This window comes from Canis lupus, chromosome 14, assembly GCF_011100685.1.
Source record: "Canis lupus familiaris isolate Mischka breed German Shepherd chromosome 14, alternate assembly UU_Cfam_GSD_1.0, whole genome shotgun sequence".
Taxonomy (NCBI): domain Eukaryota; kingdom Metazoa; phylum Chordata; class Mammalia; order Carnivora; family Canidae; genus Canis; species Canis lupus.
In genome coordinates, this window is record NC_049235.1 from 47,189,931 (window position 1) to 47,262,019 (window position 72,089).

Consider the following 72,089-nt stretch of genomic DNA (forward strand, 5'->3'; position numbering starts at 1 on the left):
TTCTCTCTCTCTGTGACTATCATAAATAAATAAAAAATTAAAAAAAATAAAAGTCACTATATTATGTGGGATTTGACAAACTTCCCAAGCTGGCCAAATAATTTTGAAAGTACTACTTCCACTCAACAACACTTATCGATTACTCTGCAGCAGATTCTTGTGCTTGATGCTGTGAAGATGGGGACAAATAAATGATACTTTCTTTCCTCAAGCATCGTAGCAGTGAGCAGTCAACACACCAGAAATGCAAGGCACAGTGCAGTTAGGTATGTGAATATAAAACAAAAGCAAAATAAAAGCACAAACAAAAAAAAAATAAACAGAATTAAATCAAAAGACGGAGTTAGAGGAGTAAATTATTCTGTCTGTGGTCAGTAAAGCTTGCTGGATCCTGGCTAGATTTTGAAGGCTGAGCAGTTTTCCACACAGGTATAATGGCAGCGATTGGGTGGGAGAAGAGCATTATGGAGAAACAGAGCAGGGTGAGCAAAGCCTGGTGCAGAAGGAAGACAATGTTTTAGATTTGCTAGAATGAAGACTGTGGGAGGGACATGGTCGGGGAGGGACATGAGAATGCATTTGAGGGGATGACAGTGAGGTGGAGAAATTGGCTGGAGGTTATTATACTGGTTCTAACAAAAGATAAAAACTGTTCGACTCAGCTGGTCTCAGTGATTAGAAAAAGAAAGGAGAGCAGATTTATTGGAGAGACAATTAGGAACTAAGAGTGACAGGGCTTGGAGGTAACTGTAGAACTGAGGGAGATAGGGAGGCTTGACGGTTATGGCAGAGGTCTTCTGTGCAGGTGACCAGAAAGAAGATGGTGCTGGAAGCGCGTCTATGGAGGACAAGGTATGAGAAGGGAGACTGAGGACCAAGACCCGCAGAAAGGAAGCCAGGAGTAGGTGAGGAGTCCATCTAGAAGGGGCTGGGTTGGAGGCAGCAGCTGAGAGCTTACAACTGTTCTTTGCCATTAAACACCTACTGAAAAATGAAAAAATATGGAGTCCACAGCGGTGGACAGACTTTAAGGTGGCTTCCATGACCTTCAACCCCTAGTCTTCATATCTATGTAATCCCTTCCCTTTGAACGTGGGAAGGACATGTGACTTGCTTCTAACCAACAGAATATGGCAGAGGTGATGGCTGTCACTCCCAAGACTATTTTATATTATAAGATTGTCTTACTAATGGAGTCTACTGGCTGGAGAGTCTCCTTGCTGGCTTGATGAAGTAAGTGGCCATGTGGAGGGATTGCAGGCAGTCCCAGGAGGTTGAGAATGTCCTCCCTCTTCAGACAGCAAGAAGCCAGATCCCTCAGTCCTACAGTTATAAGGAAATGGATTCTGTCCAACAAACTGAATGAGCCTGGAAGTGGATTCTTTCCTAGTCAACTTTCAGATAAGAATAGAGCTAAGTTGACACTTTGATTGCAGGGTTGTGAGACCCCAAGCAGAAGGCCTAACTAAGCCATGCCCAGATTCCTGGCCCATGGAAACTATATGTGCATGTTGTTTTAATCCACAAACTTTGTACTAGTTTGTTAGAGTAGCAATGGGAAACTAATACAGTCCCACTGTGGGGGAGCACCAAGAGTAAAACCATAACTACTCTCAGGGGTTTTGAGGACTAGGAGGAAAGCAAGGGAAAAAGGAAAAAGATGCAGGTCAAATAGGCTACAGCTGGGGTGATAGGAGAAGGCTGGCTCAGAGCACTGCCCAGTTTAGGGCCCCCAGGGAGCCACACACACACAGGCTCCCTTTCCAGCCACTCTACCTCTAAGAGGCCTTGAGGCTTCTCATAAAATGAAAACCATTTCATATTGTCCCTAATATTCATGCAGGTGGGGAAAGGGTTCCACATGCTGACATCTGGCCTATAGAATGGAGTGCCTGCCTCTCAGGAGAAACGCTACCCCACTACAGGGATAAAAATTAGGCACTAGAGCAGCATAAAGCACTCTGCCTGAAGCAGGCTACACCTGCATCTTTTCTGCATGGCAGACACAGGCCACTGGATCTCCTCTTCCAGGAGGTGGATCTCTACCTTCCAGGTACCCCTCCCTGTTCTCTTCCTGAGCTGTGTAGCTCGTGGGTCTATAAGGAAAGAAAACTCTTCTATTCCTTCCTTAACCTTTCCTCTCTTTGTACTCAGAACCACTACTACTTTTGATACTCAGATATAATTCAGTGCTATTTTAGGTAAAATTTTACAGGGAACTGAGCCATATTTATACCCAGAAACACACACACGCACACACACACACAGACACACACACACATACACAATGCTAATGTCCATTAAAGAATAATTGGGTCCTGTCTGTAAGTTATTATGAGAAAGATAATCATTATGTTGCTTAAAATCCTGCCTTGATTGCTTGTTATTATGTGAAAGCACAGTAGAGAAACCCATTTTTGCTAAGAAATGTAAAACAAATAAAGTCCAAATCTTAGTTACTGACTGACACTAGCAACCCTCATAGAAGCAAAAGAGCTCTGTCCCAACTCACTGTAGGTTAAATAAGAATAAAAGCTCCCATTCATTGGGGCCTTATCATACGGCAGGCCTTGTGCTAAGCACTTGGTGCACTTTATCTCATGCAGTCCTCACAATAATGACACAGAAGAGTAAATATTATCATCTGCAATTGAGGGAAAGAAGGAGAAGCTTGGGCTTGGGCAGGTCAGCATGAGTGCCCAGCTGGACAGCTCCCAACCAGTGCCTCTCTCCACCACCCTGGAAGACAGCAGGATCAACAAGACCCCAAATGTGTTCACTCTTCTTTGCAATAATCCTGAAGATAGAGTCAAAAGCTCAATGGCCACAAGAAAATTTCCCTTGGTTTTTAAAAGATCAGAGACTCTGCAGCAAGCAGTATGCATGCAGGCAGAGTCCATCCTGCCTATAGAGAACCAGCTGTGCTTGCAACCCAGCACCTTCAAGAGCGTCCACCAACACAGCTCCCCCTGGACATGGGCCCCCACCAGCCCTGGGCATGTGGAGGTGGAGACAGAGGTTGGGCCTGTTGTGGTCACCATGGTAAACTCTGTTCTGAGCACAGAGGAGGCCCTCAGGCAAAGTTTGTTAAACAAGTGAATGAGTAAGTGGTGGGATAGATACATGATTGGATGGATGGAGAGACAGACAGGTGGACAGAAGGAAAGACAAATCAATTAATGGATGAATGAATGGATGCAACAAAGCCCAGCCTAAGAGAGGGAGAGAAACAAGGTCAGCTCTTTTTAAAACCATACTCCTCATTTCTGGCCAGGAGCCCCTGGGCATCCCAGACCTAAAATGCAAAATGTCAGTAAGGAATACATGGTTTTCCCTGTTATTGTCTCTAGCCATGTGCTTCCATGATGAATTTTAAAAGCAAAAGTAGACAGGGGCGCTTGGGAGGCTCAGTGGGTTAAGCATCTGCCTTAGTCTCAGGTCATGGTCTGAGTCCTGGGATTGAGCCCCACATCAGGCTCCCTGCTCAGTGGAGGTCTGCTTCTCTCTCTCTCTGTCTCTCTGTCTCTGTCTCTCAAGTAAATAATAAAATCTTGAAAAAAATAAATAAGTGGGCCAAGGATGTTTATTTTATCAAGAATCAATTTAAGGAGTCTTTTTACAAACCAGTCAATTGAAAGACGCACATCATTCCTGCCATGTTGAGTTCTTCAGATGAGGTCTTGCATACTTAGCCCCTGAATGGCACGTAGGGAGCTTGCTAGAAGACACATTTCAAGAGGTAAGCACAGAATCTTGCCATGGTCCTGCCTGAATCCTAACAAATTAATAAATTAAGCCAATCCAGGCCTGCAAAATGCCTAACTAGACATTCAAATACCATGGCTCCAAGCCTCTCAGCCTTATCTGCATTCTGGAAGTGTAACCCGAGCCACTGGCAAGCTGGCTCCCAAGAACTGATCTCTTGATAGTGAGATGGCAAATGGGGTAATAATCTCAAACCTACTGCATGGCTACAGGGGATGCTGTTCTGTGCATGAAGAAGGGCACATTTTCCTGCCCTCTTGCATGGAGCTGTGATGGTGTCCCGCCATGTCTCCTGCCTACCAAATGCATCCCTCAGAGGCCAAAGGAGCTGGCAATCAGAAAAGCAGAGGACATGGTGAGCAAGAAAGGCTTCTTTGTTGTGAAGTCCCTTTGGATAGGGACATCTGCCAAACTGGTCATATGAAGCTGAGGATCAGCTACAGTGCTCCAGAGGGAAGCAAAGAAATGATACACAAACTTTTTCCACCAGCCTTGATCCTTAGAGAAATCTGTTTCCAGATGTGGCCTTTCATCGGCTTCCTACTGAGAGACCTTAAGGCGCCTACACCATGTTCTATACCATATGGATCATCTAATACAAACAGTATCTAATGACACTGACTCTCAGTTATCCAAAAACTATTCATTTAGTGTGTGAGTTAGCCTGAACCTCAGCTCCCTCTTCCCCTCCATGGCTGGCCTGATTTGTACTGCCATCCAGCTCCTACCTGGAGGAGGCCCAAGCAAGGCTCAGTGGGCTGCCTTCCTATTGGCATTTGTAGGATTCTAAAAATTCAGTATCAGGACAGACCTTATGCTATCACCCATTCCGATCCTTTCATTTTACCAATGAGGAAAATGAAGCACAGATTGGGCAAGTGAGCAGCTGAACTGGATTTCTAGCCCAATGTCCTCCCCATCATGCCTACCTCCAGCTGAAAACATAATTGGCTAAAGGCTAAAACCAGTGGTTACCAGGTTTAGGGGACTCATGTCTTCTTCCTTCATCTATTCTTCACTCAGTAACTCCCCATTTCCAATATCAAGTCTAAAAATATAGACCTAGGAGGGGAACAGAAAATAGATTTTATCTTGAAGACCAAAGCTGATCAATTGTCAGTGGCTGCCTGAAAAGCTGTAAAGAAGAGGATGTGGAGCGCCATGAGTGATTAGTAATGTCTCTCTTGGACAAAGGAGTGCAGAATATCAATAGGTACTGACTTGGACGTGAAGATCCACCATAAGCTGGCCTCATTGTACTCATTTAACCTCATTTTTCCTATCTCCCAAACAAGGTCCTCTGCTGGGATTAGAATCTGCCTCAACCTTCCCACTGAACCACATCTGTCTTTCTTATTTCTTCTTTCTTCTTTTGTGTTTTCCTGTGCATGGTTCTCTCCATTCATCAAATCAAATCACATTTCTCTGCAGAGCCTTCCTGACTACCACAGCCCACGCAGGTATCAACTGTGCTGCGATAGACCACCCAACTCAACAATTAATTACAGTCTTACTCTGGGTTAGTTCCTTTGTGCTAGTCTTTTCTCCCCAACTAGGTACCCCCAAGAATAGTGGAGATAGAATAAATTTTCAATAATTGACATTAGAGTCAACATGAATAGTAAATATAGCTTTAATTTTTAAATGTACATGCATATTTTATTACAGTTAGACAAAAAGTGGGGCTTGAAGACCCCCTCTCCTTTGTTTCTTCTCTTCTCATTCCTTCAGTCACAATCTCCTTCAAAACTCAATCATAGGCAGCCCCGGTGGTGCAGCGGTTTAGTGCCTCCTGCAGCCTGGGGTGTGATCCTGGAGACCCTGGATCGAGTCCCACGTCGGGCTTCCTGTATGGAGCCTGCTTCTCCCTCTGCCTGTGTCTCTGCCTCTCTCTCACTCTCTCTGAATAAATAAATAAATTTGAAAAACAAAACAAACAAACAAAAAAACTCAATCATAGTGATGTTCAGACAAAAGTAGCATTTTCTAAAAACCAGACCCAAGTGCATGCCTAAGCAAATCAGTTTGATATAAATTCTTGGCATTTCAATAAATCAAGGAAAGAGAGTGTTAAGCCTTCCAAGTATAGTCTTTACTCAAGCTAAGCAGATGTTAACTGTCATCTCTTCTAGGATTTAGTCCTCGGAACTCAGCAAGGAAGTCCGATATAGATAATATTTAAAAATGTTTTGCTTTAGGTTTTTATCCAAAAAATGTTCACAATTTCTTCCCTTTAACAAAAATCCACAGTTGTTCTTGTCAAAAAAGAAAACACAACAATTACCACCATATTACTTTGAATAAAAATAATACTAAATTTTTAAAAAGATTTTATTCATGAGAGACAGAGAGAGAGGCAGAAGCATAGAGAGGGAGTCACAGAAGGAGAAGCAGGCTCCCTGAGGTGAGGCCCATGCAGGACTGGATCCCAGGACCCCAGGATCACGACCTGAGCCAAAGGCAGACACTCAACCACTAAGTCACCCAGGTGCCCCTAAAAATAATACTAAATTGATATATTATTTATACAGTGGCCATCTCTAAGAAACTCAGGAATTTGTGTGAGAGGTTGGGGGCAAGAAGAATACAAAGTCAGGATCTTCTAGCACTATTAAGACTTCCTCACAAAAAAAAAAAAAAAAAAAAAAAAAAAAAGACTTCCTCACCTATTTTTCTACTTCCTTTTCAAGTTAGACCATTAGTGCTTCCCAATAGAACTGTCAGATAGATAATCAAAGCCCCTTTGTCTCCATCACCCACCGCCTGCCCCAGCAACATTACTTCATTTCCCACTTTGAGGGCCCATATGGACAGAACCTTCAAGCTGTTTTCCTGGACACAACCTGATAGCTCCCCTAGATACGTAGGAGTGTCCCCTCAAACAAATCATACTAAATCATCACCCAGTATCTCCACTGCCCCGGGCCTGGGAAGGTTTGCCTCACATACACTTAGCTTTTTAGGGTTTGAAATCTTATTTTTCAGTGATGGGTCAGTTTGGCCTCTCCATATCGTGAAATGCCAGGGAGAGAAAAGGAGGACCTCACACTGGCCCAGAAATGGGCAGCCTGACAGAGGACTTGTCTGTACCCATTCCTGCTCACAGCCCAAGGACACATGAAGGACTCAGGCTCCCCAGAGGTGGTGGGGGCACTTGAGGAAAAGGCCTAGAAGGTAGGCCTCTGGGCCCGCATTGCCCCAAGGTCAGAGCCCCTATGCTTTAGTCTACACTGGTGGTACACATTGAAGTTCTAAAGGACCTGATCTCATAGAAAGGCCCTTCTGCCTTTCATAATGAGAAAACTCCTGACCTAATGAATGCCTCAGTGCTTTAGAATTCCAGGATACTGGAAGCACCTTTTCACCTTGGGAGTGATAAGATGTGAAGGATACAGAAACTAGCAACAAAGATTGATTTGAGTCCATTTTTCTCCATAAAATAAAAGAAACCGTGAAGGTAAAATTTCAACAAACATTTGCTAAGAAGTCTGTTTGACAAGACTACAGTCTCATAGATTTTTGGTTTGACCAAATTTCAGAGACAAACATTTTTGGAATCCATGGAAACTTTTTTTTTAACAATTTTTTGGGGGGTAAGATTTTATTTATTTATTCATGAGAGACACACAGAAAGGCAGAGACACAGGCAGAGGAAGAAGCAGGCTCCCTGTGGGGAGCCCACTGGGGGTCTCCATCCCAGGGCCCTGGGATCACGACCTGAGCCAAAAGCAGACGCTCAACCACTGAGCCACGCAGGCCCTCTGCAATCCATGGAAATTTCTTATCATACCAGGTAAGCGCACTGAAAACAAACAAAAGCCAAAGCAAAAAACCCTCCTAGCCACTATCCCCATCATCTCAAAAAGTCAAAACTTTTTAAAAGGGGTATCTACCACCAAAGACATGAGAAGGACATGAGATCAGAAAACAGCACAGTCCTTTAAATGAGAGAGGTTCATTTCCCTGTAAAGTGTAGCACCGGGCCTTATTTCTCTCTTGCCATGGTCAGGTGGCAGTGCCATTGGGGCCCAGTTCTTGGAGCCTCTCATCCCACGGCCGGTGGGCGATTGACAGAGGAAGAAAAGGACTTGGGTCACAGAGACCCACGTGTGTTTCCCAGACCCCTCTCTCTCTCCTGTGACTGGCCGGAGGGCCTCCGAGTGTCTGAACGTCTGGAGCCTTGCTCACTTGCTCCGTCAAGTCTGGCCGGAGTCTGGGAGCCAGCGTGGCAGTGTTTGTGGAGCCAAAGTGGAGATTAAGTCATGTTTTAGAGGTGACCTCTGTCCACCCTTTCTGCACTCCCTCCCTCCCCTCTGGGCCTCACTCCCCAGCAATTCCCCACCTACATGCTTTTGTTCTGCGTGAGCCCCTCCCTGCTAACACAAGACCCAACAGGGTCCTGCACGCCCACCATCACCTTCCGACCCCCCAGTCCCACCCCCACAGTTGCCTTCTCCTCAAATGGACCTGGTCTTTGTTGTTGTAATTAGATTATCTCTGCCTTAGGGACCTAAGGGACAGTCCCCAGCAGCCCTGGCTGGAAAGGCAGGTCGCATAATCCCTGTTATCAAGAGGCTTGTCATTTAGCATGTAGATCAACTAATTCTTTCGATACCAGGGGAGCAATTGTGCATCTTAATATTGATTTTTTTTGAGATACAATCGCCTACATTCCTGAGTCAGACTCACTTACTGAAGCTAAAAGGTTCCACTTACTATATTATGAAACTACCCCCACCCCCATCACATGCTTCATCCCAATTTAATGTTACAAAATTGGACAAATCTGAAGGGCTTTGTGTTTTTCCACTTGGTCCAATTTCAGAATGAGCATCTAGTAGAGAAGAAACAGGAAAAATAATTCTGGCTGTTTTAAGACAGCATGTGTGTTTGTGTTTGGTGTAGAAGTGGGGGCATCTTCTGCGGTTCCTCACCACCCACCTAACCAGCACATGCTTCCTCTACTCCTCAAACTTTGTGGTGGAGTGATATGGGGTTCTTAATTTAATGAAGTCAGCTTATCAGATTTCTGTGTTTCAGGATGAATTAGGAGGCTGGGCTTTCAAAATAAGCTGGGGACATTTTTTTATTACATACCCCTCTAGGGGAGTGAGAGGCAGAGAAAGAAGAATTTGAACTATAGCAGTAAGAAAAAGTGCTACTTCCTCGAAGGTCAAAGATACACTCAGATTTGGGACAGGCAGAGGTGTGGATTCTATATTATGAAGGAATATGTGGCAAAGGAAGCAGCAGACAAGAGCCAAATATAAATTTTTTTCCACCCAGAAAGTTCAGTGTCCCTAAAAGCAAGAGTGCTTGCTGCAGGAAAGCACTTCATTATCCACTGGAATACCAATCTCGAGGACTCTTTCCACCACTTCCTGAGGATCAGCCATGAGTTTGGCGGTGTTGCAGAGTATGTGCTGTATCTTTTACACATATTGTCCCACTTCATTCTCACAGCAAGTTCGTGAGATGTGTTCTATTAATTACTCCCATCTCACAGATGAAACTACTGAGGCCTAGAACAATGATATGAGTTGCTCAAATTCCAGAAACCAACAGGTAGCAGAGGCAGATTCCAACCAACACTGCCCAATTTCTAAACTTGTTAGGCCTACTAGAAAACTGCCCATGGGATGCCTGGGTGGCTCAGCAGTTAAGCATCTGCCTTCAACTCAGGGCATGATCCTGAGATCCGGGATCGAGTCCCACATCAGGCTCCCTGCCAGGGGCCTGCTTCTCCCTCTGCCTCTGTCTCTGCCTCTCTCTCTCTCTCTCTCTCTCTCTGTGTGTGTGTGTGTGTGTGTCTCATGAATAAATAAATAAATCCTTAAAAAAACATAAAATCTTTAACAAAGAAAACTGTTCTTCATGCTTTGCTGGTTGATAAGGAGTCCATTCATTTATTCCATTATGTGTGCATTCACTCTGAGATGATTGCCCATCTTCTGGGGCCTAGGTGCCAGGGAAAGAAAAGAAGACACAGTGCAGGGCAGGAGACGGACAAAAATAAATAAATAATGTACCATCAAATAAAGTGATGCCTTCCTCCCTTGGGAGAGGAATGAAATTCAGGAGGAATTCTGAAGAGGGGTCTTAAAGATTTCTCAGAAGATTTTAGAGTATACGTGGCTTTGTTTTGAAATTCCTTGTAAATGATTAGAAGCTTAGGAGAGAATGGGAAAAGAAATGAGCTGAGATATTCTCATTATAAGGCCGTTCTGTACACAAGCTAATGTAGTTGTGTTACTTCCCTTTGTATTTATATGAAATTTTCTATCTCGTGGGCTTTATGTGCATATTGACATTTTACTGCTTGCAAAGTGAAGTTAAACCCTTAAACAGGAAAGCAGATGTAGCAGATTTCAAAGCACTATCAGCAGAGATCTGCACTGGGGACAAGATACTTATATATGACTTCTTCGTCACTACTCTGTACTTCAGAAAGGAAGAGTTATATTTACTTCTTTTTGTGTAATCATAATGTAGTGTGTGGCTAAGAACATTCCTAGATTTCTGTCCTAAGATTTCTAACTTTTATTGAATTGTTTTGCTTACCTATATCTCGTGCTATTGAACTGCAAAGTCTTTGTGGAACTTAATGTAAGGGCCTGGTTCAGTGTCTGGCCTATGGTAGGGGCTCAAGAAATGTTTGTTAAGATAGAACATTGAAAAAAAAAAAAGATAGAACATTGAATAAATACATGAATTAACTAGTGCTTGTACAACTTCTCCTTAAAGTAAATACTATACCCATTGTGCCATGGGTACATACCATGGCCATATCATGCTTTTCTTGAAGAGTCTTGACTTGAAATATTCTCTTATCCTCACCAACCACCAAAATGGCTATTTTAATATTTGAGCATCATCTATCAGCTGGCTCCTCATGCCCAAAAACAATTACCAAGATCCTTTGTTGGGATCTTTGTCCCATTGTTTCTGTTGGGAAGCAAAGTTGCCATAGTAATAGATAAACTATGTTCTTGAGTAAGAAGAACACCCATTAGGGGGTGTGAAAATGAGCTAGAAACACAATCCAACAATTTGGGTTCAATAGTTCTTGTTCTCATTGAGAAAAAAGAGTACTTTACATGATCACATTTATTCATTTATTAGCAAACATTATTAAATGTTCTGAGAATATTAAACATGTGTTGATTGTAGGAAATCTTATATAAAGCTTTGGGGCGAATCTGATTGAAAATACTTGACTTGTTGGCCTTGTTCATCATCACTTGTATTTGTCAAACATTAATTCTGTCGTTTTAGAGACTTAGACATTAAAGACAGCATAGTGTGGTAGTAGGAAAGAAGAACTCCAGGCTTGCAGTGGACATTTGTCATATTCTTGCCACCCCATCAACTTTTAAATGATGTTGACATATCTGAGCCTCCCAGTGTAGAAGTTAGAACTGAAGTTACTTGCCTCCCTTGCAGCTAGAACACAGCATGTTACTCAAACATCCGCCAATCAGGGACACTTGGGAAAGACTTTCCAGAAGATCTTATTGCAGAAAAGGCTTCAAAACAGGTGGAAGAAGCTGGTGCAGTAAAAGTGAATCTCAGGTGCTTTGTGCTTGGCAGCAGCAGAGTTAGTAGTCTCCTGGTCAGACAGGTGATTCCGCCTGCAGGGTTTGGGTATGGCTTCTGGACGCTGAGCTTCCCTCCCCTTCCTGTCACCTTCCCCCTAATTCTGTGAGTTTCCTCATATCCCTCAGTAAATCCTTCTCCTGCTTAAACATGTATAATGAATTCTGGTTGCTTTGCAGCTTGGAACATGGTCTGTTACAAAAGATAACATCTAATTATAAAAACAATCTTGACACTCACAGAGAATACATTATCTGGGAAGTCCAGGGTGATCTCTGAGTATGTCTGCAGCCCAAACCATGGGATAGAAACTCAAACTAGTTCAATCAGATCACAATCCTAGCAATTGTTTGTCAGAATATGATTAGGGTTCTTTGGTTGAACATATTACTACTGTATTTACTCAAACTGATAGGAAGATAATCCTAAACTTCCCACTATTTAAAAAAAACCATTGATTTGGAATAAGTAAACGGTTGTTTCCCAACCTGACTGAATGTATTTCCCAGCTTTAACATCAGGTTAAGTTCTAGTGTTTTATGCATCTGTAATACCTTTGAATTAGTTTGCTCAGGCTGCTGTTAACAAAATACCCCAGTCTGGGTGACTCAGACAAGAGAAATTCATTTTCTCACAGTTTGGGAGGCCAGAAGTCCAAGATTGAGCCCAAGATTAGAAGTCAGCAAATTTGGTTTCTTCTGAGGCCTCTCTTCTTAGTCTTCAGATGGCCTCCATCTCTCTGGGTCTTTGCATGGTTTTCCCTGTGCAGGTGCACGTCTGTGCGTTGATCTTTTCTTAGAATGGCAGCAGCCATATTGGATCAGCACCCACCCATATGAACTCATTTTACCTTAATTACTTCTTTAACAGCCCTGGCCCCAAATACAGTCATATTGTGAAGCCCCGATTGTTAGGATTTCAGCATATGAACTTAAAGGGGAAGAGGACACAATTTAGCCCATAACACTTGTGTTCATCTAAATTGTTTAATTCTAAGGCTGATCTGGAGAAGCTATTTCCAAAAGGTACCACTACTTCTGTTTAGTTTAACATAAATCTTTATAGTTAAATAATCCATGGTTATTACATAAAAACTCTATTTTAGAAAGCAAGGTTAGAACTTCCACTTCCCCACACCCTTCTTCCTCCATCCTTCAAAGTTTACTTTTTAAGTAATTACAGTAAAAATGTCTAAACAGTTTTAAAGTCTGATCTTTTCCACAGAGTTGTCCTCATTCTTCAATCCCCCACTAAAACCCTACTTTTACACCTTATCTTCCCCAGCTGGAGTACCAATTAAAAGGCAGAGATTGGCAGAATGAGCAAAAAATATGATGTAACTATATGCTTTCTACAAGAGAAACACTGTATTTTTTTTAATCGGAGTTCAATTTGCCAACTTATAGCATAACACCCAGTGCTCATCCCGCCAAGTGCCCCCCTCAGTGCCCATCACCCAGTCACCCCAACCCCCCACTTACCTCCCCTTCTACTATGCCTTGCTCATTTCCCAGAGTTAGGTGTCTCTCATGTTGTCACCCTCACTGATATTTTCACTCATTTAAGAGAAACACTCTAGATTCAAAGACACAAATTGTTTGAGCATAGAAGGATGGGAAAAATTATACCACACAAACACTAAACAAAAGATTTCTGGAGTCACTATCCTAATAGCAGACAAAGTGGAGTTTAATACAAAATTATTACCAGAGACAAAGAAGGACATTTCACGATGATAAAAGGATAAATCCATCAAGAGGATATGACAGTTACAAATATCTATATGTTCTAACAATAAACCACAAAATATAGGAGTAAAAACTGTCAAAATTGAAGGAGAAATAGACAATCCAACAGTAATAGTTGGAGACTTCACCACTCTACTTTCAATTAAGAATAGAACAACTACACAGAACATCAATAAGCAAACAGAAGACTTGAACCAAATAGGCTTAACAGACATTTATGAACACTTTAACCATTAACAATAGACTATACATTCTTCTCAATATAAATAGGAAATTCCCCATGATACACCATATGTTAGGCCATAAGTCTCAATAGGGATCCCTGGGTGGCTCAGCTGTTGGGTGTCTGCCTTTGGCTCAGGGCATGATCCCAGGATCTGGGATCGAGTCCCACATCGGGCTCCCTGCATGGAGCCTGCATCTCCCTCTGCCTGCATCTCTGCCTCTCTCTCTCTCTCTCTCTTTCTCTCTATCTCTCATGAATAAATAAAATCTTAAAAAAATAAGTCTCAACAAATTTTAAATGACTGAACCACACAAAGTATGTTTTCTGATCTAATGGAATGAAAATATAAAGGAATAACTGGAGGACTTCAGGGAATTCAAAAGTTGTGGAAATTAATACACTCCTAAATAACCAATGAATCAAATAAGAAAGGACAAAGGAAATTAGAAAATATTTCAATTAGTAGTACATTTAGGGCTGCTCTTCCTAGACTAAGATATTGTGCTAGAAAATTTCCCATCTTATACATCAAAAGAAAGATCCAGTGGATCATTACTTCCTGGTCATCTGAGAATCATAATGAACAAATCAGAATTTCTGTCCTAACAAATCCCTCCAGCTCTGCTTTGATTCCTCTTGTCTCCATTTGTTTTATCAACGTGTGAAGGAGAAATGCCATGAACCAGAAGTGGCAGCTTGCACTTTGAAAATGATTATAACATACTTAAAATTTACCTCTTAGAACCTGTCAAAAAAAAAAAAAAAAAAGAACCTGTCAAAAAAGTTTGGCAGTAAATACAACCTAATATTTGCAATAATGAAGAGTAATAATCCTATTTTCATATCTCTTATAAAGACTAAATATGTGTTTTATCCAAGACAATCTGCAATTATTAATGCCATAACTGGACATGTCTAAAGGACAATATGAGTTTACCTTACAAGAAGGTTTGGGTTTCACACTAGTATTCTATGGTAGAAATACAAACTCGTTCAGCTCTAATAAGAGTTAGATAAACTCAGGGCCTTTCCTAAAATAACAATGATTACTCTTCACAAAAGAATCACCAACAAAGTCTACACTTGAGAAAGTATGAATTGTCTTCTACATTGAGCACTGAGCATTTCTACACTGAGGCAGTGCTTCACTATTAGACCTGATAAATCGACACCATAGATGAATATTTTGATTAATTATACAGGTTTATCAAGGTCTTTGATGATTTTATTTTTTTTTTATTTTTTTTATTTTTTTATTTTTTTTAGGTCTTTGATGATTTTAGATGAAAAAGTAAAGCAATTCAAAGATTCAGTCTGGACTAAATAGTATAGCCTAATAGATCAAAAGCCTGCAAAAAACCAAGCTGTGGAAAAGTAATAATGTAAATAAAAAAGTGATTTCAATCCCTGCTTGGCGACTGTCCTCGCTCTGGCCACCACGGCTCGGTGCCATCAGATGCATTAATGCTGAGACACTGGTCACTCATGGGGGAAGGGGAGATGGTGAAAGCTTTTTTGACTGTAGATTGGGGGGAAATGCTTATAAGCCTGAAATGCATTCGGCTGATGCATCAGACATCAGTTACTGAAGAAGCAGAGGCGATGAACTTCCTTTAGCAATGCCCTGACCTGGGGGGATAAACGCATGCCAACGTGCTGAGTTACTTCAACAATGCAGAGACAACCAATGTCAAAATACCACAGGGCTGCACGGTGTTCATGAGACTGTCTTAAGATGATGGGATTTCTGAAGCATTTGCAGGGATGCAGCCCTCCCTCCGCCCCACCCCCACCACTCACACTGATGCAAGAGCAGAGTAACTTTGTCCTAGGAAATGATGATGGATGATCCCTAAAACTCAATGCACATAAACAGTGCCTGTGTCACATGGTGGTCTGGTGACAGAGCAAGGTATGGGAGGTAACCCAGAAGACATTGGCAAGGAAGTTCTGTTGTCCTGTTCTCTCTTCCTGTTCTCCTGCTAAGCCATTTTCAACCACTGAAGCCCCAGAAGGGTTTAGGACTTTGGCTGGAGGAAAGCATAGGAATGAGCACCTGAAATCTAGGATTCCAAGCCCTTTGTTCAGGGCTGGAAATCTTCCTGGAGCAGGGAACTTTAATCACATAGGATTAAGAGCTAGGGCATTGGAGTCAGATCCTCGTTTCAGATTCTGATCTGTCACTTAATGACTGTGCAAACTTGTAAAAGGTGCTTAACTTCTCTGAGTCTAGCCCCCTCATCTACAAAGGGGACTTAATAATAGTATCTATCAGAATAAATTAGGACTAGGTTGATCTGTGAGTCCCAGGAAACCTAAGATAACAGTGGCTTTAACGAGATAGAAGCCTATATCTCTCTCATAGAACACAGCAATCGCGGCCTGCTATGGAGATTCCACACGATGAAGCAGTCAGTCTTCCCACCTGGTTGTTCCACAGTCTTCAATGGTGGCTTCCATTCTAGCCCAGGATGGATGCTGCAGCCCCAGTCCTCACACTCGTATTCCACACAGAAGAAGTAGGCAAGGAGAGATGAAGGGAGTAGCCTTCCCCTATAGACATGGCCCCTAACTTTCTTTTGTCCTGAACTTAATCCCATGGCCACACCTGGCTGCAAGAGAGCCTGGGCAATGCGGCCTTTACCGTGGATGTTCATGTACCCCTCTGCAATTAGGGAAGTCTGTTATTGAGGGGGCAGAATGATAGTGAGGGACACATAGGATCTCTGCTCCCCAACCTATCAGGCTATTGGGAGGACTCAGATAATGCTGGGAAAGTGCTCTGCACAAAGGCCAGGCCAAAGGAAGTGCTCACCGAGTGCCTGGGCCTGCTGGCCTCCCTCACTCCATTCAGAGCACCAGTGTTTGGTCCCAGGTTGCCAGGATGGAGCAGCAGCGGCCGGATGGCAGGCAGAAGCAGGATGTGTGGGGCTGCTGTTCGTGGAGTGTGTAGGGTACAGAGGGCTCTCAGGGAGCAAGGCCTCACTCACCTTGGGGCACAGTTTGGAGGGGGTGCCAAAGAATCAGCAGTCAAGAAAAGTGATGCTTTGGGGCACCTGGGTGGCTTAGTCAATTAAGCATCTGTCTTCGGCTCAGGTCTTGGGTTCAAGCCCCACCATCAGGCTCCCTGCTCAGGAGGGAACCTACTTCTCTTCTCCCTCTCCCTCTGCCTCTGCTTGCGCTCTCTCTCTCACTTTCTCAAATAAATAAAATCTTTTTTAAAAAAGGAAATGTTTTAATGTAAATGCAATATTTTAAAAGCCAAACAAATTCAAAAAATATCTACAATAAACAATATCAAAAATTTAAGTAAATATGGGTTCCAACACCACACTTGTACGACTCATCTCACCTGTTTTACCCTGATCCCTGATCAGAGCCTGTCTCTCCTGGCAGCCTTTTGTCAGGCCTGAGAGGATTTAAGGGTTTAAGGGAGATCACTATGAAACCCGGGAACTGTATCTGCAAAAAGAGGATCCCACAGAATATATGACCTCTAAGGCATATGGATATCTTTATACATTAGCTTTGAAGAAAATGATAGTTTTTTAAATTGAAAAACTCCAGGGACACCGGGGTGGCTCAGTGGTTGAGCATCAGCCTTTGGCTCAGGGTGTGACCCCAGGGTCCTGGGATGGAATCCCACATCGGGCTCCCTGCGGGGGGCCTGCTTCTCCCTCTGCCTATGTCTCTGCCTCTCTCATGAATAAAAAAAAATCTTTAAAAATAAATAAACTGAAAAAAATCCATACCACCTAAATCACAAGAAAATTAAAGACACTTCAAATTGTACTAAGACAGAACCTTAATATTTTAATGTCTATCTTTCAAACTTTCTAAATATATATATACGTTTTATTTAAAATTGAACAATTCAGTATATACTATTTTAACTTAAAAATATTTCTGTATTGCTGCATATTTTTCTACAATACAATACAAATTCTATAGGTCAGCCCATCTTGTGTGTGTACACCAAATTAGATTATTTCCAACTTTTCTGTTCTTATAAATAGCTCTGCAATAAAATCCTTGTAGATAATTTGGTTTTGCAATTATTTATTTGTTTGGTATAAATTTCTAAAGGGGAATTGCTAATCATCCTTCTTAAGATTATCAAATAGCCTTTCAGAAAGTTTCTACCAATTTATACTCCTCCCAGAAGCATATATGAGTATGTGTTTCCCATACTCTTGACAACATTGAATATAACCAATTTTTTAACATCTCTACTGATTTAAAAAGTGAAAAATTAAAACACTTAATTCACATTTCTATAATTGCTAGTGGAAGTCAATATTTTTTTTCATTTTTTATTAGTATTTGCATTTTTAAAAATAAATTACCCGAGGAAGTAAGCTCTATCATAGCAGGGAATTGTGTTTGCTTGTTCATTTATGTTCCCAAGCAACTACAACACTGCCTGGCAAAGAATAAGTGCTCAGTCAATATTTATTGATTGAAGGAAAGTGTCTAACAATTTTCAAGAGTTCTTTATCAAAGAAATTAATATTTAGGATGGGTTTCAAATATTTTTCTCAGCTTATCATGTGCCTGTCAGTTTTATTTACTGTGTTCTCTGCTATGTAGAAGTTTTATTAAAATCAATTAGAATTAATCAATGTTTTCTCTCTTTGTGTCAGGATATTACATACACCAAGACTGTGTGCACGTGTATATACACTTTTTCATGACTCTTTTATTTTTTTCTGTTTTTTTTTTAAGGATTTTATTTACCTTTTTGAGAGAGAGACCAAGCATGAGCAGAAGAGGGGCAGAGGGAGAGGGAGAAGCAGGATCCCCACCGAGGAGGAAGCCTGACACTCCTGGGATCATGACCTAGGCCAAAAGCAGACACAACCTACTGAGCCACCCAGAAGCTCCATATTTTTGTTTTTAAATCCTGTCGACCTTATTTTACTCTATAGCATATTTTATTTTTCTTAATTTTTCCAGGTAGGCAATTAACTTCTGCAAAAAATATCTTTTCCTTTTTATCAGTGTTTATTCCTCTCATTCAATTTTCTTATTGCCTTTCTTTAAGTTCCAGAAAAATGCTTAATAATAATGGTTACAGTAGCTATCTTTGTCTTATTTTCTGACTTGATGGAAAATATTTCTTATTTTTATGCTATTATTTTCAAGATACTAATTTCAGGATGCTTACTTAAATTTAAAAAATTTTTATTACCTTTTAAGAGGATTTTGGGGCAGAGGGGCACCTGAGTGCCTCAGTCAGATAAGCATCTGCCTTTGGCTGATGATCCCAAGGTCCTAGGATTGAGCCTCGAGTCGGGCTCCCTGCTCAGCAGTCTGCTTCTCCTTTTACCCTTGCCCCTCCCCACCACTTGTGCTCTCTCTCTTTCTCTCTCTCTCTCTTAAATAAATAAATAAATAAATAAATAAATAAATAAATAAATTCCTTTAAAAGAAAGAAAATATTAAAGCACTTACAGATAAATTCTCTCAGATCCAGTACTTTAACAGTAGGTCTTCAACAATATTTTCTATCTTTTCCATGCTTTTTGTTCTATGTAGACTTTCAATATCTTTTACACAAACTTGACCATTTGTGTTTTCATTTTTAAAAATTAATTTAGTCAGGACTTTGAAACTTATCAACATAGAGATATACATTGTATTTTCTTAAAAGTTTTCATAATCTCTTTTGTATCTTTGCCCAAATCCACTTCCTGCTATTAATATTTTTTATATGGGATTTTTTATTTTAGAGGTTCTCTTTTTTTCTCCTTTTATTTTGATTATACTTGAAGGAATTTGCCAGCATAACTGGCCCTATTGAAAGAATGGATTTTGAGTTTATTATCATTTCTCTACTTTTCTAATTAGTTAATTTTGCTTTAAATTTTATGCTACCTCCCTCCTGCTTCCCTTATATTTCTCTCTCTTTCTGGATTGAGCTAAATGCTTAGATTATTTTTTGTTATTGTTTTTAATAACAAGCACACTTGAGATGAGTGTTGCTATATTAGTCAGTTTTTGCTAGGTTATGCTGCAGAAACAAATAATCCCCAAATCTCATTGGTTTAAACATCTTAGGGTTTATTCTCTCTCATATTACATGTCCTTTGCATGATGGCTACAGATCTAGTCAATACCTTCTTCACTCTGAGATGCAAGTTAAAGAAACCACCTTCTATCTGGGACATGCTCTTCTCATGGCAGAAGGAAAAGAACAGTGGCTGAGGCACTATATGGGCTTTTAAAGCTTCTGCTTGGACAGGACATAGATTACTCCCATTCATATTCTAAGGGCCTAGCAAATTCAAGTGGTGGAGGTGGGGGCATGGGTAAGGTATCAAATCCCTATCACAAGAGAGATAGCAAATAAATGTCCTAGACTTTGAGAGATAGTACTCCTTTTTAGTGAGAGAAAATGCATGCATGTGAGAAGTGCAGGGTTGTGGGGAGAAGCATCTCAAGCAGGCTCTGTGCTCAGTGTGGAGCCCAATGTGAGGTTCAATCTCACAACCCTGAGATCATGACCTGAACCAAAATCAAGGGCCACTCAACCAACTGAGCCACTCAAGCACCCTGAGAGCTAATATTCTTACTGTTTTTTTTTTTTTCATTTTTCTAAGCAGTATGAAACTATGGTTTTTATTTCTTTTTAGAGTATCTCATTATGGTTTCATGAGAAAACAAGTCTAGAGAGTCTTGTGACCACACAGAACAAAGATATCTGGCCTAGTCTAAAGGTTAGAGACAGTTTTCTGGTGGAGCAAATGGTGGCTGCTGGCTGGATATAGAAGAATCGGGAGTTTTGAGATTAAAGGCAGGTAGGGAGTGGGAGGGGGAGGGGAAACTCCTTGAATGGTCTGATCAGATGGCAGTCTACACAGTTAGCCTGAACTATGGCTATGCACACTGCTAAAGTATAATCTTCAAAAAGTCAAAAACATAACCTCTGTGCAAATACAAAAGAAGTATGTGTCAAAGATTTCTTTGGCTCATCAATGGGAGAATCTATAAAATGTTAAGACTATTCCAGTGGAGAATTTGAAGAACAGAGATATCTATAAACAGTCAAGAATGTCACATAAATTTGCTAATAGATGCAAAACTAGTTAATATCTGAAAGAGCAATAAAATGTAATGTTTGGGGTTATCTTTTCTATATCTACTGGAAGAAATTCATTTGCTTTGCTATGAACAAGAGTCATTTGCATTATTATCAAGTTTTCCACATGTTAACTGCTACCCCTGTGGTTAGAAAGTAACCTAATCAATAGAAAGCCAGTGAAAAGTGCACACCTTATAGGGTACATTAGATAATGCCCAGCAAGCCACGGAAAGGACACACAGTAGTCTTTTTTTCCCATTTTCAAGTCTAAATAATTTTCCCAATAATACCTTTTTAAATTGTGAAAAAAAAATAATATTGATTTCCAACAAAGTCATTAACTCTACTGAGGGGGTCAAATACATGTGAGTCCACTGGACAGTCTTCAAACATGTATCTCCACCTTCCTGCCTAGATTCAGGTCTGTCCTATATGCTAATAATCTCTACTGTGTGTCCCGGGAAGGTCATTCGGGTTTACTCTTACTATCAAGGGTAACACATTCAGCAAATTCTTAAGCTCTTGTCATCTCCCCAGCAGCCTTTTGTGGTCCTTTTAACAGTCTGCTGGGCTGAGCAGGAAGAGACAGGTTGCTCTGGGCAGTGTTCAACAGCACAGCTCTTTGTCTCTCGTTGTCAGCCAGCCCTGTCACTACATTGTTCTCCAGGCGGCATGCCTTTGATGGACTATCTACCCCTCATGTCTCAACACTCTGAGCAGCATTTGGAGAAATAGCAGCTCTACGTTGTTACTTCTGGTACAGAATAATCCCATTATAATATGATGTGCTATCAACTCAGTTCCACATATTTGTTGAGAACATGGTGAGGGAGTCCCAAAGATGTAAAGGCATGCTCCCATTCTTAAAGAGTTGTCTATCTCCCAAGGAGACAAACCACATGCAGGAACAAATGCAAAAGACAGCTAGAAGAGCCCTGTAGGAAAGTCACAACCAAATCCCAATGATGCTACTTGTGCAATCTTGGACAAGGATTCTTTGTTTAACATCATTACTGAGGTATAATTTGTATACCATTATCCATTGTAAGTAAAGGATTCAATAAAATTATTTTAGTGAATTTATAGAGCTAGACACACATCACTTCAGTCCAACCTTAGAACGTTTCCATCAGCCCCAAAAGCTCCCTTATGATCACTTTCACTCAATTCTCATTCTCACTCCAGCCCCAGACAACCACTGACCTGTTTTCTGTAGAAACAGAAATAAATTTGCCTTTTCTAGAAATTGCATATAAATGGAATCATACAATATTTGCTCATTTGAACATGACTTCTTTTGCTTGGCATAATATTTTTGAGCTCCATCCATTCATAGAATGTATTAGCATGTGTTCATTCCTTTTGATTGCTGAATTGTATTCTATTTTATGGATTTCCATGTTTTGTTTATCCATTCACCTGCTGTGGATATTTGGATTGGGACTATTATGAATAATGCTTCCATGAACATTCACATATATAAATCTTTGTGTAGATATAGGTTTTCATTTCTCTTAGGGAGACACCTGGGAGTAGATTTTTGTGATTTAAGTATCTGTCTAACTTCTTAAGAAACTGCCAAACTCATCAAATTGGTTGTACCACTTTACAGTCCCACCAGCAATGCATGAGAGTTCTAGTTTCTTCACAACCCCATCAATACTTGTTATTATCCATCTTTTCAATTATAGCCATCCCAGTGTGGGGGGATGGCATCTCACTGTGGTTTTGATTTGCATTTTCCTAATGGTTAATGATGTTAAGCATATTTTTATGTGCTGAACAGCCATTCACATATCTTCTTGGGCAAAATGTCTATTGAAATGTGGCCTATTTTTAATTGGGCTATTCATCTCCTTACTGTTGAGTTGTAAGAGTTGTTTACATATTCTAGATACAAATTCCATGTCAGATATATGATGTGCAAATATTTTCTCCCAGTCTGTGGCTTGTCTTCTCATTTTCTTAATGGACAAATTATTTAAGCTACTGGAATCTAACTTCAATTTTTGCATGTATTTGTGGGGATATTAACAATACCTATTCTCAGGATTGTTGAAAGGATTAAAAGAGGTAAAATATGTGAAAAACACTTAGCATAGACTTTGGAAAACATTAGGAGGCTTGCTGAATGTTTATTGAATAATCTGAATGTAAGAAAGTGTGCGGAAAGTGCCAAATTGCAGGTAAACAATGAATGCTTCTCTTGTTTGGGGAGGAAAGAAATCAAGCTAGAGCTGAAGGCTCTACAGCTTCACAGTGGGAATAAAACCTTGAGACATGTATTGCACGATGAAAAACTCTGGACACAGGAAAGTAGTGCAAGACAGAGAAATAGCCAACAGACGCACAGAGGCATGAATAAGCAAAGCTTGTGAGGATGGCAGAAGGGAAACCAGTTTACTACAGATACAGGTTCTTCATACAGAGCCAAGTATCATTAAAGCCTAGTGTTATCAAGTTAGTATGTAAAGTAGGCATTTTTTCCAGTTCTCTAACACTCAAGTTAAAAGAAAAAAGTGATTGTTCTGTCTGGAAAGGGGGAATCAAAGAGCAAAAATATTTTAGCTGATAGAAAAATATGTCATCAACCCTGAAACCAAACCTCAAATACATTACTTGAGGTGGGGCACTGTGGTGCCTGACAAGGATGGGCAGGGTACAGAGCCCAAGAGAGATCACCCAGGCTGGCTGCCTCAGTTGTGAACTCCTGGAGACATGAGCCATTGCACCGTCTTGAAACTTGGGGCCAGTTTAAAACTGAGATCATGTTGCTGTGGGGTCAGCAACCAAACACAGATTCGAGAGGCCAGGTGGCTCAGCCCAGGAAACCCCAGCTGTCATGAAAAGAAGGTAAACCCAAGATGTCAGGAAATAACAGATGATATCTGTTTGAGCTCACTACACACTGGGGTCTTGGTCAAGTTTTACAGAAATTATCTCATTTAAAGTCCCATTGCTGTCCCTATTTTATAGACAAAGAAACCAAAGCTCAATGAGGAGCTGGGGGCCAAACTTAGTCAATTAGACCCAGGCTCTCACTCCTAAGCACAGTCTATGCTGACTCCTGTCAGGAGCCCTCAGTAGGGCTCACGTCAAGGACAGGAGCTGCCACCTATTTCTCTTAGTATTGTAAGCCAGCACAGGGCCTGGTATATATGCAAGTACCCAAGAGGTGTGTATGGCAGGGATCAAAGCTGAAGCAACCCCTCACATCACAGAACAAAGCTGACCACCGTACACTTGAGGCACGATGAAGAGACCCACAGGAGTCAAGGATCAGCCATGACATGGAATGTGGGGACTATCTGGCTAATAGGAGTTAAGAGTTCTAAAATTTGCAAGTCATCTACCTTTAAACATCAATTAGAGCAGTTCCAGGCTTTTCCTCTGTAATCATAACTTCATTCCATCTCACTTTATTTCACTGGACTTTGTAAAGCCAGTCCCATAACTGGCCCTGTGAGGTTAGTGCATGATCCAGTATCCACTACAGCAGCAAGTTCAATGAGAAAACTATCACACCTGCAGCTGCCCAGGACAGGTGGGGAACTGCACCCCCCCCATCCTGCATCACCCCACGCAGCGTGCTGGTTCAGGGTCAGACTATGTGAGCATCTTGCTGGCCACATCACGGGCAAGAGGCTTACCCTTTCTGGTTTCAATTTCATCCTCTTTAAAATCTAAATAATCATAGTTTCTACTCAAAGAGAGCCATAGGGCTGCAGGGACATTTAAATAAAATATGGCCTTTAAAGTCATAAGCAGAGGAGTTGGCATTTAGAAAAGGCTCCAAAAAAATGTTGGTCTTATCATTTGGCTTTCCCAGGTGCTAGTTCCAAAGCCCGTATCAGGTGGGAGTGTCTCTTCCCCAAATGTGTCACATCCTTCCTGTGCAATCCCAGGCTGGATACATAGGACGCCAACAGGGTCGACTTGCCATTCTTATCCTATGCCGAGAAAGAATGGATGAACTCTCTGAAGATAAGGCATCCCTAATTCCCTTCCTTCCTCTGTAATTTGCCACCCCCTCTTTTTACCCCCCCTTTCAACCTAGTAGACAAAGAATGAGTGTCTTGGCGTCTTGCCCAATGTAGCAGGAAGTTATGAATGAGGATTGCACAGGACAGTTGACTCTCTACAGAGATAGGCTTCAAATTAATCCTGAAGGCTGGGCAGTAACCACAGGAAACTTGGAGCCATGAGGCCACCACTTAACACTTGCATATCTCTGTCCATCCTGGAGCCTTAGGCAAACAATAGCTTAATCCACTGAAGGACTGGGGGATGTATTATTAGTCATGGACTATCTGAGATCAACCTTTTGAAGCAGAATCTGGACTCAAGACCACTGATGGGATAGGATCCCTATGTGAATCTTTGAGGAATGTCACAGCAAATTTCCAACAACTGGTTAATGTCTACCAGTGCTTAGCAAATTAGGCCTGTGTTGAAGTGTCAATGCCCAAGGGACTGATTTATTGAACTACCCTAATTAGGATAGTGTAACACATCAAAGGAGCATCAAAGAAAAAAGTGCTGGCTTCTGAGACTAAGGAGTACACATAGGCATGGTTTGTCTCTTTGCCAGGCTCAACAAATGCCATTCTGACACTGCAGTGGGCCCTGGTGGAACAGCAGCCATCAATTAAATTAAAACATTGACCCAACAGCTGGAGCAACCATGTTGTAATCTCTTTCTTGTGCCCATTTTCTCCTTTGCTAGACTTTCACCTCTTTTAGGACCTTATTTGGATTCTGATATGAGCAAACTATATATGGTGGGGTATGCGGTTGGAGAGAAGGAGAGGAGACATAACTAAACATTGAATAATATTGAAGAATTATTGTAATAATTTTTAGAGGTGATAATGCATTGTGATTGTGTTTGAAAAATAGTTCTTCTCTGTATAACTAAATACTGAAATGTGTATATAATACCTTGAAATCTGAGATTTGCTTTAAAATATTCTGGTAGGATAGCAAGTTAGTAAGAATATGCATAAAACAACATTGGCTAGGTGATGGATAAATATGGTTTGTTATACTATTCTTTTGACTACTGTTTAGGCTTAAAATTTTCCATAATAAAAAGAGAAAAGGCAGTACCAATTGAGGTACCAGGCACAGCCCCATGACAGCACATTTGCTGTGATATTACTTGGTCCCGTGGACAAAGCTCTGGAACTTTTACTCCCAATGAGGAGGTCCATCATTAACACATTAAGCCAGTTAAGTCATTGCCATCTGGGAACTTTTATTTTTTTTATTGGTGTTCAATTTGCCAACATATAGCATAACACCCAGAGCTCATCCCATCAAGTGCCCCCCTCAGTGCCCGTCACCCAGTCACCCCCACCCCCTGCCCACCTCCCTTTCCAACACTCCTCGTTCATTTCCCAGAGTTAAGAGTCTCTCATGTTCTGTCTCCCTTTCTGATATTCATCTGGGAACTTTTAAAAAATTAGCGTAGACCTAATTAATTATTCTAAACCCCTGGCTCTAAACCCCTGGCGACCATTAGGTCGTGGTTGGCACACTTAAAGGGAATTTTAAAAGTTGATACTGCTTTTTCTCTCTGCAATGCTGTTCAAAAATCGAGTATCATGGAGACCATCTCTTGATACTGGTTTACCAAAGGGAAAGAAAAATGAACTCATACTTAGTCTCTTCTGTGTGCCAGAAACTAAGTTTGCTCCATCTTATTTATTACACAGAAGAACCTGGTAAGGTAGGTGTTAACATTTCCCATTTTGAGATGCTCAGAGAAGGGGCGTTAAGTAGCTGGGCCAGGATTTGAACCTTGGTCATCTGAGTCATACTGGCTTTTTCCTTAATTTTTATTTAAATTCAATTAGCCAACATATAATACATCATTAGTTTCAGATGTAGAGTTCAGCAATTCATCAGTTGCATAGAACATTCAGTGCCTATCCCATCACGTATTGTTAATCTCCGTGATATATTTTCTTAGGGGATTCAACCCAGATTGATTTTTCGCCTTCATTTAGGAATATGACAAACCTTCATGATTTTAGGTTTCGAACACAACCGTTCTTTTCTCTCTCTCTCTTTCTCTCTCTCTTTCTCTCTTTCCTTCCTTCCTTCCTTCCTTCCTTCCTTCCTTCCTTCCTTCCTTCCTTCCTTCCTTCCTTCCTCTCATTTCTCAAACTCTGTCCATAGTCATATGGCAGTCTGGGTTGTTGAGTAGAGGGCTAGGGATGTATGGGGTGGAGAGTAGGATGCTGACATTGGCCTGAGAAGCAAATTCAGGAGTACACAGAGAGCTGAGTCAATGACCAGGGATCAAAGGAAAGCCTCACACCAGACATCCATTCAAACAAGAGGCCTCTCTGAAGAGCTGGGCAGGACCAGGTGCAGGGCTGTAAGATAGAGTTGTGGCCATCATCCAGAAGAGAACCACAAGAAGGAGAGTTGAGGAGGATTCTGAGCTGATATCCTGAACCAATCTGCACAGAATCACAGGTGCCTCTTGGATAGTGACCTGGGGCTTTGAAGGCCTGCTCAGATAAACCTTGTTGTTCATGGCATTCCCCATTCACCTTCTCCTTTTATATGATGCCCACTGCGTCACAATTTTTCTGAAATACACACCTCTCTCTAGATCATTTGGTGTTTCATTCCCATAGAACTAGACAGATTTAAGTGTTGGGAGAAGCCTCAGACAGTGTGTAGTTCAGAGGTTCTGAAGTGTTCTGAGGCATCTAGGCAGCCACCTCAACTCATCCTACAGATCACGAGCCTAAAAGGTGGTCTTCTCTTTTTTTGCCCCATTATTGTAAGCATTACTAGAAGGCCTTTGTCCCTGCATGTGGCAGTATGTTTCAGATTGCACCAAATCAACAGCTATTAAATGTCTACCTATGTTTTAAGCCTCTGAGCCCAGCATGATTAGAATTTCAGACTGAGCCAGAGGATATAGCTAGAGATGTGTTTTCCTTCTCTCCTAAAGCATAGACTTCTCAAAATTTGAATAGAGGATGTCTCTACAAGAATGCCGTATGCATCCTGTCCCAAAAGTTCTAAGAGAGGCAATGTTACACTCAACGACTTATACAGCATATCATTTTCTAGGTCGGATGTACCAGACCTTCTGATTCTACTAGAGCAGATTTGGGTAAAATTGTAAAACTTCAGAGTTGCTATAGGATAAATATTGTTTGTGATTCATTGCATCATTTTGCTACTTCAGAGGACTTGGTACTTAGTAGGTACACAATTAAAGTGAATCCCTCAGGTTGTACTGTTTTGTAAAGGATGAAACTAGCACACAGATTTGGGTGTTTCTTTTGAAAGTTGTATAGGTAGTAAAGCATCTTCCAGGGCTATGACTGTGGTCTGAGATTAGGGAATCTGCGCTAGGAGCCCCATCTAAACCAGTCACCAAGGAGGAAATAGTTTGATATCCACCCTCTAGTAACTTGAATCTATGCCTGCAGGTAGCAGGAGCGGCAGGGAAGATTGGGGGACCTCAGTGCAGAATGCAAGCTCTTAACAAGTAAGACTAAGAAGGTCCCAAACCCACCATGCCTTTCCCATTGTTTTCTGCCTTCCCACCTGCACTCCATGTAGACAAAATCTACATGAGGAACTTACCTTCAGGAGTTGATCTCTTGCAAGAAGAACATCCAGAACATTTGTAAGATTTAGCAGAACAGTCACTGGTGACCAATGCTTTACCCTAGGGATTTCCACAGCCACCTTAAGTCACTTTGTGAATCAGCCCTTCTAAGGCCAGCAGGATCTTTGTGAAGGAGAGAGTGCTCTTCTCAGCACTTGACCCTACACAACTCAACTCAGGACTTGCTTAGGCAATAGGAGCAAACAAAGTCAGAGCAGATTTTAGCCACAATGCTGAAATCCTATAATTCTACTCCATAGCTTCAAAATGTCACCATCAGGGGTGTGGAGCAAGTGATCAATATGTTAACGTTCATGACCCTGATCTTTGGACTTCCTACCAGCACTCAGACCTCCCAGAATCACCTTCTCCTTGCCCTCAGAGGCTAGAGCGGGGCCACATGGCAGCAGAAACCTAGAGGACCAGAAGATGCAGCACGCCCCACTACTGTAGGCAGGACCTCCGCCCAAATAGCATGTAATCTCCTCTGCCCCCCATCACTCTCTGGGAAGCAAGCAGAAAGACACTGTTCTTCCCCATCTTACAGACAAGGAAATTGAGGCACAGAGAGGTAATATTATATGTCCAGGTTCCTAAAGCTAGTAGTGAATAGAGCTGAGGCCACCTCCTTGGTCTTCTGACACTTAGACCTTCATTCTTTCCATTATCCATTAAAGCAACATAGAAACAAGTTCTCATGGTTGCATGTTGTTATTATGCTTTAGTCTTCTGAAAGGAACGCCTACCAAAACATTGCCGATAGTGGCCATACAAGGTTGTCCTCCCTTTGGAAGGTCATCTACTAATAACTTCCCTTTTTTCCCCAAGTTCCTCTTAACTCTGGCCCCTGTCCTTCCTCCACTGCCCATCTGTCACCACTACCTGCCTTGGGCTACCTTTCCCTGGCAGATGTGCTGTGCCCGCCACTTGCCAGGGTCCTCAGGAGGGAGGCATCCTTGGGGTTTCCCACCTCTCTCACCTCTGCTACATCTGCCTAAGTAGGAGAAATTGGGAAATCACGAGAAAAGGGAACATGTGGGAAGAGCAGCTATCATATCTCTCCAATCCCTGGAGGAGAGAGAGCGAGATTTCCGGCTTCTACAAACAACCAAGCTCTGCAAGGAGGCTTCTTTTACATACACTTTGCAGGGATGACTTAAGTAAGTCTTGACGACTCTCTTTCCCTGGAGACTAGACTAAAAGTATTGTTTAGAAATCTAATATATGGTTTATTTACTCAATTTGTGCTGAGCTCCACAGTTCCTTCAGGCCAGCCTCACTAGCCCATTACTCTATTAATGCTCCATTACTGAAATTAGTGCTGTAATTGGAGGGGGAAGGGCCGCGGAAGGGGGCACGCCTTAAAGGCACAGGTCTTATTTAATCACATCACGGGCAGAGGCACAGAACTGGGGTGGGGGCCCCAGGAATGCCTGGGCCACAGCAATGCAGCAGCAGCAGCAGCAGGGAGGCGGCAGGAAATGGACAGCAGGCACCCTGCACCTGCTGGTCCACGCAGCACCTGTGCCGGGCCTGGTGGCGGCAGAAGGGGCTAAGGCCGTGACCCCTGCAGCAGTTCCATGGCCGGGATGTTTTAGGCCTCGTTTCATCCTCACATCACCAAGTCCCAAACACACTGGCTCAGCCCCCTGATCCCAGTCCTGACTCCCCACTCTTAGCAGGTGTTGTGAAGGCCATTTTTATTCAACTTCCTTTGCTTCCCACCTCTCTACTTTTCTTTGCCCAAACTGAGCCCCCTTCCAACCACCTCCCACTCACCACCCGCTGGACCTTCAGTCTGGGCCATGGTCCTTTCTCAAAGAACCATTCCTGAAGCCCTTCACTCTACCTCTCCTTTGCCATGCCTTTTCCCCCTCCATCGCTGACTTACCTGTCTTCCACGAAGTAAAAACCCAGTCACTCCTCAAACGTCAGGCCATTGCTTCCTCTCATAAATACATTTCTTGTGAGGGGTCCTGTGCTCCTTGTCTCTCGGTCCTCACCTCCTACTCAACATCTCCACACTCTGAGATCTGAATTGCACCCTCTCCACCTACTAAGATGACTTTCTTTAAAGGTCACCAGTTGTCCAATCCAAAAGCCATTCCTCAATTCTCATCCTCTATGGGACATCGCTGTAGCATGTGAAATGGCCAAACATCCACTTTCTGGAATGAATTTTCCCTCTGGCACCTGTGAATAATGTTTTCTCCAAATTCTTCTGTTCTTTCTGACAGAACATTCTCTTTCTACAGCTGTAATTCTTGACATTTTTTAGAGTCATAGATCATTTTGAGAATCTAATAAACATACACACACCCATTCGTGGGTTCTCTAAAAGTCTGGAGATGCCAGGCTAAGTACCTCTGCTCCTTTCTTTCTTGGTGATCTTGACAATTCCTATTTTTAAAATTATGTATTTGGACAATTCCCAAATCTAAGCCTCCAACCTTGATCTCTTGGCCAATTCCACACCTGCATTTTCAGCTGCCTGATAGACACTGCACAGGGACCTCAAACACTTCTTCACTTCCTATCCTGCTTTACTCTTGCCCATCTCTGTTAGTGGCTGGGTGACATCTTTGTGGTTATGCAGACTGGAAAACTTGGAGTCATCACTAAGCCTTCTGGTTTTCCTACACTCATCCCCAAACCCAGTAGACACTAAGTTCTGGTAATTCTTCCCCAACCTCACAACCATTGCTCTCTCTTTGTCCCCACTGGCCCCACATCATTTTGGCGCATCCTTACAACTGGTCTCCATGCCTCTAGGTGCAGGCTGCCCAATCTACCCATATCACACCAGTGCTGTGAGACTGAGATTTAGTGTGAGCAGAGTCTAAGACATGGCAGGGGTCCTCTAGGGAAGGTCCAATCCAGCCCACTCTCTCCTCATCAGTCTCTGTGACATCTGGATAGTGGCACCTGCAGCATCTGCTCAAATATCTCTAATGAAGAGAAACTGACTTCATCATTAAATCGATCATTTAACTTTTGGTCAGTTCCACTTATGGAAGTCTTCATCCTACATCAAGCTAAAATCTGCCTCCCACGTGTCACTCCTCAGCTCTTCAGTGATTCTCTTTGCCTACAGAAGTTCCTATCTCTTCATTTAAGCCCTTCATAATTAGGCCCAAATCTCCAGCAACAAGGATTAGCTGCAGAGTGGCCTGCACAGCTAGTGACTACATTTCCCTGCCTCTCCTATAGCTAGCTGTTGCATGTGACTCAGTTCTTGTTAATTGACAGCAAAAATGAAGTGTGTTGGGGCTGCTTCCAGGTGTGGGCCTCATTTCTCTAGTCTTCCATCCTCTTCCTTGAAGTTTTCTGTGCCCAGGTCACACAGATAAGGACAACACCCTAGGGGATGATGGAGCAGTCAAGCAAGGAACCTGAGTCCCCAAACAACCCCCCAGAGCACTAATCCCCTGACTACTTCGACCACTCCCCTCACAACCCTTACATGAAAGAGCAACAAGATTTTACAACCTTTAAGCCTCTGCATTTTGTTAAGAAAACTTAACCTAGGGACACCTGGGTAGCTCAGTGGTTGAGTGTCTGCCTTTGGCCCAGGGCATGATCCTGGGAGTCCCGGGATCGAGTCCCACATCGGGCTCCCTGCGAGGAGCTTGCTTCTACAGCTCTGCCTATGTCTCTGCCTCTATGTGTCTCTCATGAATAAATAAATAAAATCTTAAAAAAAAAAAGAAAAGAAAACTTAACCTAGATGCTGAATAAATTCATCACTTCCCCCTCAAAACCTAAATCCCAACCACACTGAACTTCTCACCATGTCCAAATATAGTATGCCCTTCTGCATCTGTGTTCCATCGTTCAAGCTGATGCCTCTGCCTGCAATGCTCTTTCTCACTTTCTCCACCAGGTAAGCCCCACTCATCCTTTGAGACCCAGTTCAAATGTCATCTCCCCTGTGCAGCCTTCAATGTGTAGCCTCCCTTACTCCAAGAATTTAGTAGCATATATCTTGTTAAAGCCCTTCCCTCATTTTTAACATGTAGGAATGCTTTTGACTATTAGCAACAAAGAACTTCGCTCACTGTGGCTCAAACTGAAGGATGTTTATTTCCTTAATAGGAAGTCAGGTGACAGATGGTCTCAGGTTTGCCTTAGTGGTTCAATGATGCCATCAAAGACTCAAGTACCAGTATCTCTACATTGTCATCCACCGTTGTCTTGAGCTCTACTCCCAGTTATGACATGGCTTCTCCAATTTTAAGCATCACATAATTATACAACAGCATTCCAAGAAAAAAGAATGAATGGGGAAACAAAAGATTTTAACCTTGAAATAAATTTTATCAGGGATAAATATGCTTTTCATACATCCAGAAGACTTCCCCTGAAGTCTTACTGGCCACAACAGAATCATATATCCACCCCTAGGGCTGATCACTCGAAAAAGGCATTAGACCTGCAATGATTGATTCAGATTCATCCTAACTGATCCACCATAGCAGAGTAGGTTAAATGGGAATACAATTGGAGTTCCCTTAGCAAGAGAAAAGGGTTAATGGCTGTTCATTAAGCATGCAAGCAACTAATTATGGCTGCCATGATACAGTATTATAATTTACCAACTTGTGTGTTTGACTGGAAGGAAGTTCCTTAAAGGAAGAGACACTATATCTGTTTCACCTTGGAGCATCTGTGTCTCTCACTTTAATAAAGGTGTTTAAAGATGGTTTCAAAAAATACATGAAGCAGTCCAAAACTTCTGATTCTTGTCCTGATTTCCCAGGTGCTTAGCATTCTTGTCAGAGCAAAAAGTTGACTTGATGGCCTCTGTCAGAGAAGAAGAAAGCTGAGGAGACTCATCGTCACAGAGACTCATCATCACTTTAAACTTCATGTGAAACTTAAACAACTAACTAACACTCACCATTCCCAAGAAGCCTAGATTATTTTAAGGGTGTGTGGGTGAAATACTATTAGTGTCTCACGTTCCTCTACCCTTATTTGCTGCTGCTGAAGCCAGAGACAAAAGTGCTAAAATATAGCTGAAAGGGCTGGTCTCAGGGCATTTCTGGCCAAGTCAAAGTTGGAAGGATAAGAAATCCCACAAGATTGTTCTTGCAAAGCTTGAGGCTATGTCTTGGACAGACTCAAGGTTTATGGAGAAGTGGCTGCCCTTCAGAGTACTCTCTGGGTCAGGCAAGAGCTCTGAGTCACACCTTCTCTGGGCAGAGTGACATCTTCCACTGCCAGGGAGAAGCTCCTGTTAATGATTTTGCAAGCACAGCACTTCTAAGTGCTCTGTGCTGTTCTCTGGTGGGAGCATAGCTGTAGGAAGGTGGAGGATCATCATGAGGACTGAATGGGATTGAGTGTGTTGAAAATGCCACCTAAGGTGAGATTTGCAAAACGAGCCCCTAGAACAGTGTTGGCCCTGCAGATGTTAATAAGTGTTAAGGACTGACTGCTATAGGATCAAGTGGTCCTATATATAATATAATAGAATTCAAATCTTTGTTCTTAATTTATATATTCACCAAGTTGTAAGATACAAGTTTTAGAGTTTTCTTATATCCTTCTGAAGGGAGTTAACTGTCCAACTGCTAGAACTGTGTGAGAAGAGCTTGAATTCTGTGATTTTTCTCTATAATCAACAGGTCAGCTAACCAAAGAAGTATTAAAATAGAAAGTAAGAGAATTCTATTCTATCCCTTGATCAGTGGTTGGCTTAAACCAATTGAATAGCATCTACCTGATTAAAATAACACAGACTTTTAGATCAAAGAGGTTATTTAATCCAATGCTTTTGTTGAACACATGAAGAAACTGAGATCCTCCAAAGAATTAAAAGACTGATCCAAAGACAGCAGTCTTTCAAAGTGAAGGATTAGATTTCCTGACTCCCAGATCTGTGATCTTTCCTGTGACCAGGTTGTCCCACTATTATCTATGTTTTGTATCCAAGGACGTTCAGCTGTGCAGGTACAGCTGGCTATTAATTAGACCAGAAGCTTTGACCATTCTAATAGGAGCCATTGGTGGTCAGCAATCAGATGGAGGTGGCTTCTAAAGTGGTTTCTTGCACCAAGATCTTCCCATGGGTTCCAATGAAAGCAACAAATTCATGTAAATCTGATGGCATGTGATGCAGCCAAATCTGAAGTTGTTAGGATGCAGATTGTCCTAGGTTTCCGCAAGCTCATGATATTCGTGATTCTAGAGGCTCATACGTGTTCACCAGAGTTCCACCCTTGACTTACCCTATTTAGAGAGAAACCAAACCTGATCAGCCACTAAGGGCCAAGAACGCCCAAAATAGAGTTCCTGGTGAGTGTGAACACCTATCTTCTCCTCAAGGTGGGTCTCTCCAACTTGGAGTTTTAGACTCTCTCCTTGTATATTTCCTTCTTCATTCATCGAACTGATATTCACTGAGATCTAATATGTAGCAAGTATAGGGATCCCTGGGTGGCACAGCGGTTTAGCGCCTGCCTTTGGCCCAGGGCGCGATCCTGGAGACCCGGGATCGAATCCCACATCGGACTCCTGGTGCATGAGCCTGCTTCTCCCTCTGCCTGTGTCTCTGCCTCTCTCTCTCTCTGTGTGTGACTGTCATAAATAAATTAATTAATTAATTTAAAAAAAATAATATGTAGCAAGTACAGTGTAAGGCTAGGGATACAGAAATGGTTAAGCCAGGGCCTCTTCCCTGGAAAAACACACTGTATTGTGGAGATCGGCCTAGGAACAGCTCATTCTGATTCCAAGGTGTAAGTGCTATGGTGGTCATGTGTGCACAGGGAAAGGTGCCACTCCATCTGCCTGAGAAATCGTTGCGCCAGTGTTTATCTGGTGGACCAGAGCAGGGCAAGCATTCCAGGCAGCATTTCAGGCAGCGGGAACAGCATATGCAAAGGCACAGAAGCATGTAAAAGTGATGACTATCCAGCAGCTCCTCAGCTATTCAATCCACATCTCATAAATCTAGAGATTCTCTGGAAGATGGGAGTGCTGACATCAGGTTCCACAGTGAGCTTCAGAAGTCCCCTGTTTGTTAATTCTACTACGACTATGATCAAGATGTTAGAATTTTTCTATGCCCATCCCTACTACCCATTCCATCACCATCAACCATGAGGACAGAAAATAGTGACCATCAACCCTGATCAGATTTTGAAATGAGTGATGCTTATCTCTTTGTTCTGTCTCTTCTACTGCTTTCCCCAATCCCCAGGTGACCTAGAACCCCTTTTTCTCTCCTATCTCTCCCTCCTCTGATAGCTGATGTCAGCAATTCAGTTTGATTTGAGCCTTTATGTTCTGCCACTCAGGGGGGAATGGAATCCCTGACTTCCACTAGAATGAATGTCTGCATCTCCTTCTATAAGAGTTCCAAAACTAAATGCCATCAACGGAACTAGGGTAAAAAAATATGGTAGGAGAGAAAATATGTGCGTATGTAACCACAAAATCCGACTGGATTTGGAACCTAAGAATCTTGATTTAATCATTAAATCTTGATTTAAACATTTTTAAGTATATTTATATATAGTATAAAGTGTATATATAAATGATCATATTGTTTTTATTTTTGATCCACTGATTATTACTCTATTGATTATGAAATGTGTAATAATATGAAACCATTTTTACATGTCTGAAATTAGATCCATGTTGGTTACCATAGCACAGTCTTTTAATAATTTGCCAAATCCAGTTTGTTAGTATTTAATTTGGGATCTTTATACCTCTTGTCTTAGAATAGGAGCCCCAATGTGAAGGCAAGCTCTATTGAATATATGGCTTTGGTTTCTTCTCCGGGGTATGTATAATTCTCAGTTTGCTGTACACTCTTAAGTCTCGAGATCTGCTACCCACAAACAAGCATTTTCATCTTTTCATCATTTTCCTCCATGTTAAGGAAGTTTCTCAAGTTGCTCTTCCACATGGCTAGTATCATTTTCTGCAAGAACTTCTCTTTTACTTACCATCTTCGACTGGGTTTTAATTCTACTACTACTTTTGAAATTTCCCTGCATCCTTATTTCAGCCAACTACTTATGGCTGATCTGTTTCATAGCAAGAAGGCTTGCTCCATGATTCTCTCCTTCTTCTAATACAATAGTGCTTTAGAACCATTAATCATCAGGTAAAGCCTCCCATACTTTGCAAAACCTTTCCATAGACCCCTTAGTGATCTTTACTATTAATTCATCCATGAGAGGAGAGACTGCTGTTCAAGCCTGGAGTGTCCAGCAGCCCCCATCACTGCACATTCTGGTGCTGCAGCTGCCCTTCTAAAGCATAGGAACTAAGAACCAGCTACCAGGTCAACACACCAGTGGGCCTTTGTCTTAGGTAATGTCGCTAGGCTGAAGTTAAATCTTCCTCGTGCAGCTAGCAGGTTCTCTACATAAGATATAGGTTGAATTTCTGGTGTGTACAGTTTAGAATATGAAAGATGACACCCCTTCCTTATCCAGAACTGTGTCCAGGGCTCTTCCTGACTCTACCCTGCTTCTGGTGCTTCTCTTCAGGCATCTAACTGAGCCACGATGCAGTGTGCTTCCTCCAGCCCCTCTGTGCTCTGTGGCAAGTGTGTCTTTTGAATGGAAACAGATAAAGACAATCTGCAGGTAGTGGCATGAGAGGTCAGGGTGGGGGGTGGGGGCATTGCATCCTGGGGAGAGATAGGTGCTCTGAACATAGTAAAGGAGAGCCAGCCTGTTTCTCTAATCCTTGTCTCTGTGACTTGATAATTTAGGCATCAGTAGGAAGTTCCTTAGGTTTTCTCCATCTTCTATCTTTGGGTTTGGGCTATCTTAATGAGAAAGTGTGTGCTCCAAAATTATTTCTCAATTCTTTCCTATTGGCAAAGTCATCAATTACAATTAGCCCTAGAATTTAACATAGTTATATGTTACTTCTCTTACATTTTGTTAAAGAATTTTATTTGCTTGTTTGTTTATTTGCATTTTTGAGAGTTTGATGCAGCCATTTTGGGAGAAGGGGAGATATACCAGGCAACATGCACCTCATTAAATCAGAAATCTTTACTTCTGAAATCTAAATTTTACTAAATTTTATCTTCTTCCTTAACCATGTAGCCATTATAAATATTCAAAATTGTACAGAACTTTAACATAGTGATCATTTTCGGGCTATAAAGTATATAAGCTAGTTCCCCTACACTAAATGGCCCCAATCTGTTGAATCTTTTAAAAGCTTTTGTTTTCAGTGAGGTCAAAAGACAGTGAGGCTGTCTTTTCTTCTGGGCTCCCTCTAGGACCACCCTGTCCTTCTCAAAGTGAAGCCTCTAAGGTACTGTGGCTGGAAAGGACTATATTCATTTCTGAAGAGTCATGAACTCTCAAATTGGAAGACCAATTTCAAAAAGTCTACACCGGCCCCTGATGCTAATCTGGAGGCCCCTCCAACCCTCTTCCCACCCACCCTCCCTCCCCCCGCCCACCCTCACATACTCACCAACAGGTCATTTGTTCCCCACTTGAACACCACCAGCGGTCAGGAACTCACCATGTCTTGGTGCAGTCAGTTCCCTCTCTGGGCACCTCAGATTGCTCTAATAAAGTCATTTCTGACATTGAACTGAAACATATTTATCCTTTGCTCCCCTGCCATTGATCCTGGTTCTCCCAGTATGGACTCAGAGCACAGAGTTTGTCATCTTTCCCACATGAGTGCCTGTTGGGTCGCTGAACACAGATTCCTCCCTGTTTCCCCATCTGAGGTCTCCCTTCTCTGAGATAAACATGCTCAGTTCTTCAATCCCACTTGCAATTCCTTGGAACTACTTAGTTGTGTCCATGGACCCAAGGTGGTGGGGGTGCATGGGGGGAGGTTCTCCTTTCCTTCAATGGGAAGCAGGAGAACCAAGTTCTCAGAAGCACCAAAGGTGAAGGTGCCAGGGAGAGAATACCCATTGACTGATTTGGGGGTACCATCAGAGGGCGAGACAGGACTCCCCACAGAAGATGGGCCAGAAGTGTTTAGAGCTGGAGCTGCTCTTGGCAGTAAGATGAGATGGCCACTCACATCGGAAAACTAGAGGAGAGGCTAATAAGAAGGTGAGTCCCAAAGGTGTAGACTGGGTAAAGGGAGACCACTGGGAAGGTGCCATCCCAGGAGCTCATAGCAGTGGGACAGGTCACCATCCCCAGGGCTGAAGGGGTAAGGAAAGGGATGGTGACTGTAGAACACAGTGCATGAACTCCAATTAAAAAAAAAAAAAAGAACACAGTGCAGGATCTGTTAGTGGTAAACCTTTCCTATTACTTTGGTTAAAAGACATGAACGTTGAAAAAAATTCTATAGCTTCTATTTTTAACCCCCCCCCCCCACTTTTAGGTATTAATTGGCATCTACTGAACCCCGAAGACCTTCACTAGCATTAGTGGAGCGTCAAACAAGGAATGAACTCACTAACCAGGATGGCCAAAGTGGGAAGCATGAAGAGAAGTGCATTCTGAGACTTATTTTAAAGGAGCCGGGGAGCAAGTGCCAAACCCTTCCGCACACGGGCTCTCACTGTCCCCCTCCCTGCTCCCGGAGGTGGCGATTATGTGTCCCTGCTTGGCTCAGGCCTGAAGCACACCCTGGCCGGGAGGCAGCTGGCACTGGCCCAGGCATGAATCCGTGCCTACCCCTCCGGGCCCCACTTCCAGCAGGTCACCCGGGTCTGTGTTGTCACCTTGAAACATTCGAGAGAGTTGTGAGCTTCAGAAGGTGAGACGTGTGGGGCTGGGGGCAGGGCAGGCCAGCCCGGGAGGGTGGCTGGAGAGCTTTTGACAGCCCAGAGCAGAGCCCAGGGTCCTATTCCTGACAACGTGAGCCCCCAGGCAGGCGCCGAGTGGATAAGAGTGTAGACAGTGAGGCCGGCCGTGATGCTTGCCAGCACCTGCAGATAGCAGGCAAATAATTGGCACATGTTTAAAAAAAAATTAAAAAGCTATTGGATGTGAGTATTTTCTAACAGCGTCTGGCGGGAGTGCCCGGGAGGAATTTAATCAGCAAGAGTTGTTTAAACGGGGCTTTGCACACAGGCCCTGGCGAGGCTCGTAATGAACTCCGTATCATGTGCCACCCCTGTCTGCTGGGGACATTCAATTTGTTAATTCTGCAGCTGGTGAGAGAGGTCAGATAGGAAAGTGACGATTGTTTTCTGACGTTCCAGCCCCTGCTCACATCTTTCTAATTAATCCTTTTAGGAGCCACGGGTAGATTAAGAAGGAGAAAAGGTGCAGGCAGCAAGCGTGAGAGAAATTGATGGGAAGACAGCGCTGCCCCCTCTCTTCCCAAATGGGATGGGGTGCTGGGGGCGGGGGCTGGGGAGAGAGAGGCTCCGCTCGGCCTGCCGCCCGCTGCTCTTCTCACTCGAAGGGAAACCAGATGCTGCGAAGAGATGGAACCTACGGGGCCATCAGATAGTACCCTGGGGGGGGGGGGGACTGTCTGTTTGCAACGAGGGTCACAGAAGGAAGGGCCCTTGGTCTCCATCACTGGGTCTCGGAGGGACCGCAGCCATCAGGGGCCGAGGAGGCATGAGGCTTCCTAAGCAGAGGGGACAGCCATGCAGGCTGCGAGTTAAAGGCCCATGGTCATTGGGATTTTGTAAGAATGTCCCCCGGGTGCCAGGGGGCCAGGTTAGGTGTCTCCAGGGCCACGGCCAGGCTGGGCTTGCCTGCCTGTGTTGAGACGCTGCTGGTGTGCACTTGACTTCTGTTCGTCTTTCCAGATCCATTTTCCCTCCTCCCTGCCCTGCTTTCTGCCTTGGAAGCAGAGCCCCTTGGACCCACCCCTGGGTGCCTTGGTCCCTGGGAGGAGGGGCACAGGCAGTTGCGTCTGCAGCTCACCACCGCTCCTTTGCAGGCTTCTGCACACTCTCTCCCGCTGCTCCCAGCCCAGGATTCTGGGGTTCCCCACTTCCCCTTCCCTTCAACTTACCCCTAGCTTTGTCATCCGTGTCTCTGTAAACACACACCCCTCCAGTTATCCTAACAAGATCCTTTTTTCCCACCGGGACACGGACACTAGTGCCCGATGAGTAAGTCAAACCTGAGCTTGCATCTGCCCTCTTTTCTCAGGCAAAAGACATGAGAAAGTTACTTGCCCCCTCTAAGCCTGGTTAACATCTGTAAAATGGGAACAGTGATGCCCACCCACTGCATTGTGAAATAACCTGCATCGAACACCTAGTAGTTGCTTTGTCAGTGCCTATTTCTTTGCTTATAAAAATCGTAAGTTTAGGAGAACCACAAACAGCAAAGGATATGAAATAAAAGAATACAAGGTAGACCTGAGTCGTTGTCAAACCCAAGATTTACATACTTCTGCCAGTGTGACTCCAGCCAGGTGGTGCTATTTGACATAGGACTCCTCTGTCCTGGGTGAAGGAAAGCCCTGCTCAGAAGTCCGTTCACAGCGGGCTTCAGGCATGGGGCACGGATGGCCCCTCTACATCCTGCAGGCTCCCCAGGTCCTCAGTGCTTCTGCTCATGCTGACACGTGCATTCTGCAGACATTTGCTGGATCACCTCCTGGGTGCCAGGCTCTGTGCTAGGTCCTGGGAATGAGAGGTGAGTCAGACACAGCATGCACCTTAAGATGCTTACGACTAACTGGTAAACAGGTCCTAAATCATTAACTTTGATCAAATGCCATCAAGCACAAAAGCAAAAATGATTAATTCTGCTGTATGTATGTGTGTATGTTTTAAGAGAGAAGGGTCTAGGACACTCTAGACCTCCTCCAGGGTCTTGAAAGATGAGCTTCCCAAAGAATAGAGAAGAGCTCTGCAGCATGTGCGGAGGCTTGGAGGCAGGAGAGTACAGGGGACACATGTTCCACAGTGGCTGGAGTGTCTTCCAAGTCCCGAGAGCAGAAGGATTTTCTGTTGGGCAGCAAGCACCTGAAAACCACTCTGAGAGATCTGGCTTTGATTTAGGAGACAAAGGAGAAGTAGCAAAAATTCTTCAACCTAAGCATTTTGGAAAGAAAACTCTGGCAAGAACTCTATGCATTTTTTTGTAATCAACTGCACTCCGACAGTCAGGCCCTACCCCACTGGTTAGACGGAAGACGGACTCACAGCCATCACGGAGACTTCCCCTTTCGTGGCCCCCAGGATGATGGGCTGTCCCCAGAGTCTTGCACTAAGACAAATCTCTAGGGGACCCCACATAGCCATCCCCTTGAAGGCTGTCCCCCTCCCCTCGGACTGCCACGGAGTGGAGTGGGGCCCACGTCACTGGCTCAACTCACTGGCCAGAGACCACATCCCAGACCGGAAGGTCAACTCTCTCTTGTCCCTCTTTGGCCCTTAGAGCATTTTTCCTCTTTCCCATCACCCTCTTCCCGGATCCACAAACTAATCTGCCATAAGCACTTGCAAAATACAGGAGGAACCATAGACTTTGAGCAGTTTTTGTTTATACTGTCCTGCAAAACCTCCCTAAGGCATGGAAATAAGGGCCTGACAACTTGCTTGAAAAGTGGGAGAAGAAAAATCCAGAGAGGACAAACACAGACGGGTACATCCACGAAGTGGGCATTTTGAAAGGCCTTCGATACTCATTATTAAGTAGAACACTCCACATTCTGAGGCTGCGTATACTGTAGTAATTGTCCAAATAATTTGGTCCCCCAAGCACTTTTGGCAAAAATCATCCAGATAACTGAGACAATGTCAGGAACATTTAGCTCGAAATTTATTTATTTATTTATTTTAGCTCAAAATTTAGAACAAATTCCTAATAGTCACACCCCACATAGTCGCTACTAGACAGTGAACTTCTTCAGGGCAGAACTGCCAACTGTAACAGTCTTGAATTTCAGAGTCTGATTTTCATCTCTGAGTTACAGAACTGAGAGCAAATTATTTTAATCCCTTGAGCCCTTTCTCTCATCAGGAAAATAGGCTCACCTTTCGGCATTGTGAGGCCACAGTCTGTAACAGGACTTGGCAGGGAGTAGGCACTAACTAAGTGCTGACTGAAGGAGTGGATTGATGGAAGGACGTATGGACAGACAGACAGATGGACATCTAAGCCCTTTGATGTACTTTTTCAATCATGACACCGCTGGCTCTGCATCTTGGAATAACATCTAAGCATTTTGTGAGCTCTTAGTTAGGTGTAACTTCTAAACTAGGATCTAAACTGGGGTCTCTGTCTTGCCTATGCAGATTATTGCACATAAAAAGAAATACTGAGGGTGGAGCGAAAGGAGGTGGGGGTCAATTACCTCTTTATCAGGTGTAAGGACAGCACATTCTTCCATTCATTAGCACCCACTTGTGCCTGCCAAGAGAAAGCCAATCAGCTGCCATTGGCCTGGGGCACAAATAGAAGAGGTGACCCAGAGACAGAAGACCGGGTGCAGCAATGGAGAGAGCCAAGGAAGAAAGTTGAGACCTCCTGACCTCCAGGAAGGGACTTGCTCTCCTGGCCTCAGAGATATAGAGACGTGACCCCCACTGGCCCTTTTAGGGTACTCTGAAGAAGCTGGCAAATCACAAGGTAGCTTTTGAAGGCAATGAAGTACTTCTCCGAAGTGGCAGAGAAGCAAACCTACCCAACGTACTGGTCGGGCAGGCAGTGTGATTGCTCTAAGCAAGGAGTGGTCACCTCCAGGGCCCACAGGTGGGTGAGTGTAACAAGAGAGGTACACAGTGAGGGAACCGCTGTGATAAACAGCATAGCCTAAACACAGCAGCTCCCAGGTTATCGGGTTTTCCATTTTTTCAAATAAGCCTAAAATTTGGGTAGATATGTGAAATCTCCCAATTTTATTTTTTATTTTTTAAAGATTTTATTTATTTATTCATGAAAGACAGAGAGATATATATATAGAGAGAGAGAGGCAGAGACACAGGCAGAGGAGAAGCAGGCTCCATGCAAAGAGCCCGATGTAGGCCTCGATCCTGGGACCCTAGGATCATGCCCTGGGCTGAAGGCAGGCGCTAAACCACTGGGCCACCAAGGGATTCAAAATCTCCCAATTTTAAATGTGGACTATGAATTCAGAATTTATCAAGACACTATGTAGATCAAATAAAACATGTCTGAAGGCCATAAGGGGCCCTCAGACTGCCAGTGTCTCAATGGAATCCTAAATCCAGGCATGAGGCAAGAGTGGCACATGAAGGGTCAAAGCCAGAATCATTATCAGGAATCATAGGGGAAGATGGCAGACACCTGGTAAAGAGAGCACCACAATCCGGAGCCAAGTTTGAAATTAGCAATGTACACGAGAGAGTAGGTGATGAGGCGTTGGGGGGAGCTTTTGTGGGGGATGACTTAATTCTGGCAAACCCTGCCTGGTTGGCGAGAAGCTGCGCCCACACTGCACGTTTCCATTTCCAGTTGCCCTGCAGGGTAGTCACATCCACGGCCCTGTGTGGGGAGCAATGGCAGTAATCACGTTGCTGTTAACATCATTATACACAATGTAATGATGATCATCTTTATGTATTTACATTTTATCATTTTTCTATTTTCTGAGAATCCATATTCAGGAGTGAAATTATTGTTGCATCTGACTTCTACTCTAAATTGATTTCCAAAAGGAAATGCTTAATCATTTCATGTTTATTCACTTGTTACGCTTCCTTACATTTTCCAGCTCTCTTGTAATTCGTTTGGAGGTCACATGACTAATTCTGGCCAGTGGGCTTTGCGCGGAAATGATACTTAAGAGAAGCTGTGTTAAAAAAAAGAGAGAGAGACTGTGTTAAAAAAAAAAAAAAGAGAGAGAGAGCGAGAGAGGCCGTGTTTTCCACACCGCCTTTCTATCTGTCAAGTGATGCTAAAACCCATACATTGAGACAATACCATAGACCCCTGAGTCACCAGATGGAGAGGACCCACAACAGCCACCGGGCTTTGCATAAGTGAGGAATAAGCTTTTGTGTTAAGCCAGTGAGATTTTCTTTTTTTTTAATATTTAATTTATTCACGAGAGACACAAAGAGAGAGAGAAGCAGAGACAGGCAGAAGGAGAAGCAGGCTCCATGCAGGGAGCCCGAAGCAGGACTCGATCCCCGGGCCTCCAGGATCACGCCCTGGACAGAAGGCGGTGCTAAGCCGCTGAGCCACCCAGGCTGCCCAAGCCAGTGAGATGTTCATGTTACTCGTTAGAGCAGCATGGAGTAATCCTAATTAATATATATACCACTTTATAATGGCATCAGTAACAAGTGTAAACATCATTTCTACTGTATCTCTAATATTTAGCATTACCAGTGAAAACATTTATTTTAGCTTATTTAAGAGATGAAGAATTATTTCTTTTGTTTAATTTTGCATCTCTGAGCTCATTTGTAAGGTCGAATATGATTCATGTGTATTCACTTGTTATAATTCCTATGCTATGAATTATCAATTACTATTTGATATCACCTGATTCTGTTGATTTAAATGCTTTTATTATTTTTTAAAGTCTAGATGAGGCTTTTGTATGATAAACTGCCTTTGTCAATAAAATTAATTGAACATATTTTCCAGTGCATTTTTTGTCTTTTTATTTTGTTTTTCATTTTAATGACAGTTAAAATTGTTTGAGTTAAATCAGTTGTACTTTTACCTGTGAACTTTTTCTATTACTTTTAAATTTAAAAACTCTCCACAGTCTAATAAATGCTTAACTCAATTTTTTATAATTATTTTTTTAAGATTTATTTGTTTGTTAAAAAAAAAAAAAAAAAAAAAAAAAAAAAAAAAAAAGATTTATTTGTTTGTTTATGAAAGACAGAGAGAGAGAGAGGCAGAGACACAGGCAGAGGGAGAAGCAGGCTCCATGTTTTGGAGTCTGATGTGGGACTCGATCCCGCGACCCCACCATCACGCCCTGGGCCGAAGGCAGGCACTAAACCGCTGAGCCACCCAGGAATCCCCCTTAACTCAAATTTTTAACTCTTTATAATATTTGAAAATAAATCCATCTTGAATTTATTTTGGTTCAATAAAAAAATGATGACCTAAATAGTACTCCAGTACAAAATGTCAATCAGTTATCCCACACTTGTAATATAGGTCCTTTTTCCAAATTAACTTATAATGCCCATTTTATCAAATATTTAATGTAAATGTAAAAGACTATTTCTCTGTTATCCTATTCCATTGATGTATTTACTGCTGAATCAATACCACAAAGTTTAAATTGTTGTAACTTCACAGTGTGATTTAATGCCAGGAAGAGCTAACCAGCATCACTCTCTGCTCTCATGCTACCTTTTTCAGAATCATCTTTCATATTCCTGTTTTAGCTCTTTCGTCATGTGAGATTTTGAATTCTTTTTTGTCATATTCCCTGAAAAACATCCTGTATATATACTTCATTGGAATTTTATAGCAACAGTCTATTAATGGGAAAAGATGAAATATTCATGATACTTGATCTCTTGTTTAAGAATATAGTACATCTTGGGCAGCCCGGGTGGCTCAGCAGTTTAGCGCTGCTTTCAGCCCAGGGTGTGATCCTGGAGACCCGAGATCGAGTCCCGCATGGGGCTCGAGTCCTGCGTTGGGCTCCTTGCATGGAGCCTGCTTCTCCCTCTGCCTGTGAATCTGCCTCTTTCTCTCTCCATGTCTGTCATGAATGAATATATAAATTTTTTTTTAAAAAAAGAATATAGTACATCTTGCCATTTGCTTAAGTCATCTTTGTACTTCTTTATATCATTTTGTAATTCTATTTATATAGACTGAAGTCTAAACAAATATACGTTTAAATTATGATATAAATAGGGACCCCTGGGTGGCTCAGCAGTTGAGCATCTACCTTCACTCAGGGCATGATCCTGGGGTCCTGGGATCAAATCCTGGATCAGGCTCCCCTCTGCTTGTGTCTCTGCCTCTCTGTGTGTCTCTCATAAATAAATAAATAAAATCTATAAAAAAATAATAAATAACATAAATAAAACTTTATGCATTTGAAGGAGAGAGAAATTAATCAGTGTGGGTGACCCTGCCCGTCATCTGCTCACTGAGCACATTGCCCAGAGAAATGGGGGATCAGCCTCAGATTCTGGTACTTTCCCTAATGCCATCCCCTCGAGGTTCTGGGTATTATGCTAGGCTTATGTCAACTATACAAGATTTTAGCTAAGAGCTCAATTTGTGGTCTCACTCCTATGTAAAAGGTGCTTCCACCTGAGTTCCCAAGCACCTGTGATTGAGTTTATTACGTAGTTTGTATTTTTTGTTCTCAGGAGATCTTTAATAATAAGATCCTGTCTCTTTCTTAATAATCTTTACCTTTTTTATTATAAAAGAAACAGTTGTTCTTTATATAAAACTTGTAAATATAGGTTATCAACAAAGAAATTAAATATTAGTAGAAAAATGGCATACTAGGAAGCTTCAGGCTCTCATTCCCCCATAGAAACATTTTTTTTTTTTTTTTTTTAACAACCAGTGAGCAGCCAAAGTGACTTTATAGGGGCTCTGGAAAACAGTCAAAGGTTAACAGCATTCAAACCAATTTCCAATCAAGAAAATCCATGTTCAAAATGGTAGGAAATGTTGTGACATGTTTACTGATCCTTGTCCCATTTCATCCCCAGTGTGGAGAAGTCTTGGACTGAAGGAGGTAGCAGCCCAGCTCCCAGTGCCCTCCCTTGAACCAGAGGGAGCAAAGCAAACTTTATTTGCCATGTTATAACCTGTCCGGGAGCTGCCTGAAGGACTGGTCTCTGTTCTGCCTAACTTGTAGCTTCATGGGAAAAAGTGGCATAGCTTGCATCTCAAGCTGGGAAATATGGCAAAAAGCAGTGGCCATAGTTATAAAAACTGCAGGTGCCTGAGCACCAGAGGCATCAGCAAAACATTTAAGGTCCTGAGGAGAAGCTGAAGTGAAGCTCTTTTGGAAACTAAGACATTCAAAAACAATCAATTCCCTGTGTATTCATGGGAGTTCGAAAAGCCACATACAGGTCCAGATAAGACCGTATTCAGAAAAGATTTGTAAAGATCTTAACCCTTTACCTTGGGTTGATTCTAAGATTCAAAGTATATCCTGCTAACAAGCAGAGGAATTCTCCAGCACATAGCCAATCTGCAAAGACTTACTTTTTAAGTAAGTGACTATTTTATTTTTATTTTTTTAAGATTTTATTTTTAAATAATCTCTACATCCAATGTGAGGTTTGAACTCACAACCCCAAAATCAAGAGTCTCATGCTTTACCAATTGAGCCAGCCAGGCACCCCAGTGACTATTTTTCAAATACCCAATTCCCCCCCCCAAAAAAATAAACTAAATAAAAATGAAATAAGGTATACAAAGAAATAGAAAAACATGTCTCATTCAAAGGAACAAAATATATCTCCAGAAACCATCCCGGAGGAAACACAGACATCAGACTTCTACACAAAGACTTTTTTAAAAAAATTGTCTTCAAATATCCTCAAAGAGCTAAATCACAAAGCAGCAAAAACCAAAGAATATTTTTAAAATGATACCTGAATAAAATGAGAATTTCCTTTTTTTTTAAAATGAGAATTTCCACAAAAACATCAACAGCAGAAGGAAAGCTGGAAAATTCACAAATGTATGGAAATTAAAAATACATTCCTAAACAACAAGTGAGCTTTGCGCAGTGGCAGTATCGTAGCCAATGAGGTTTATCCGAGGCGCGATTATTGCTAATTGAAAACTAAACAAGTGAGTCAAAGAAGAAATCATAAGGGAAATTAGAGTTAAACAAAATTAAAAATCCAGTTTGTCAGTATATTAACTTCCTATTGCTCTAACAAATCACCACAAATTTAGTAGCTTAAAACTATCCAAGTTTATTATCTCACAGTTCTGAGACAGAAGCTCAAAAATGAGTCACACTGGACTAGGCTCAAGGTATTAGCAGGGCTGCCTTCCTTCTGGAGGCTCTAAGGGACAATCTGTTTGCTTTCCTTTTCCAGCTCATATAGGGGAACTTATTCTCTTGACTCATGGTCCCTTCCTCCATCCTCAGAGGTAGCAGTGTAACACCTCCAGATCTCTCTCTCTCTCTCTCTGACTCCTCTGCCTTCTTCTTATAAAGACTCTTGGGACTACTTTGGGCCTGCCCAGATAATTCAGGATAATCTCCCCATCTCAAGATCCCTAACTTAATCAGGTCTACAAATCCCTTTTGTCGTGCAATGAAACACAGTCATAGTCACAGGGTTTGGGGATTAGGATGTGGACATCTTTGGTGGGACCATCCTGGGGGCAGACTCTAGAACATCTCTATCACCCCAGAAAGTTCTACTGGACAACACTGATGGAGAGTTCAGAATCTTTTTTTTTTTCTTTTTTTTTTTTAGTTCAGAATCTTTAACTAGTGACTTAACTTCTTTGTGTCTTATTTCCTCCTCTGCAGAATAACAGGACTCAGCGTAGGGCTGTTATAACAGCAGAGGAATTAATTGTGCTAAGCCGCGTGCAGGACTCACAATGTGCCAGGCACTGATCCAACCACTTTACATATTTTACTTTATGTAATCTTCGCAACAACCCTATGAAGCAGATGAATGATTATCATTTCCATGTTATAGATAAGGAAACTGAGACACAAGCGGTCAAGTACCTTGCACAAGACCACGCAGCCAGCGGGAAGCAGTGCATTGCAATGTATCATATGCTTCCCACTACCTAGAGTCCTACGTCTAATCCGCCCAATGACCCTGCAAGGTCAGTCCCATTACCCACAGGAACACTGAGACTAGGCTGGATACCTGAATAGGCTACATAACTTGCTGAAGGTCACACACACGGTGTGATTTGTGGTAAGATGCAAACTCATTGCTCCACCCACCTCGCCTCTGGACAGACAGAGATCCTGGGGACTAAGGGCAATGGAGGATCAGGGCCAGGGGGCCCTCCCACCCACCCAAGGGCTCATGTTTCTGAGCCTGGAGTGGGGAGCACAGCGTAGCTTCCTCACCAGGATGATAAAGGACAATGGGAAGAGACCAAAGTTGGAAGGTGCAAATGATTTTCAGAGGCTTTAATAAAAACATGGGCTTTGAAGTTAGGAAAGAAAACAGCTCCATAACAGCCAAATTAAGACCCACAGGTTGCATATAAGGCAGGAGTGATCTGAGGAGCCCTAATTTAAAGAGCAGCTTGGCTGTCTGCTGGAAGCTTCGAGCGAGGCCAGCCCTCTCTCTGGCTCTCCCCCGTGACGCCCTCCCCCAGCATTCAGGGACATGCTCTCACCATGATGGATGGTTCAAGTAGGCCTGGAAAGAGAGCTCGGCCTGAAAGGAGAGCTCAGATAGTCCACAGGACAAAACTTCCATTTGCCTTGTGAAACAATAGCAATAACGTATTTTCTCGTGCAGAAATCATTTATGTAGCACCCACTGTCCTGAGCCCTTCTTGGACTATTCCTCCCTGACTTACCCCCCACCTCCTCTCTGCACACTTCTCCTACGCACCCTGAGCTCTGGCTAGCCTAACTTCCATCACGCCCATGCTTTCCCTTCTACCTGAAACACCCTCCCCTACCTTATCCGGGAAACTCCTACCCAGACTTTAAAACCTCAGCTCCAAATGACCTCCTGAGTCACGAGCCTTCCTCTGTGCCTCACCCCGGCCTCGGCCCCTTCTGCATCTTTCTATCTTTATACTTAGGTTGTATCATACAGTGTCTTCTCTGCCCCACCAGACCTGCAGCTCCTTGACTCTGGAGGCTGTATTCTATTGATCTTTGGATTGCACGACCGAACACAGGGGAATCTCTGCACATTGGTAAGTGAACGGGGAATACAACGATAAGGGGCAGGTTTAGTCTGGTAGAGGAGGTATGAGATGCATACAAGTAACCATACCACAGGGCAAAGTTCCCTGGAAATATGAATGAGCTACCTAGAGAACTGTGGGATTCCGGGGCATGAGCCAGTTATCTGAGCCTCGAGAATAAGCAAAGGATACTCGTGAATGAAGCCACAGAGGTGAAGCAGAATTTCCCCAAATATTTCAGCTTTCTAGCAGTTGGTGGGATGTTAGGATCTCCATTCTTATAGTACAAGGGCGGGCACAGCTTTGACAGCCGGGATGTACACATCCTTTCAGGAAGTGTGGTCATGTTGGAGTCTAGAGACGAAGGCATCCTGGTGCTGGGAGAGAGGGGAGGATGACATTTAAGGGCTTCTTTCTCTTTCTGCCCTGTCGTTGCCCCCTCCCCCCCATCCTCTCTGTTCAGGTGAGGCAAAGCAATGCAGTGTTAAAATCAAAGCCTCTAGCAACAGAGTTCAAAGCCAGCTTCTGTCACATATGGTCCATGTCTGTATCCTCTCTGGGACTCCTCTGGAAGCAAGATATAAATGGTTACCTCAAAGATACTGGAGGAATGAAATGGAGCAGACATGCCGTATCAGTCAGGGCTCCAAGCAGGAAGCGGAAGCCACTCCAGCCAGAAAGCAAAACAGGGAATTATGTGAGGACAAAAGCATCAGGAGGTCTGGAGGAGTCGTCTGGAGGCCAGGCCTTGAGGAGTTCCTCCCAGAACACACAAAACAGGCCCATCAATGATGCAATCAAGAATGTGAGGAATCAGGAGTCCCACCACCAGAACGACCAAGTTCAAACACCCTAGCAGCTTCGAGGCTGTGGGCCAACCCACGGCCTCTCTTGATGTGAATTCATCTACACAAGTGCCCCAACTTCAAACTGGGGCACTCCATGATGACAGGGCATGGGGCAGGTGACAGCAAGGACCCACAGAACCGTGTGTGAGCCCTGTGCATACAGGCCCTTTAGGTAGGGGTCGAGTGAGATAAGGGGCCACAAGCAGCCTTGGTCAGTGACAAAGTGTGGCTCCAAGTAGGGGAGCCGGGTGAGTCTCTCACACCAGCGCAGAACCCAGGGAGGATCCCAAGGCACACGGCTCAAATATGACACCCTGAGGGGAGCAGCTTTTGGAGCCCAAGGAAAGAGGGTTTGTGCACAGGCAGCAGTGTCCTTACAGGAGCTCCTGCAGCAGCGGCAGAGACATGGCCCCACTCTCTGTGGCTTTGTGGGCCGCAGGCGTCATGAGGGCACATGAAACAGAACAGGAGAGAAGATGAACTCTCCTCAGGCATTCCTGAGGTCAAAACCTGTTTAAAATCTCTGGAGGCCCCTGCTCTGACGTGGTCATGGCATTCTCACCTGTGTAAATGAAGCTAAAGACATTATGAAACAATACGGATCCACATGACCCACCAGCGATGCTCTTTTTTCCATTGATGACCCATTGGAGGCTTTTACTACCACATTAAAATCTCTCCCTACCTTCCCATCCCTGCCCCCTAAAAATGAAAGAGCAGCAGCAGTTGGTCACTCCAAGAACAGGCTTAATTGTCCAGTTGGACACTGCCCTGCAATTCAGAGCATAAACTGGACAAGACTTTGAACAGGTGTGGAGGACCCACGTACAGCAAGAGTGAAGGGCCAAGGAGACTTGGGCTTATTGAAATTGTAGAAAATCTATAAAAACCCTCAGAGGAGAAGGGCCTGGGGAATCCCTGAACTAAACAGTATTGAAATATTATCTGTGACAGTCCAGAGTTTTTCAGAGGTACAGTGTTTTCCCACCTCGTGAATCAGAGGAGGAGAAATTCAAGACTCTGAACTGGAATTATCTCCTCTCCTGTGAACCTCCCCAGATGCCCTCACAAATCCCTCAAAAGTAAAATCAAAAGATGGGGCTTTGCTGTAACAGGTGCAGGAAATGGGCCCCAGGGGCAGCAGGAAATGGGCCCCTGGGGCGATGCCAACCTGCCTTCCGCCCAACACCCCCAACATTGCTGTGTATATTCTATTAGGGTCTGGATTCTGGGGATAGATCTCCTTCAGCAAGGAGCCACATGGATGAAGACCCTGTTCCTTCAGTGATGTGATGCCAGGCAATACCTGAAAAGACACACAGTCTCCAGCAGGAAACTAGCCCTTCCTTCCATTCTCCCACCTTCTTTCCCTCCTCCCTTTTTCCTTTTCCCTTCCTTTCCTTCCTCCCATCCCTCTCTGCGTCTTCTTGCTTTCCTTTTCCTCCTCTTCTATTCTTCCTTCCATCATCCATCCATTTATTGAACAAACATTCATTATGCCCCTTCAATCACCCCAGAACTGTTGTAGGCCCTGTTGTAGGCCCTACGTCTTTACCAAGCTCGCATTCTAGTCAGGAAAACATCACAAAAGTAAATAAGTGTGTGAAATCATGTTGGGTAGGGCTGAATGATGTAAAAAGGGGTTCTTGCCATGACTGAGGAACAGAGAAGTGCTCACTATTGCTGGGGCCAAATGACCCAGAAGGAAGGCGGAATTGGAGCCTGGGAGACCTTATACTACTATGGCAAGGGCTGGGCTTTTATTCCAAGGGCTATGAAAACCCTGGGGATTGAGCAGGAGAATGAGATGACCTGCCTCTTGTTTAAAAAAATCTATTCTGGGCACCTGGGTGGCTCAGTTGGTTAAGCGTCTGCCTTTAGCTCAGATCACGATCCTGGGGTCCTGGGATGGAGCCCCACATCAGGCTCCCTACTCAGTGGAGAGCCTGCTTCTCCCTCTCCCTCCACTGCTCCTCCTACTTATGCTCTCTCTCTCTCTCTCTCTATCAAATGAATAAAATCTTTTTAAAAAATCTATTCTGTATACATGCAACATATTTAGAGGGAAGAGTACTGATGCTACTACTTACTCAACTTCCTGTGAAACACATCACAAGATAAGATGGACAGAGGGATGCATAGAGGGACAGGCAGAGGGATAGATCTGTGATCAAGTAAGTGTAGTAACATGTTCAAGGCTGAGTCTAGGAATGGGCACACAGATGTTCACTGGAAAACTCATTCTTTGTACATGAGATATTTTTCATAATAAAATGTTTAAAAGAGCTCACTCTGGCTGTTCAGTGGGGAATACATTGGAAGGAAGGCAAAGGAAGAAGCTAGGAGATGAGGAAGGGGCTTACTGCCAGACCCTGGCTCTAGGTGGTAAAGCCCTGGACCAGGGTGGAGGCAGGAAAGGAGGGAGAGCACTCAAAATTAATCAGTGGCAGGGATTTTGTTGGAAAGGGCAGTTAGAGGACAGCTGGGCATCAGGAATGAACAGAATGAGTTGTGAGCAGGGATGCGGCTAGTCTACATTGAGACCCTGCCTCTTCCACTTGCTGTTGGCCTTGAACAAGTTATCTGATCTCTCTGAGCCTCTGTTTCCTTGAGAGGAAAACAAAGGGGACAGAATTTGCCATACAGTGTCCTTTGCAATAACACGAATCACATAAATTGCCAAAATGCAGGTTAGAAACATAGTAGATGCTTAATAAATATCAGTTCTCCTGAAAAGGGGACATAAAGAGTGCTTGAACATAATCGCTGAGGTAAATAACCACTTGAAACACAAGCTCTGCTACTTTAAAATAGTAGATGAGAAATGTCCACTAATATCGTATTAAAACATGGAATGAGATCTGAAACTGCCACACAAAGTGTTTTTATAATTAAAAAAAAAATCCTCAGAGCCATAGCACAGGAGACCTTAGGAAGAAGTAAAGAAAGTGAGAGAAGTTCCTTTTAATATAAGGAGGGCTGCAGCACATTTTCAAACAGAAAGGGCCAGGATGCAACCTCTAAGCCCGACTCTCAGTCCATACGAACAAACTTTGTCTCCACTAGTGTATCTGACTATCTGGCAATGACACAAATAAAAAGTAGGAGCAGATTTAAATCCAGAGCTTGCCATCATAGACTCAACCTTTTGTGATCTTCCTACTTTCCTATATCTTTAAACTTTTAAATTTTGGCTAAACCCCGGAATAAAAAGTGCCAAAATGCTACGGACAAGACATTCTTTTATAAAGGTACTGGAAAGTCCATACAAGATGTCCAGTAAATTGACATTTCTGTGCCAAAATTGCTGAATCTATTGATTACTCCCAGCGAAAACATTCTGTCCGATGCTTTCTCTCCTCCTCTCACTCCCTAACTCTTCCCCTTCCCCCCAGGTCTCCCTGGAATTGCCTCACTCTCCTGGAACCTCTGACTCAGCTGTATAAATAACAGGAAAAAAAATTAGAAGTCAGAAGGTCAAATGCTCCAAATGCCCATTGGACAATTTGCTCTTTTCCCACCAGGACTTGGCGTCTTGGTTTCCTTCTGGGAGCAGTTTCTGTGAGTCCAAGTTATTCAGGTGGTGAAAAAATGGTCCAAGAGTAGGGTTTCAGGTCTGGTAGGAATCCTGGCCCTAATTCACACCAGAAGGATGCTGTGGGTCAGTGCGGCTCGTCTGCTATGTCATCGAATAGCCAGAAAATCTGGAGTCTTCTGTGGAATACTAATTGAGATGCTTGCTCTACCTGGCCAGGGCAACTTCATATTTAGTGAGTTAGGATGTGTTTGACAACGTCAAAACTCAGTAATCAGAGCAAGAATGTGTACAATAGGCTTTACATATATTAATTCATTTATTCATCACAATAATCCCATATAGTAGATACCACTGTCATCCTTCTTTTGTAGATGAGGAAATTGAGACACAGAAAGGGTAAGAGATAGCCCAAGGTCACAGAGCTGGTAAGTGAGAGGTCCAGGATTTGCACATAGGGAGTGCAGACTCCTCACCACTACTTTATGATTTTCCTCAAACTCAATCCGATCTCCTCCTTCAGTGCTGGTGACCCCATGTTACTTCCAAAAATGCCCCCATGGTCCGACCTTATGGGACTATGATGCTCCCACTGATGTGTCAGGGGAGGTAACTGCTTATCCTGTTCCTGTAGGTTACTTACATCTCTGACTTACACAAGTGCTGAACGCCGCCTGGTAAAATATAAAAATAAAATAATAAATTTGAATCCTGCCAGAATTACGGAATAAATGCTTATGGACACGTCTGACAGACTGGTTGCCCCATGGAAGGCAGACCGTGCCAGGGACAATAAGATCCCTGGAGCGGAAATTCCCCGCAAGGGACAGAGGAATCAGACCCTATGACCCAGCCCAAGCTCTGAAGCCCCCACATGAGGAGTAAATGGGATTCTCAGTACAGATACTGCCCAGGTCACTTATTGGCAGACGTGCATCCTAGGAACAAAAAGCTGTGTGTGGGGATTCAAAGAATAGTCTCAACAATGTGGATGGACCTAGATGGTATTAGGGTAAGTGAAATAAGTCAAACTAATAAAGACAAATACTGCATGATTTTACTTATAAGTAGAATCTAAAACAAGAACACAACACAATACAACAACAACAACAACAACAACAAATGAATAAACAAACCAAAAGCAGAATCAGATCTATAAAAACAGAGAATAAACTAATGGTTGCCAGAGGTGGGGAGGGGGGTTTGTAGGGGATGAGCAAAATAGGTGAAGTGGCAGGAGATCCAGGCTCCCACCTTGGAATGAGTAAGTCACAGGGATAAAAGGTGGAGCGTAGGGAGTACAGTCAATGATGTCAAAACAGTGATGTACTGGGACAGAGAGATGGTTCTACATTTGTGGTGAACATAGCATAACATATAAACTTGTTGAATCACTGTTGTACCCCTGAAACTAATACAATATTTTGTGTCAACTATACTCAAATTTAAAAAAATAATAATAAAAGAGAAGTCTCACTTAGGGCTCAAGCTGACTTGTTCTGACCCTAGCTGATTTTAACAGCAAGGGAAGGGGGAGAACAGGTGCTATTCTTACTTTCAGGAGAGCAACCTGAAGTCCAAGTGCATCAGCCCAAGGCAGAGTGGAGTATGGTGGGTCTCTTGGCTGCAGCAGCCCCAAGAATGGTCAGGTTCCTTTGGCAATGAGATTCAGAGCGGCCCAGCTCCCCAGCACTGGAGTACAGAGGGACTCCAGCATCCTGTCCTTGGGCAGCAGCTTGGACAAATGGCTGAAGTCCATCTCAGAGGGGCCACGGCAGCAGGCAATGACCAGAACTGAGTTTCAGAACATGTGCAGCACCCCTTGAGGTTTCCAAGAAATAATAGGGGTCAGGGAGGAAAAGTCTTCCAAGGATTGCAACACTTGCAGATAAGTTGGTGGAGCTAGTAGCCTTCAAAGGGCCAGCTTAATGCAAGTACCTCTGGACTCATTGGCTTGTGAAGCCTGACTAGTCAGGAAGTGCACATTTTAAAACTGGAGAATTCTGACTCTGATATTAAATACGTGCTGAAAACATATATGGCAAAAGCATCCATGTCTCTGGATTATATCACTGGATAGTTTCAACCCCCATAATTGCCCACATGACACAACAGAAGAATGACATTAAAAAGCACTATGGAAAAAAAGTATCATAAACACCTTTTTCTAGGGATCCCTCCAGGCATCCTTCCACAATAGTGCTCTGAAGCTACAGCATTCTTGGTCCCACTTAATTCTGCCTTTGGCTCTTGCTCCTCAATTTTCCTCCCTTGATGAATGATCCAGTTTGGGGCTGGCCATGTCCCTCAGCTCTTTGCTCTGCCCCCAGTGTGTTCACCACAACTGTAGGCAAGACCCTCCTGGCCCTCACTGCAGCCCAGTGTGCCCTCCACATGCCTAGGTCCCCATCCTGCAGGAAAGGAGAATGGGATACAAAGACCTAGGTCTTCATTCAACAGTTTAGAATTAACCTTGTGCACTGACCTTGCAAATGCCAGAGTCTGCCCACTCTACCCCTATCTTATCCCCTGCAACTGACTGGTGCAGCTGCCTGAAGACTCTGGAAGAAGTCTGTGTTGGTTCTAGATAAATAACAGAGACTGAAATAAGGGAGTGGACTTGTCTTCCCGTGCTGCCTTCCCCTTGCCCAAACACTAGCTCACACAAGGCTCCTTCAAGGGTTTGATTCAATGCCTCTGCTTTACAACAGAGAAAAATGGAGATTCACAAAGTCCACCTAGCAAGTCAGAGACAGAGCCACAAGAATTAGAATTCGAGTCTCTTCACCACGCTTAACAGCCACGTTTCTTTCTCATTGTCTTCACCTAGGATTTGGCTAATGGGCTTGAGCCAGGCCTACGCAGATAACCAGCTGGAAGGGTGTTTGCTACAACAAAGCTCTCTTGGAGAGGCAGATCCCATAGGTCAGCGTGGAATCTGCAGATCTTATCTCATGTAGGAACCCCTGGACAGGGAAAGACCACTTTATTCTGGTCCCCTGATGCCTCAGTTTAGCTTTGGCATCAACCATCATCCTGTTTTCTTAAGTATTTGTATCTCATATTTAATGGACTCCCCTTCAGTAACAGAATATCCTAGAATATAATATCTCGTGATGAGTTTCAAACAAGACATTGTTTTTTAGATCTTTATAAACAACATCACAAATTATTAATGCTTTTACCAGATGAAGTAAATTAAAATCAGCTTCTATCATAGTATGATGCTGAATAACCTAGAGTCAAATAGTCCATTACTTCCTAAGCTCCAACAACTATATAGCAAAATTGACCATCAGACCCCAATATCCACAGTGAACAACCCAGTGCTGCCAACACTCTTCTGAGGGGAAACCATCCTTCCAGGAAACCCAGAGCTACCCATGCTTTGAGGAGGGTTTTTTTTCCATTAAGCGGCAAGATTGCAAGGTGAGATGGTGGCCCTAACAGATGATTTTCTTTGCTGTGCAGACTGAGCTGTGCAGTTTTCTTGCCCCTGAAGATCAGAAAAACATCCACAAAGTCAACACAAAGCCTTGACATTTTTAATAAATAGTTGCTTTGCCTGTCTAAATCTAATTTTCTGCCTACCTCCTGAAGTCTGAATAAGTATCTTCTTACCTTGACCTCATACCTCCTCCCCAGGGCGGCCAGCAGCTTTCAGGGTGCAACTCCCCGGTGAAAGGATGTTTCAGCTCCCTTCCCTGCCACGCTGCATTAGCACTTCGAGTTAGGGAGTTCAGGCAGCCAGCACCCGCGGGGGTGCGTGCAAACCCTGCGCCCACAACCCCTCGGCATCTGGGCACGGATGCCAGACAGCTTGCACAGCAGGCCTTCGGGGATAAGTGTGGTACTGCTAGTGACTTTGAGAGAGCCAGGCCTTCAGCCTACACCCTGGGAGGAGAGGCCCCAGTGTGCATTAGCTCACATTAGCGGGGTCTTCCTGCTGGCTCAGCTATCCTAGACTTTCCCTCGCAGGCCAGGTTATAGGCCCTGACGCAGAATCTTCCAACATTTGAATCACGGCCCAGCCACAGTGCTCAACAATGTGGCTAAGAGAAAACATCCCGAAAATTTCTGCTATAAATTGCATACATATCTCTTAAGTCTCTGGCTCTAAACTCTGATCATCATCATCATCATCATCATCCTTAAAAAGTTCGTCATGTGACGGTGCATTAGAAAGGCCAGGCATCTGCACAATAGATCTGACTTTGAACTCTAATTTTTTTTTCCATTACACTAATTTAATTTTCCTTAAAGGACTAAAGGGCTCTGTTAAATCTAGATTAAAAGGAATTCCTATCTCACCATCTCTAATAGCTGTGTTACTTAGCCCACGGTTCATTTTGTACTTTTTCCTGTGTTTCTAGACACTTAATGGGTGAAAACATCTTATTTTCCTACCAAACTGCCTAATAATGAAAGATCAGTTTATATTTTTATTTCTGGCAAATATCTTTTTGGGTTGTGAGACATTTCATTTGCAATTTTGCCACGGGTCAAAAAGCAGGATATTCCCTCCTGACACCTCATTTCAAGACAAAATATATTTCTTTATCTGTAAAAGAGGGATAATCATACTGACCTCAGATGGAACTTGGAAGAATTCAATGAGCTCATATATTACCTTCCAAAGACTTGGGCATATAATAGGTTCTTCTGCCTTGATGACTTTCCATAATAAGGGCATATCACATAGCCTCCCTTAATTTCTCCTGAGTCATGTGGGGATACATGAGAAGGTGGAAACTCACACCAAAAACTAAGGCAGACAGTGGCCGAGCCCTCCAGAATCAAGATACTGATTTGGACTGCTAAGTGTGTACATCAACTGCCCACTGGCTGTAGAAGAAGTAAAGAGAGGCCACCGTCACCCAAAGGAACAGAAATCTACCCCAAGGCAAATGCATGCCACGTGTTTGATATGAAACACTGAGGCTGGCTAGATTTTCCTATGATTAAGGGTGAAGACATTTGAAAATAGATTATGGGGAACAATAAAAAAAAATTGAGACCAAGGAAAAGGAAAGGTCATAGAGAACACGAAGAGGGAGAGCATACCTCTAAAAAGAATCCACAAATAAAATAAAATAAAATAAAATAAAATAAAATAAAATAAAATAAAATAAAATAAAAAGAATCCACTACCTGAACAAGAGGAAATTTTTTGGTGAGTGATCTCCTCGAGTGGATTTAATGGTATCTGTCCTTAAGAAACAGAAAACTAAATTAGGAAGACATAGGCTAAGATAAAAAGACAACAAGATGAGAACTAAACAGAAAGATAATAGAGAAAAGAAGAGAAAGCCAGAATGAGATGCAGAATTGAAATCCTCCTGGCAGGTGGCAGAGAGCAAAATTGGCACTGGGGACAACAGGACCACTATGGGAAGAGCGGACCTGAGGAACTTCCCCGGAGGCGAGGACCAGGGCAAAGAGGTGAAAAGGGAAAAAAAGATGAGAAATACAGAGGACAGAGAATGGATAATCAACACCACAGATGTCTAAGGTAGAAGAAGATTACGACGACATTTTCATCAAGACACAGTTTTTAAAGCCTCCCCAGGAGAAATAAGAAGCGTGGTTGTACAGAATGAAAGGGTCACCACATTTGAGTCTAACATCAATGAAAATTGTACTGCACCTGTAAGTTTTGGGGAAAATTTTTAAATTTCAACAACAGAGAAAAAAGTCCAATTAACACACTCAAAGGAATGAAGACCAGGCTGGCCTCCGGCACCTGTGCAGAACTGATGGTCAGAATGTAGCACCTCCCTACAAAGTTCTGGGGAGGGAAGGGCACCCACGCAGAAACCTAACACCCAAACCCCCACCTTCCGTGTGAGAGAGCAGTCCAAGGCATTCCAGTTTTCCAACATCCACGTATCCTTACTGATCACAATGCTTGAAGACATACACTGACAAAGAGATTGACTGAATTAGCTTCATTTTCCTCTACGCACTTTGGGTACCAAACTCAGGCACCCATTTGGATGATGGGTCGTAGGTTGATTCCGAACACGAGCATGAACCTGGCCATGCTAAGGTCTCTCTTCTTTTCATTAACAGGAATTGTGTTTCTGACACCACGATCCTTCACTTTGTTCAGAATGTTTATTGCATTTGATGACCGTGGGTGCCATTCCATTCTGTCACTTGCTAAAACATTTTACACACTTGGAACACTTTGTCAGGAGGACTGTTCAAATAAACGCAGCGTTGTGCAGCACGACAGATGACCCAAGGCTGATTGCCTAAGAACTAAAGTCATTTTGCATCTTTAAAAGTTGGTTGGTTGATTAACTGAATCACGGGTCTAATAGATAAAGATCAAACACAGATTATCTATCAAGCCCCTCTTCATATCATCTTCCTTCTAGAACCAGTGAATTTCCTGTACTGAGCATGCTTAAAAATCAAATAGGCAAAGTGATCTTGATTATATTTTAAAATGCATGGGGAAAAGGCTGCCGGGACATATGCTAATAAATTAAGTGATTATCCATGGGTGGTAAGATGTTGGAAATCTTTCTTTTTATTTTTTATACATTTTCTAAACTGTATATGCAACATGCCATCACCTTTATAACTAGGGGGGGAAACAGTCTCTTAACAACTACTAGGTGCAGTTTTGTACTTACCATTTGGTTACAACTATGTAAAAATATTATGTAATTCAAAAGGATTAGAAGTAAGTATACTAATGCGTTAACAGTGATTGTTTCTAGATGATAGCAAATGGGTTATTTTCTAATAACCCATTTTTTTAACTCTTTTTTTTAAAGATTTTATTTATTTACTCATGAGAGACACAGAGAGAGAGAGAGAGAGAGAGACAGGCAGAGGGAGAAGCAGGCTCCATGCAGGGAGCCCGACGTGGGACTCGATCCCGGGTCCCCAGGATCACACCCTGGGCTGAAAGCAGACACATAACCGCTGAGCCACCCAGGTGTCCCACAAATGGGTACTTCTTTTTCTTCCTTCTATATTTCTGTATTTTCAAAACTTCTAATTAGCATATAAACATTGTCACTAATAATAACAATTAGTCATGGAAACCTAATGCATGTGTTTCCCTCCCCTCTCCTGGTTGAGAACATCAAGAATGAAAAAGATGTGAGGGAGCTGCACTTTTCAGGGTGCCGTACAGACCGTGCACAAGGGGCCAGAAAACCTCATGTTGCCTCCCTCCACCAAGTCGGACCTGTCACTTATCCAATCCAGGGGCCCCTCACCCGGAGTTCTCCTTTGAGGTCAGCATAGAGTCCTGGGATCTCTTGACGACCAATCTCACTAAGCAACCTTGAAGAATTCACACACCATGCCAAGCCTTCCTCTGAGACCCCCAGAAGGAGCCCCGCTTAGCTCCAAGTGGGAGCCTCTCCCCTCCACCAAGGTCACAGGGGCCTGTGCTAGTGGCTGCAGTGTGTTTTCATAAGCTGGGAAAAGCACCTCACAGACAGAAAGGTGAAATGTGAGCTAAAAATAGAGTGGTGCTAGCCCAGGCCACAGGGGCTGAGGCAGCAAACAGAGGCAGACACAACAGAAAGGCTGAATGAGCTGAGGACAGACGGCCCCTGGTAGCCTCTCACATCTGCTCTAAATCAGACCCTGTTTTCTGCAGCTCCCACTGCCGCTTGGGTCTGAGCTCCCCAACACTGGCATCTTTTGCCCTGCATTTTGGAATGCTGCTGGCATCCCAAGACAGTTCCAATGGGTTCGTGCAGAAAAGAGAGGCCATCCACTTCCATGCCTCTTGGTGGCCTCAGGGAAAATTCATTCTTACCTGATGAATTTAAGAAGCCCTTGCCAGAGCAGAATGTTACCATGGCCAGAAATGTCCAGTGGAGTTGAAGAAAAATATGCTCCACCACTGAAACGCCAAATTGCCAAATCTGCTCTTCTGGCCCAACTGGCTTTTCCACAAAAACGTCCTATTGGGCTTTCTTTTTCTTTTTCTTTTTCTTTTTTTTAAGGTAGGCTCCACGCCCAGCATGAAACTGAACATGGGTCCTGAACTCATAGCCCTGAGATGAAGACCTGAGTTAAAATTAAGAGTCAGACATCTGACCTACTACAAAGCCACCCATGTACCCTGGGTTTTCTTTCTACTTACAAACTATAAGCAGCAGATGGATTCCCACCTTAATCTCTCTCTGCCAGAGGCTAACAGCCAACCTGGTACAGGACAGGTGACTTTCTAAAGCTTCATTGTTCTCATCTGTAAAATGGGCATTTGCTGCCTCTTCTTATGCTGCGTACACCGCAAACACCCTCTTCCTTCTTCCTCTAAACAGCAAAATGCAATTACTAAAATTTCAAGTTAATTCAGAAGGACCCAATTTATCCCTCCAGTGATTGCTTTCTCTCTTTCTCTTCTTAAAAGCCTGCTACGAACTGATAAAGATAAGCTATGGATGTATGTTGACGCTCTTAAAAGAACTGCTTTTAGGAATGTCAGTCAGGGCCCTGGCTGCAAAGACAATTCCACTCAGGGGGTGTCCATTGAAGAATGTGGGTAGGACAAAGGGACTCCAGGTGGATTGTGAGGCAGCCAGGGAGGACAATGGCAGGACCCCATAATTAGCCCAGGTCTAGAGGGAGGAAGAAGGAAATGTTACTGATAGCTGGTGAGAAGGGGCTTCTGGGACAGGAGTTGAGGTCCATAGCCATAGAACTGTGACAATGAAGGCAGGAGGGTACAGAAAGAAACACCCCAACCTCATTCTTCTCCACTTTCCTATGTCCCATTGGCCAAACCCAACCAGAAGCCAGAGGGTGAGGGGAGCCCAAGAGATGAAGGTGCTGAGCAAACCAGAGGAGAATGAGGGGAGGCCTGAGGGTAAATAGAGACCAATCCACCCCATACACCTTCCAAGGATATGTTATGAACAATTGCTTCGAGATTACCAGCCCTCTTTATCCATCTATTCCCACCTTCAGAAAGCATTTACTGAGCATATTTTATGTGATAGGCTCAAAATAGGAACCTGGGGTGCAAAGATAAATGGAATACCACCCATTGCCCATGAGGATCTCATACTCTAGTGGGGTGACAAAACAGGTACAATGGCCAGGCTCATTCAGCATCCATACTGTGTGTGATTAGATAACTTAATCTCTAAAGTGGGTACCAAGCATTAGACTATTAGATGTACCTCCTAAACCCTCAACTTCAACAAACAGTGTTTGTTGATTCAAACTATTTGAACGTCTCCCAAGCTCATGGTTGTAACCATCACTCTGTCACATGGGAAAGGCAATGTTGGCAGGTGGTGTAGGCTGCCCTGGGAGCCTGCCCGACCCAAATCCCATCAGCCTAATAGTGACCATGGCTTCAACTGTTTGGTTCTGGATTGAAATATTTAAAAGGAGCAAGTCTGCATGCCTCATTAAATTCTACATCATCCCAATATAAATTAAACATTCCCTACTTCCGGCCATACTGATTTTTAACCCTGACCAGATGTTAGGACCAACTTGCTAGCCTCACGACCACAGAATACTTCTGAATTCTCTAACACTTCTGGGCCCTTTGACAAGGGCCTGTGGCCTTACGTTAAGATCAGACAACCTAGAAACAGTCCATCCCTGCCCGCTTCTCACTCCTCATCTTTGCATTTTGCAGAGCAAAAGAATGCTTTTTGAGTAGCGAGGCAACATCTTGATATTCCCTAATGTAGGCTCTTTAGAGGGAGCTAAATTAGAGCTTCGTGCTCAGGCTCAAGTCCCTTCCTTGGATTTCTATTCTCAGTCCTCTGACTCGAAGCCGAACGGGCTGCAGAGCAGACCCAGGCTGCTCTCCCCACCAGGTTATGTGGTGAGCAGAGGACAAAGAATAGAAGCATAAGTAGCCGGACTTGCCCCAGAGAGTGCAGGTGGGCTTGCTGCAAACGGCAGCAAGACCTAGGACATGGGGGAGCATGATGGAGACACACTAACCCCACCCAATAGTCAAGAGAGGCTCAGAAGGAAGTCAGGTCTCCGACAAATCAGATTAACTCTCCTCCAGGAGAGGACAGGTGTTAGGATGAGGGGTAGAGCACAGGGGCGAAATCTTGGTGAGGTGAACTAACACTTCCCTCCAGGGACACCTTGCTTTGGGAATTGTGCTGTTTAAGGGACACATTCAATTCCTTTGGCAGAAATCAATTAATTAGGAGAAAAGAGAATTCACGATGAGTGCTGGACTAAACATTTTTCCAAGCCACCAAAGGTGATGCCATCTTCTCCACCTAAAAATATAAATGCCTTACCTCCAAATGGATCTTTATAATTTATTTTTAATGTTATTTTATTGTGGTAAGAACACCTTACTGTGAGATCTCCTCTCTTTCATGCTTAAGGGCACAATGTGGTACTGTCATCTACAGGTACAATGTTGTAAGCAGAACTCCAGAGCTTATTATTCTTGCTTCACTGAAACTTTATGCCCTCCATCTACCTCCACGAGAGTGGATTGCGCAGGATTTGTCCTTCTGTGTTGGCTGACTTCATTTAACATGACGTCCTCAAGGCTCATCCATGTTCTTGAAAATTACAGGATTCCTTTTCTTTTATGAAAAGCATTTCCAGGGAGGTGATGTCCCACTGCGCCTCTCATCACCTGCTGTGAGTCAGGCGAGGGCTTCCAAGTTTTGCCACTAGTGGGGAGTTAACAGAGAGGGGCGCAAAGACCTGATTTCCAGGCCCTCATCTCTGCTAACCAGATGGTTGACCTCTGATCACCATTTACAGTCTCTGGGCGTCAGTTTCTTCAGTAAAATTAAGTGATTGTATTAAATGCCACTAAGGTTCTTCCGCCTTGGAGTGGTTACAGTTCTGTGTGGATTAGATAATGCAATGAACATGTGTCTAAGGGTGTGTGTCTATAGACATCCACGCACAAATGTTTAAATAAACATGTTTCCTCCCTGAGGTGCTTGCCATTTGGGAAAAGAAATTTGTTTAATGGTGGTTCCAATCCTGAATTCCATAGGAAAAAAAGCTTTATTTTCAGTGTCTTCTGCTAGTATGCTTTTTTATTTCCCGTTTTTTATTTTCTTGGAAAATGCCATAATATAAATGTTAAGATCATTATAGAAAAGGAATCCTTCCTGATGAGCTTGGGATCCTATAGTAATCATATTAAACCAGGCCTTTTATTGCTGGTTAATGAAATTCTTTTAAAATTGAACCAGCTTCAAGTAAACTGATTTGCATTGATTTGGTGATGTATAGAGCTCAAGCCACTCTATGTATAAGCAAATTAAAAGCCTTAAGCCTGTATAGCCAAGCTGCATAGTCCCTGGCTGAAAAATTGATCCCATGGTTCCCTCCAGGGGCACCTTGCTCTGGGATTGGTGCTGCTTAAAGGGACATGGTCAATTTCTTTGGCAGAAAATAAATTAATTAGGAGAAAAGAAAAATCATGTTCGGTGCTAGACTAAACCTTTCCACGTCACCAAAGACAATCTCTGTAATGAAAAACTCATCTTGGATGCCTTCTAAGTCCATTTCATGCACTCTTAAATGACACAACAGGGGTGAAGTCGCACATCCCTACCAAGCTATTCTTGGGTCCTGGGTACTCTGGGGCCTCAAGAAGGCTGGACCTCCCGTCCATCCTCCTGTCACACCACAGCCTGGTACTCCTCCACTCCCAAGGGGTATCTCCTCCTGCCAAAGAGAATAGAGAGGGGACCATGCAGGGGCTCCGGTCAAAGGAAGAGCAATTTTAGGAGTGTTAGTGTCACTCCACCACTTATTAGCCATGTGAACCCCAATGATTTCATCTGTAAAATGGAGATAGTGACAGTACCTACCTGATAGAGTTATGGAGAGGATAAGAGCTCTGAGCATTGAAGCAAGTGTCCAAAAACTTATCAACTTCTATTATCATTGTTGTTGGTAATGCCGTTATTATGTAGCACAAAGAGGTTTGCCTTTGGCCTGCTATCTCAGAACTGCCTCTCACAGGAGAGAGGTGGTCCCTCAGACTTGTGCAGAAAAGCTTTTCACAGTTCTTGACTCTGCAACTACTTGCTCAAATGTTGGCGTGTGTCAAGCCTTGGGCCTGCCTCTGAGGATATAGCAGTGAGCAAGGCAGCTTTAGCTTCTGTCCTCCACAGTAGGAGACGGGTATCAAGCAAATATTTGCACAGGTAATCACTCAACTCTCAATGGGAATAAGCCTCTGAGTGACAAGTAGAGATTACATATCGAGCAGGTCAGAGGAACCCAGGGAAGATGGGGATGAGGGAGGCCTCCCCCAGGCTTCCCGTGGGGAATGGCATGAAGTAGAGCTGGCCAGGTGAAGAGATCACCAAGAGGAGTGTGCAAGAGAAGGCCTGGAGGTGGGCAACTTCATGCAAAGTGTTGTGATACTGTCCTAGGAACTCAGGCAGCCATCAGTGGCTTTCACGCAAGAGGTGGCGTCATCAAGTTTGCATTTGAAGATCTATAGAACTATAAACATCAGTCCATGAATAAGACAGGATAGACTAAGCTATACTTTAGTAATGACCAACCCCAAATCAACATGAGAGCTTATTTCAAGGTCGGCCGGGTCCACGGCTCTGTCAGCATCCTTTAAGCACTATCTCAACGATCCTGGTGGTTCCCATCTTACAGCTCCACCATCTCGAAACATAATGTCCACAATCTCAGTGGCAGCAGAGACAAGAGAGCTACAGGGTCTCTCTAGAGTTTCTTTTCTACCTTTGCTTGGAAGTGACACACATCACTTCCTCTCACAGTCAATTGGTTAGAACTTGCCTACTCTCAAGGGAGGCTGGGAAGCATGGAGAATTCACGCTATTTAGCAAGCATTAAATGTCTCTGTCATAGCCCTCTTCCAGGTCTGCCAGGCAAAGGTTTATATTAACTCTGCATGTTTAAGATAACCCTCAGACACCTAGGTGGCTCAATGGTTGGGTGTCTGCCGTTGGCTCAGAGTGTTATCCTAGGGTCCTGGAATCAAGTCCCGCATCGGACTCCCCACAGGAAGCCTGCTCCTCCCTCTGTTTATGTCTCTATCTCTTTCTGAGTCTTTCATGAATAAATAAATAAAATCTTTAAAAAAAAAAAAAGGAAAAAGAAAAAGAGAACCCTCACCTTCTCCCTACAAACGCCCAGAGGGCTTCCCTGCTTGGGCTTATGCCCAGCCAACTTTCTTCGCTTTAAGCACATTGGCATACATACCCATATGATTAAATATTAAAATATTAAAATCATCACTTGATGATTGACTTTATGACACAGGATTAATGCTACAGTATTATGATACATATACATGATGATAGTATTATGATGGATATGATTTGTATTAACATCAACACCAAATGAGTACTATTTAAATACAACTATAAAAATCTAGGTAGTGCCAAACTTCTGGAAAATGTCCCTCTCAATTATAAATTATTGCACTAGACATGGCTAAGATTCAGAGCAGAATCACAGAATTGGACCTAAAGTTAAAGTACTTAAACCCTGTAATTATCCATTCAATCCCCCTTTTTAACACTTCTATAACAAGCACTTCACTAATTCACACAGAGAAGATGGGATATTAGACTCTTAGAGAAACTTTTGGAGACAAACCCACAGTTTGGATGAGAAAAAAGAATAGGAGAGGCTAAACGGCTTCCATGGACTCCACAGAGGCAGGTTGGGCAGCCACCTCCTGAGCCCGGGGCCCGCGCTGTTCCTCCTCAGTGTTCACCAGCCCTGTCATTAGGACACACCCAGTGGAAAAGGACAGCATCCATTCTACATGCAGCCAGTTCCTTTGAATTCCTGTCTTCTATCTTAACAAGTCATTTGATTTTTATATTCTTCTACTCCATAATACAGCCATTTTCTTTTAATATAAAAATATACTGAATTAATTTAATTGATGAGCTAAGAAGAGTTGCATGTTTATTTATTCTGCGGCTGCTGGTACCCTTAGCTTACCACTATGCGCTTCCAATAGTACCCATGACCTACTTTGGGAAAGTAAATGTTAACATGAAAACATTTCCTTAGATTAACTCAACAACTAGTACCTGAGATACTCAATAAATACTACAAGTGACCTGCCTGGGTCATGTGCCCACTCTCATGGCTAGAATAAGGGTGAGCTGGGGGTAGCCACAGTAATCAGTCACCTCATGCATTGCAGGACCATGCCACCAGTCCAAATGAAAGGATTCTTGGCAGACAAAATACAAGAATGTCCTTTCCAACAACCCTGAGACATGAAGTGGTCTAAAAAATAACACTCATAATCAAAATCAATCTATTGGTCTTCAAAGCTCTTTCACTGCCCTGTGACAGAAACAGGACAGGTTATGTAGCATACAGCCATGCCCCCAGTTTTACAATCAGAGTTTTGAAGGTTTCCCCACTTCGTCCAAGGGAAAGGGCAGGGAGGAAGGTGGTATGTCATGGTCAGTTAGCACAATCAGCTGAGACCAGTGACTTATTTAAGGGAGCTAATTGCCGAAGCTCCTAAGCCAATGCTCTTTGCAGGAAAATGGAAAGGAAGATTGCCTGAGCTCCATGATCTCACCCAAAAAAGTGCTATTGCTCGGCTGCCTGCACCTCCCCTGGCTCCCCCACTATCTAGCTGTCCCTCTGTAGGGTGCTCTCGACCCAACTCCAGAACGGAAGGTGCAGACTAAAGGCAGGTAGCAGCCTGGCACCACCGGAGTCCGGGTTTCCAGGCCAGCTCCACACTTGCCAATAACTATTTGCATTACAGAAGCAAAGCACAAAGCCCTGAGCCTCCCTGGAGCTGAAGAGCCCAGGACGGGCCTTAATGAGCCCTGAGAATCCTGCCGGCCCAGCTGAACCAGTGGCTCAAGGTTAATGTCGTCAGAATTCAGGGAGAATACCTTGTTTTGACTGAAAGATCAAAGGAAGGGGTGTTTTTGATCAGAATTGTCCAGACAAATATTTTAGCCTCCAATTTATTCTGATTATGCCGAGCCAGCCTGAGAGGGTCACAGCCAGTTAGAGAGGCGGTCACTCAGCCCAGCCAGGCTGCAGGGCCCACAACGCTTGTTTAGGAGATCGTGGAACATTCTCTCAGTCCTGGCTCTGGGAAGTTAGAGAGACAGGCCAATGCCCCCTGCCCTGCTCGCTGAGCTCGCTGAGTCTCAGCCCTGGGACGAGAAGGAAGGTGAGGTCTGGAAGGGACCCCAGGTGCTTCCTGCAGGTCACGGAGGCCACGCTGGTTTGCCACACAGCCAGCTGATGCCCAAGGCAGGAAGACCCTGCCCCCTGTACTGCTGCCCCCTGCTCCCTGCTGGAAATACTCGCGGTGAAACACAGACCCAAGCACAGACCATGGGCCCCGGAGAGACACGCACCAGAAGCCTTGGGGCTGAGCCTGCCCAGGTCACAGCTGCAGCTCCCAGGGACCTGAGAGGGCCGTGAGCAGCCCGGGGACGAAGCACAGCCCTCCTAGTAGCTAAGACTTCGGGAGCAAGGCCCCCCACAAGAGGCAGGTGTGGTATTCTAGAGGCAGCCCCTGCCAGCAAGCTGTGCTCCTCTAAGATCCCCTTGGGCGCCCAGCCCTGGGATTTTATTCTCCTAGACATTTGATGAGCGCTTGATCCGTAGCAGGCACCAAACTTTTACACAATTCGTTCATTGAGTTCTCTGAACAACCCTACAGGGCTGCCTCCGTTGTAAAATAAGGAGCCTGGGACGCCTGGGTGGCTCAGTGCTTGAGCGTCTGCCTTTGACTCAGGTCATGACCCCAGGGTCCTGGGATCAAGTCCTGCATCGGGTTCCCCTCGAGGAGCCTGCTTCTCCCTCTGCCTGTGTCTCTGCCTCTCTCTGTGTGTCTCTCATGAATGAATGAATGAATGAATAATTAATTAATTAATTAATTAATTCAAAAAATAAAATAAGGAACCTGAGGTTCAAAAAGGTATGATAATTTGCTCAAGGCAAAGTAGCCACCACACAGTGGATGCAGGATTAGAGCCCAGATTGGTCTGTCTTCAAACTCTTTCCAGAATCAAGCAGCTACTTGGCCTTTCCTCTAAGAACCATGCCTTTGGGGGATCCCTGGGTGGCTCAGGGGTTTAGCACCTGCCTTCAGCCCAGGGGATGATCCTGGAGTCCCGGGATTGAGTCCGGCATCAGGCTCCCTGCATGGAGCCTGCTTCTCCCTCTGCCTGTGTCTCTGCCTCTGTGTGTGTGTGTGTGTCTCTCATGAATAAATAAATAAAAATCTTTAAAAAAAAAAAAAAAAAAGAACCATGCCTTGGATTAACAAAATAGTGGTGTGTTCTAGAAGAGTCTGGCTAATCAAGGAATAACAGAATTAGAATATCACCACTCTGTAACCACTAATGAAGAAATAGTGCTTTGTGATAATCACCAATGACTGAGAAAATCACCAGGTAAAACATCTGAGGGGGGAATTATCCATTGGGTGGATCAACCTTAATGCTGGAGACAACCACGCATAAGGTGCCTCCCAAATTACTACAAATTTAGCAGCGCCCTTTTGTTACCTCATAACTCTGTAGGTCCGGAGTCAGGGTACAGCCTGGATCAGCCAGAGAGCCTCACAAGGCAAAAAGCAATGCGTAACCAGGGTTGTGTTCCTTTCTGGAGGCTCAGAGGAAGAAGCGAGTTACAAGCTATTCAAGTTGTTGGCTGAATCCAGTTTTCAGTGTCTGGAGGATTGACATCCCCGTTTCCTGGCTGGCTGTCAGCCAGAGGCCATCTTCAGCTCTTCCAGGCCCTTCTCCCATCCTGGCTCATGACCTCTCCATCTCAGAGCCAGCAGCAACTCACCGGGCTCTCCTACACATGGAGCCCCTTGAATCTCCCTTTCCTCTGCATCTTTCTTCTGCTGTCTTCCTCTTCTTCCTGCCAGACACTCGTCTGCTTTTAAAGGCTAGTGCGACCAACTGGGGCCACCCCAATAATCCAGAATCGTCTCCCTATCTTTAGGTCCCTACGCTTAATTACATCTGTAAAGTCCTTTATGCCACATATTCACAGTTTCTGGGGATTAGGCTGTAGACACCCTGAGGGTTGTGGGGGCGGATTATTCTGACTACCACAACAGGGAATTAGGGATTTTACAGGAGTGGCAATGCTGTTGTGATTACGGTTTAAAATAAAATAGGCCTTATCTTTTAGATTTCATTAAGAAACATTTATAGATGAAATGTTATAACAGATTTTCTTAAAACAATCCAAGAGGTGGGGGAGGGGGGGAGGGGGAGAAGGTGTAGATGAAGCATAATTAGCCCCGTTTTGATCACTGTTAAACCAGAGTGGCAGGTTCATGAAGATACATTATTTTATCCACTCTGCTTTCAAATATGTATTAAAATTTCCCTAACACAAAAGGCAGGGGATCCCTTGCCACCACACAGTGATCCTCAGAGCTGGGCAGTGGCATGGAACACGAGAAAGCTTATTAAACATAAATATTCCTGAGTCCCTACAGATCCTGAACCAACAGGTTTCGGGTGGGATCCTGCAGATTCTAATATGAGTGGCACTGACTACAGTTTAAGAAGCACTACACCATTATGGGAAGTTTAATAAGAAACTTTAATAAGAAAGTGATCAAATATAATTATTGGGCCAACCAATGTTAGAGAGAATCAAAAAGGATTGACAGATTGGATCCACTGGAGAAAACCTGGAAGGCTTCCTGAGAGAGGCGATACCTAAGATAAGGACACGGAAAGAGAGAGAGAGTTTTAATAGCGGGAGACCTAAAATCCTCTTCCAAACAGCAGAGGCAGGAAGGGATAAGGCATAGCTGGGAGAACCCAATTTGTCCAGCTTGGTTGAAAAACATCAGTGAAGGGGAGGCATAATAAATGAAAAGGGGGGGCGGTGGGCAGGGGCGCCTGTACAGATCAGTCAGTTAAGCGGCTGCCTTCTGCTCAGGTCATGATCCCAGGGTCCTGGGACCGAGTAC

The 72,089-nt window shown here is 43.5% G+C and overlaps 1 long non-coding RNA gene and 1 pseudogene across 1 annotated transcript; one reads left to right on the top strand and one right to left on the bottom strand.

Annotated features, from left to right (window-relative positions):
• Positions 1–5,382: 5,382 nt before the first annotated feature.
• Positions 5,383–30,239, bottom strand: LOC119865649. Its single transcript, XR_005369228.1, has 2 exons — positions 29,953–30,239; positions 5,383–5,667 (listed from the first exon to the last, which is right to left on the bottom strand). It is a non-coding gene; the product is annotated as an uncharacterized LOC119865649 (long non-coding RNA).
• Positions 30,240–47,640: 17,401 nt separating this feature from the next.
• LOC119867666 lies at positions 47,641–47,764 on the top strand (annotated as a pseudogene).
• Positions 47,765–72,089: the final 24,325 nt, after the last annotated feature.